Source organism: Anomaloglossus baeobatrachus, chromosome 4 (genome assembly GCF_048569485.1).
Source record: "Anomaloglossus baeobatrachus isolate aAnoBae1 chromosome 4, aAnoBae1.hap1, whole genome shotgun sequence".
Lineage (NCBI taxonomy): Eukaryota > Metazoa > Chordata > Amphibia > Anura > Aromobatidae > Anomaloglossus > Anomaloglossus baeobatrachus.
Window position 1 is genome coordinate 631676643 of NC_134356.1, and position 72089 is coordinate 631748731.

Here is a 72089-nt window from a genome sequence, read left to right on the forward strand (position 1 = left end):
ACAGATAAAGCCTATGGCTACAGCGCCCACCATGCACTTATCTTGGCTGTGTATCAAAATAAGAGGAACCACATGCTCAATTTATAAATAACTAATTAAAAAAAACAGCATGTGGTCCCCCCAATTTTAATACCCAGCCATGATAAACCCCGACAGCTGGGGCTGGTATTTTCATCAAATGGATGCAACAATCTCAGGCAGCTACAGACTGCTATTTTTAGGCTGGGGGGCCTAATAACCATAGGCCCCCCAATCTGAGAATACCATCCCCCAGTTGTCGGGCTTTATTATGGCTGGGTATCTAAATATGGGGGGGACCGCACGCCGGTTTTTAAAATTATTTATTTAAATAGTTTTAAAGTGGCCACAAGTGGATCCTCTTATTTTGATACACGGCCAAGATAAGTGCAATGCTGTGGGCTGTACCCTGTAGTCATAGGCTTTATCTGTGCTGGGTATCATAATATGAGGGGACCCTGTGCCAATTGTTTTATTTATTTATTTTTATACCATGATACGGACTCGCAGACAGCGCCTGCTGTAATTTGTAGGAGTCAGATGCTATCACACAGGCTGGGGGTGCGACTGACTGCAACCAATCACAGACACCAGGATGGCCGGTTGGCGGAGAAAGCAGTGCATATGCATGAAAACTGATGAGCGGCCCAGGAAGTGAAGGAGAGGCCGGGATAGCAGTGTAAAGCCGGGCCGGAGCCTTAGTAAGTATGAAGCGCTGGCTTCATTCATATTTTATTTATTTGTCCTTTATTTTTTTAATTTCTTGTGTGCCGGACCCAGATCAAACACCTGGAATCCCGGGCCCGGGTTTGGCACTCGGGTATCTTTGATACCACGCGGATCCAGACTTTTACAGTCCGTGTCCACTCATCCCTAATCTCTAACCATGAGTTAGGGGTACTTTCCACGCTGCGACATCGCTAGCCGATGCTAGCGATGCCGAGCGCGATAGCCTCACCCCCGTTGCACATGTGATATGTAGTGCGAGCTGCCGTAGCGAACATTATCGCTACCGGCAGCTTCACACGCACATACCTGGTCGGTGACGTCGCTGTGACTGCCGAAGAATCCCTCCTTCAAGGGGGAGGTGCATTCGGCGTCACAGAGACGTCACCGCGACGTCACTAAGCGGCCGGCCAATAGCAGCGGAGGGGCGGAGATGAGCGGGATATAAACATCCCGCCCACCTTCTCCCTTCCGCATTGCCGGTGGATGCCGGGCGCAGGTAAGGAGATGTTTGTCGCTCCTGCGGCTTCACAAACAGCGATGTGTGGAGCTGCAAGAACGACAAACAACATCGTACCTGCGGACGCACCCACATTATGAAAATGAACGACGTGACACAGATCACCGATTTTTGACTGTTTCACGCTCGTTCATCTTCTCTCCTAGGCTTTACACGTTGCGACATCGTTACCGGCGCCGGATGTGCGTCACTTTCGATTTGACCCCGACGATATCGCAGTAGCGATGTCGCAACGTGCAAAGTACCCCTTAGTGCTCAGAAAAGGGGAAAACACCAATGATAACATTTGGGGATAATTCCATCTCCTCTAAGCCATGCCTATTTTTTTTTGTACTTTATTAGTTTGTATTTATTGAAACTCACTCTGTTGGCTGGGAAAAATTCTTTGAATTAATGTCAGAGACAATTTCACAATAGCCATGATTATAATTCATACTTGGTAAATTCTATGCTCTAAGGGAGGATAACGACCAAGACGACCAAAGCCGAAGCTTTCATATATAGGTTCCTGAAATTACGCACAAGAGAGCTTACAGATGTACTGCTTTGGTGATGCTTGGAGATTTGCTGGGGAAGAGTTCTCCTTTTTTCAAGAAAGTCTTGGAAAGTTGACAAGTGTGAAATCAATTACATGGAAAATTGTGAAGATTAATCAAATACGGAGCCTTTCATAATTTCTTTGGAAAGTGATTCACATTATCTACATAGCAAAGTAAGCACAAGGTTAATGTATAACTACTCTTTATAGTATAAAAAGGCTCCACTTTCCACATTATCATCAGATTCCTGCAGAGAACATGAAGCCATTGCTGAGCATTTCACTGATCTTAGCGGTGGCCATTGGCACCTATGCCGAGGTGTTAGATAGCTTTAACGCATGCCTTAATTATTTTTATAAGGGGCACATCCCCAGTGGGTTTCAAGGCATCACTAAGTCTAGTCTCTTTGATCCAAATAATCTTCCAGATGGGATAAAAAAACTTGGTGTGGATTCCGTGGTTTCTCCGGCATATATATGCCAAAGATATCTAAATGCCTATCGGTATGCCACCTTGTATGACAGAGGGAGACGTATGCCTCTGTACTCGGCCTACATCATGAATTTACATGCTGATTTGTCAAAAACCTGTCCACGATGCAAAGCTTTCAAAGTAGAGGCTCAGGTGAGAATTTTATTAATATACTTTTGCAGATTGCAAAATCATTCATTATTTCCATGGCTACAGTGCCTTGAAAAAGTATTTATACTCTGTGAACCTTTCCGCATTTTTTTCAGATTTCACCATAAACTTATTTTAAAAATATAAATTTGAAAATTGTAACCTGCATTTGTATTCAGACCCCTGAGTCATTACTTTGTAGGACCACCTTTAACTGCAATTATTGCATAAGTCTTTTGGGATATGTGTCTACCAGATTTGCACATCTAGAGGCTGTAATTTTTGCCCATTCTTCTTTGCTGTAGCTCAGTGAGATTGGATGGAGACGTCTGTGAACAGCAATTTTCAAGTCCTGACACAGATTCTCAATGGGATTCCGATCTGGACTGTAACTAGACATTCACACATATGATTATAATTTGATCTAAAACATCTATTGTAGCTCTGGCAGTATGTCTAGGGTCTTTGTCCTGCTGGAAGGTAAGCCTATATCCCAGTCTCAAGTGTTTTGCAGCCTCTAATAAGTTTTCTTCCAGGATTACCCTGTGTTTAGTTCTATCCATCTTCCCATCAGCTCTGACCAAATTCCCTGCCCCTGCTGAAAAAAAGCATCCTCTCAGCATGATTCTGCTACCACCATGTTTGACGGTGGGGATGGTATTTTCAGGGTGATGTGCAGTGTTAGTATTCTGCCACACATATTGTTTTGCATTTAACCCCAAAAGTTCTACTTTGGTCTCATCTGACCAGAGCATCTTCTTCCACATGCTAGCTGTCCTGTACATGGCTTTTTGTAAACTAGAAACAAGTCTTCTTATGGCTTTCAAAAATATCTTTCTTCTTGCTGGTCTTCCATAAAGGCCAGATTTTGGGAGTATACGACTATGGATCTCTCTAGCTCCTCCACAGTGACAATGAGCCTAATGGCTGCTTCTGTAATTAGTGCTCTCCTTGCTTGGGATGTCTGTTTAGGTGGATGGCCATGTCTTGGTAGATTTGCAGTTGTGTCGTGCTTCTTCCATTTTGGATGATGGATTGAACTGTGCTCCATGAGATGTTTTTTTTTTATAACCTAAACTTGCTTTACTCTTCTTCACAACTTTATCTCTGACCTGTCTGGTGTGTTCCTTGGTTTTCATGATGCTATTTGATCCCTAATGTTCTCAAACTAATCTCTGAAGTCTTCAAAGAACAGCTGTAGTTATACTGAGAATGAAATACTCACAGGTGGACTCATTTTATGAATTATGGGACTTCTGGATGCAATTGATTACTCAGGATTTTATTTAGGGCTATCAGACTACAGGGGGCTGAATACAAATGCACATCACAATCTTCAGATTTATATTTTTTAAAATAATTAAAAAACCATGTATTATTTCCTTTACACTTCACATATACTTGTTACTCTGTGCTGCTACCGCGTTTTTCCAAAAATAAGGTCCCCCTCCAAAAAAAAATAAAATAAGCCCGCCAGCATTTTCAGAGTAAAGCGGGCTTTACACGCAACGACATCGCTAACGAGATGTTGTTGGGGGTCACGGAATTCGTGACGCATATCCGGCCTTGTTAGCGACGTTGTTGCGTGTGAAACGCAGGAACAACCGTTAACGATCAAAACTACTTACTTAATCGTTGATATGTCGTTCCTTTCCCGATTATCATTGCTGTTGCAGGACGCAGGTTGTTCGTCGTTCCTGTGGCAGCACACATTGCTATGTGTGACACTGCAGGAACGAGGAACATCACCTTACCTGCGGCTGCCCGCAATGAGGAATGAAGGAGGTGGGCGGGATGTTCGGCCCGCTCATCTCCGCCTCTCCGCTTCTATTGGACGGCCACTTAGTGACGCCGCTGTGACGCTGAACGAAACGCCCCCTTAGAAAGGAGGCAGTTCGCCGGCCACAGCGACGTCGCTAGGCAGGTAAGTATGTGTGACGGGTGTTAGCGATGTTGTGCGCCACGGGCAGCGATTTGCCCGTGATGCACAACCGACGGGGCGGGTGCTTTCACCAGCGACATCGCTAGAGATGTCGCTGTGTGTAAAGCCCGCTTAAGGTTTAAATATAAGCCCCACCTTGAAAATAAACCCTAGTCGTGGTTCAATAAAGAAAAGTCCATGCAGCTAAAAAAGTTAAAGAATACTGCAGGAGACTTCATTATAGACAGTACACATCCTGCAATCATACTCACCCGACGCTGAGCGGCAGGACCTGCAGTGATCGCACCCCCACACACATCCGATCTCACACACACAAACATCACATAACACACACACTCACCACATCCAGCGATAACGATTTCTTCTGGCCTACAGAATCCTGAGACACAGTGCAGTGGAACGCATAGGACCTGCGGATAGAATGCCTACAGGACCTGTGAAGCATTCCACCGCTGAGTCTTCAATGTGTTCCACTGCACTGCGTTCCATCTCTACCTGCGCCTGGAGGCAGTCTGTACTGCTGGGGTGAGTGACTAGTGAGTGTGTGTGCGCGATCTGACTGGTGATTGTGTGTAATATCTGATGTGTGTGTGCATGTGTATGAGTGAGTGCGACACTCATACTACGCCTACAGGCTAGAAGCAGGGGAGGACAGCATGCAGCATAACTGCTGGGAGCGCCCTGTGAAGATCACAGGAGGACCTTGGAGCCCCGCAGATGTCCGGGATCTGGTAAGTATGAGTCTCCTGGGATGGGGGGTAGAGGGGGGTCTGCTTTTTTGGGGTGATAAAACCCCCAACTATGTTTCTCCAAGAATAAGGCCTACTCCAAAAAAGGTCCTAGTGCTTTTTTGGGGGAAAAAAAAAAGTATAAGACAGTGTCTTATTTTTGGAAAAACATGGTATATCCCATAAAATCTCAAATACATTTAAATTTGTGGGTCTAAAGTGAAAAAATGTGGAAAAGTTCACAAGGTTTGAATACTTTTTCAAGGTACTTTAAATCTTGATTAATAGACAGCCAGGGCTCGTGCGACATCATCTGTGCGTCCTACTCATCTCTAGTTGGGATCTATGGATTTATTTTTTGTTCATTCATTCATAGTTGTAGCAGCCAGAACTTTAGCATCTGGTTGTAGCTTCACTATATGACATCTGGCTTTTTTGTGTCTGTAAGGGTAGGGCCCCACGTTGCGTTTCCACCTGCGTTTCTGGTGCTTTTTTGGTCCGTTTTGAGAAGCACCTTTTTCCTGCCAAAATGCTTGCATTTCCATTACCCATCAAAATCAATCGCAAATGTGATTTTTCCGATCCCACTTTGCATTTGTAAACGCATCTGCGAATTTGCATATTTTGTGGCAAAAAACATACGTTCAAAGAAGCAGCATGTCAATTGTTTTTGCCATTTTGGGTGCGTTTTGCTAACATTGAAGTCTATGAGAAATGGCAAAAACCAACAATCCTCAAAATTCCAGCGTTTTACCTGCTTTTTTGGTGCAGAAAACATGCGTTTTGGACTTCAAAATAATTATTTCATATGTCCCTTTACACACACACATAGTCCGACCAATAAATTAAAAATAATTATTAATTTACTGCTATTTTTTTGTTAAATATCGAATTAGCACAATAATTTAATGAAATAAATTTATTTCCATTATTTTACTTTGAAATATCGATTTTTTCATTCTGTTTGACTGCTTAAACTTTATTTAGCTGTTTCTTGATGTTCAAAACGCATTTGTCAAAACGCAAGTGGAAAAGCATGTAAAAAGCGCTGAAAACGCATCTAAAACGCGGTAAATACGCATGCGTTTTCAGCGCTAAATTTCAAAAAAAGGCAACTTTGGTCAAATCAATTAAGCCCAAAACGTGCGTTCAGAACTGCAAGTAGGAGAACGCAAAGTGGGGCCCTAGCCTAAGTCTCTGTTCACATGTTGCATAATACAGTTCTTTTTATTTTCTGTACATTTTACATACAGTAGGGGGTCTACACCAAACTATGCAATAATAATATCTCGTTATTGCATTTTTGCTGCATTTTTCGTGCATTTCCTTTTTGATGCGTTTTTGGGGCAGAATTGAATCAGTGTTTTTAATCTGTTTTTTTATAGTACATAAAAGCTTTCATTCTGCTCTTAAAAAAGTAACTGTGTTTTCTACATGCAGTTTTTCAGGCTTCACATAGAAGCCTCTAGATGAAAAATCATTAAAGTCGCACCGTTCAGCGGCGTCTTTAAATGCAGAATGGGCGATGTTTTCATGAAATCACATCCACTTTGCTTGACAGTTAAACACAGCATTGACGCAACATGTGAACACGCCCTGAACCTCCAAGCAACATGGATGTGATTTCTTGAAAACCTCTAAAAAATCTGTTATACTGTGCAGCTTTGGTGCATTTTTTTTTCTCTATAGGCATCTATGGAGCAACGTCAAAGCGTTTGTGTATCATTAAAAAAACATTAAAACATGGCTTCACATCTGCACCAAAAAAGCATCAAATAAGGGAAAAACATATAAAAGAAACACAGCAGAAACGCAATAATTGGAGTAGATTGTTACTGCATTGTGTGGTGCAGACGCCTGCACAAAATGTCAGAAAAGAGCAATAGAAAAAACACAGCATTTACTATGTGTGAACACGACCTCAGTGTTGCATTTTTATCATTTTCGTGGGTTTATTGGGAAAAAAAATCAATTATGCTATTTATGGCATTTACCGATCACTGTAAATCTGATTGCTGTATTGTGCATGTTGTTATGACTAGCGGGACACGTCCCATGTTATTTTATGATTTGTGATGTTTATTATTTTTTTAAAAAACAAGAATTAAAATTAAATTCATGTAATTGTCGCGGGCGGGGGCACAGACCACGTCAGAGGGGCTACTCGGGACGCTCAGATCCGGGATCGTGGCTGTGGCTCGAGTGGCAGCCGGATTCGGGGCTCGTGCAGCAGCCCGTCACCCACAACTGAATAAAGGGGTTATTTACAGGGGAGAGTTTGTCAGTGATGCCACCCGTGGGTTGCAGTGATGGTTGGTGATACCACCGCTGTCTTGATATAGGGTGCCCGGGACTGATGGAGTGGGGCAGTAGGATGGTATCCCCTCCACAGGTAGGGGAGGTGTATTCCCGGGGCCAAGGTGCAGGTGGGAGTGAAATGCTGCGGTGCAGTTCGCAGGTTGGACCGGATCATACCGGTGTACTCACTGTTTTTGAATAACTCACACAGAGTCCAGATAGTAAATCAAGTGCTGGATACTGGTAGCCTCCGGAGGGGTGTGCCGGTGACCAGAACAGGTGCCCTTCCTCCTGCACTCTAGTTTGGTGTCTCCTGTGTTGACTAGTCTGCATGGAACGGGAAAAGTCCACTCCTGGTGTCTTTGCTGTGGGAGCTGTTGCCCGCGAGATCTTGCCCTTGGGATTTTTGCAGGCACTTGCAGACGCCCTATCCCCCGCGTTGGGCTTCCGTCTCACTCTATCTGGGCTACTAGTGGGACAAGACTTGGAATCTTGGAAAGGTGCTTGCAGCTGTCATCGCCCTGGGGTCCAGGTACCCCAACTGTGCATGGCCTCCGGACAGGATTCCCGCTGTCGGCACCGGCGGGATACAACCCTGCCCCAGTCCACTTAAGGTCTCCCGCAACTGGATCTCCGTCGCCTGTGGCCCTGCATTGCAGTTTGCCACCTAGTCAGCTGAGGTAGTCCGGTAGTTCGGGAGCAACAATCCCCGACTACCTCTCACTCCTCTCACTTCCTCTGCTCAAACTTCACTCTAACTCTGTCTGACTCAGACTCACTTGTTCCCTCCCCGAACACCCCAGAACCCCTAGGTGGGCGTCACCATCTGCCTGGCCCCGCCCACTGGTGTGTCCCTATTGTCCTAGGGGGGTGACTAGGCTTTTGTGGCTGGTGTTTGTACCTGTGTGTGGGGTTGTGTTGGAAGGCCAAGGAAGAGGGAATCCTGCATCTGGAAGATGGATGTAGTTTTCTGTAACAACCTGATTTTGTCAGGGCGTCACATAATTGTTTTACATTTTTGTTTATAGGGAGAATACAGAGACATAGACATACACTGCTATGTACAGATGTATCACTATGTACCAGTATAATCTAGGTTCAGAGACTGCAATGCAACTTCAAGTTTAGAAAATCCCCCCATTCTCGTCAGTGCAGGCTGTGGCTCGTAGCTTTAGCTGCTGCCAACAATGATGCACGTTGTGAGTTTGATTCCCAATGATAACAGATCACAAGAAAAGAGAATTGTTTATTTATCTAATGTAAGTGTGTTCAGAGCAGAGAAGCCAGCTCCACCTTCCCCGAGGAGGAAGATCTATGTAGCAATGAAGACAATGCATGGAGAGAGTGAGCAAGAGTCGGGACAAAGCCCTGACCTGCCAAGACAGTGGGACTGCGCCTTCAAATAGGGACAGCCAGTGAATCTGGGATGGTTGGAAGCTATACATTTTAGGGCGGCTTTGCACGTTGCGACATCGCAAGGCGATGCTGCGATGTCGCACGCGATTGTCCCCGCCCCCGTCGCAAGTGCGATATCGTGTGATAGCTGGCGTAGCGAACATTATCGCTACACCAGCTTCACACGCACTCACCTGCCCTGCGACCGTCGCTGTGGCCGGCGACCCGCCTCCTTCCTAAGGGGGTGGGTCGTGCGGCGTCATAGCGACGTCACACAGCAGGCGGCCAATAGCGGCGGAGGGGCGGAGATGAGCAGGATGTAAACATCCCGCCCACCTCCTTCCTTCCGCATATCCTACAGAAGCCGCGGTGACGCCGGTAGGAGATGTTCCTCGCTCCTGCGACTTCACACACAGCGATGTGTGCTGCCGCAGGAGCGAGGAACAACATCGGACCGTCGCGTCGGCGTAATTCTGGATTACGCCGACGCTGCACCCATGATACGATTACGACGATTTTGCGCTCGTTAATAGTATCATTGAGCCTTTACACACTACGATGTCGCATGCGATGCCGGATGTGCGTCACTTTCAATTTGACCCCCTCGACATCGCACCTGCGATGTCGTAGTGTGCAAAGCCCGCCTTAGACCACACTCAGAACAAATTGAATGATGCAATTGGTCACATATGTGTCTATGGCAGTGATAAAGGTAGTCAAGTGCAGTGCTGGCTACGTTTGTATCTTCAATGCCATTGATTTAAAATGGAGTGGTTGGTGATTACATAACCAGATGCTACATTCAACTCCTCTTGGCTATGGTATTGTGCTTAGGAGAGATAAGTCTAAAGGGTGCTTTACACGCTGCGACATCGCTAATGATATATCATCGGGGTCACGGTGTTTGTGACGCACATCTGGCGTCGTTAGCGACATCGCAGTGTGTGACAGCTAGGAGTGACGATCAACGATTGCAAAAACGGCAAAAATCGTTGATTGTTGACACGTCGCTCCTAATCATGATGTCTTTGGTGTTTCATTCCGCAGGTTGTTCGTCGTTCCTGCGGCACCACACATCACTGTGTGTAACACCGCAGGAACGACGAACATCATCCTACCTGCGTCCACCGGAAAGGAGGAAGGAAGGAGGTGGGCGGCATGTTCCGGCTGCTCATCTCCTCCCCTCCTCTTCTATTGGGCGGCCATTTAGTGACGCCGCTGTGACACCGAACGTACCTCCCCCTTGAAGGAGGGATTGTTCGGCGGCCACAGCGACGTCGCTGAACAGGTATGTACATGTGCCGCTGCCGTAGCGATATTGTTCACTATGGTAGCGATCACCACATGTCGCACGAACGACGGGGGCAGGTGCTATCGCTTGCGATGTTGCAGCGTGTAAAGCACCCTTAAAGTTTTGGCTAGAGTTGAGCGCGTTACCTACAGTAACTATTTGTACTCCCTATACTCATAACGAGGACTGTCTAATACTCGCGTATTTGTTCCGAATAGCATGTACAATGCAATTCAAAAGGGGAAAACTCACAAAGTAACGAGTAACCCAAATTCCGCACTATTCGCTCCTCGCACGAATAGTACAGCATTCGGGTTACTCGTTACATTGCGAGTTTTCCCCATTGACTTGCATTGCACACGCTATTCGGAATGAATATGCGAATATTAAACAGTACTCGTTATGAGTATAGAGAGTACGAATAGTTAGGTACTCGCTCAACTCTAGTTCTGGCAATTGGGAGGGGCCTCAATGATGAGACACACATCAATTTAACAATCCTCACCTCTCAACTGACCAGGTGATAAGTTATGTAGACCATAAAATGTCATTAAGTTTGAAATGTAATATATGTCTATTTATTACAACTGTTCAATAAAAGAATTAAAACATATGATTTACTTTTATAGTTGCCTTATCGAAACGTTGAATCAAAAGAGATGACATTATACCAAGACGCAAAAGAAGCATTGGGCAAGTATAACAAGAAAAACAATATTGAACAAAGAGAATCTAAAAACAGACCACCGGAACTCTTACAAACGAGTCAGGCCGTGGATGAAGACTATACAAATACAGAATACCAAAGGGGGCATTTAAATCCCTGTGGACACCAAACCGCCTGTGAAAATAGTTATAACGCAACTTTCACCCTGACCAATGTAGTACCAATGGTACCAGAGGTAAATAACAATATCTGGAGTCCATACGAAAAAGAGATGATGAAAATATTAGCAGACCGTGAAGATGTGATATACATAATAACGGGCATTGTGCCTGGGAATGTGCCAATAAAAAAAGATGGACTAAGCGCTCCGACTCATGTGTGGAACGCCTATTGCCATGTAAGTAAGGAAGGTATCCCCAGAAAATCCGGAGCTGCACTTGTTGAAAATACCAAAGTGAGCAAAATTGAAACATTTGATGATGTTGTTGCTTTTCAAACCAAAATGAAAAATATTCTGGGTACTATTCAGCTATTTCAAAAAGATTGTAAGCCTTAGAAAGTATGAGTAAGAGCGAGGACGCCGTGATCTCTGCTTCCTATTATTTTACTGACAAATGTGCTATGTAATCATTAGCTTTTCTAATATGTCCTGCAATGTAATTCTATCACTATTGTAATTTAATTCTGTGAATCCTTTATCCTTTTGCAGCTGGTTATTAAATAAAATAATTTTTCATCACATGATATAACTGTATTGTTTGATACGAGTTAAACATAAAAAAAAAATCGCATATTTTGGGTGGACAATCCCACGAATCAGTCCACAAAAGGAGAACCCTACCCAAATAGTAATATTTCACAGGCATTACTTGAATAGTTTGACCGGCAGTGATAGGAGATCATAGGGTGGTTCCCAACTAGGAGGTTCACTTGAGTTTCGGCTGCCACTTTACTGGTACACATTAGTGATGAGCGAGTATGCTTGTCACTACTCGGTACTCACACAAGTATCACTGTACTCGGGCTACTCGGCGGGTACCGAGTAATTTCGCAATACTCGTGCTGTACTCGTGGTCTTCATCCCTGCATGTTGGCGCTCTTTTGAGAGCCAGCCCTCATGCAGGGATTGGCTGGCAGACCACTGCAATGCCACAGCCCTGTTAAGCTAGTTTCACACTTGCGTTCAGCGCAGTCCGTCACTATGGAGAATAGCGCAATCCGTTAACGCACTGCGCTATTCACCATAGACTTATATGGATGACGCACTGTAACGCAAGTGTCTGCGTTGCATCCGCTGAACGACGCAGCGTCGTTATTTTGACGCTGTGCCGGGCGGATGGAACGCTGCATGTAGCGTTTTTCTGCGCTTGGCGAAGTGTCAAAAAAACGCAATCTGCAGGAATCCGTTTGACGTCCATTGTTTTTATAATAGACGCCTATGGTGGCGGATTCCGTTAGAATGCGTCATTTGACGGATTCCGTTAACGCATCCGTCTTTACACAACTGCGCATGCCCAGATGTGTAAAGTCAAGGAAAAAAACCTATAACGGATTGCGTTATTTTGTACAATCTGTAGCATCCGTTGTGCCACTATATGCAACGCATCCGTCACACAACGCAATGCTACAGATCCCGTCAAACGCAAGTGTGAAACTAGCCTTAGTTGTGGAATTGCAGTGATTGGCCGGCCCGCACAGCGTGACCGAGCCTTTATACCGGTGGGCACGCTGTGCTCTGCACACAGCCATCTCGTATTCCCTGCTTTCCCCGTCCGCAGGCGCCTATGATTGGTTGCAGTGAGACACGCCCCCACGCTGAGTGACAGGTGTCTCACTGCACCCAATCACAGCAGCCGGTGGGCGTGTGTATACTTACTGTACAGTGAAATAAATAATTACGGGTACTTTCACACTTGAGTTGTTTTCCTTCCGTCACAATCCGCCCTTTTGGAAAACAGCGGAATCCGTTAGACTTGTATGGATGACGGATTGTGCCAAAAGGACCTGCGTTGCTTCCGCTGGGCGACACTCCGTTGCTTCCGCCCAGTGGCAGGAACGCAGCATGTAACGTTTTTTTGAGCAGCGGAATCCTTAGGATTTCACTGCGCATGCTCTCTCTGGCTCCCTTGACCCGTAACCAAGATAAATATCGGGTAACCAAGGAAAGTGATTTACCCGATATTTACCCTGGCCACGTGTGCAGGGAGCTCGACACTTCCCCGCTCGGCTCCGCCCCCTCCCGCACTCCACTCCGCATGTATATATATATATATATATATATACAGTATATACACACGCACACACACACTCACCTGTCCTCAGCGCCATGGCCCCGCTCGGCTCCACCCACTCCGCACTCCTCCCCCCGCACAGATTCTCGGCGGCCGAGCGATCAGCTGATCACCCGGCGCTGGAAGCGATCAGCTGATCACCCGGCGCTGGGAGCGATCAGCTGATCACCCGGCGCTGGGAGTGATCAGTTTACCCCCCGTGCTGGGAGCGATCAGCTGATCACCCGGCGCTGGGAGTGATCAGTTTACCCCCCGTGCTGGGAGCGATCAGCTGATCACCCGGCGCTGCGAGCAATCAGCTGATCACCCGGCGCTGGGAGCGATCAGCTGATCACCCGGCGCTGGGAGTGATCAGTTTACCCCCCGTGCTGGGAGCGATCAGCTGATCACCCGGCGCTGCGAGCGATCAGCTGATCACCCGGCGCTGGGAGTGATCAGTTTACCCCCCGTGCTGGGAGCGATCAGCTGATCACCCGGCGCTGGGAGTGATCAGTTTACCCCCCGTGCTGGGAGCGATCAGCTGATCACCCGGCGCTGCGAGCAATCAGCTGATCACCCGGCGCTGGGAGCGATCAGTTTAACCCCCGTGCTGGGAGCGATCAGCTGATCACCCGGCGCTGGGAGTGATCAGTTTACCCCCCGTGCTGGGAGCGATCAGCTGATCACCCGGCGCTGCGAGCGATCAGCTGATCACCCGGCGCTGGGAGTGATCAGTTTACCCCCGTGCTGGGAGCGATCAGCTGATCACCCGGCACTGAGAGTGATCAGTTTACCCCCCGTGCTGGGAGCGATCAGCTGATCACCCGGCGCTGGGAGTGATCAGTTTACCCCCGTGCTGGGAGCGATCAGCTGATCACCCGGCGCTGCGAGCGATCAGCTGATCACCCGGCGCTGCGAGCGATCAGCTGATCACCCGGCTGCAGGGAGCGATCAGCTGATCGGCCGGCTGCAGGGAGTGATCAGCTGATCACCCAGCGGCCAGCTGCAGGGAGCGATCAGCTGATCACCCGGCGGCCTGCTACAGGGAGCGATCAGCTGATCGTTCACAATAGTCTGCCGCCGGTAAAACTGTAAAAAAAAAAACAAAAAAAAAAAACGGATTCCGTTGTTTTGCAGCATCCGTTGTGCCACTATATGTAACACATCCGTTGCATCCGTCACACAACGCAACGCAACGGATACCATTCAACGCAAGTGTGAAACTAGCCTAAATAATTAAAAAAACGTCGTGCGGTCCCCCAAATTTTAATACCAGCCAGATAAAGCCATACGGCTGAAGGCTGGTATTCTCAGGATGGGGAGCTCCACGTTATGGGGAGCCCCCCAGCCTAAGAATATCAGTCAGCAGCCGCCCAGAATTGCCGCATACATTAGATGCGACAGTTCTGGGACTGTACCCGGCTCTTCCCGATTTGCCCTGGTGCGTTGGCAAATCGGGGTAATAAGGAGTTAATGGCAGCCCATAGTTGCCACTAAATCCTAGATTAATCATGTCAGGCGTCTCCCAGAGAAACCTTCCATGATTAATCTGTAAATTACAGTAAATAAACACACACACACCCCTGAAAAAATCATTTATTAGAAATAAAAAACACAAACCAATTCCCTCGTAATTAATTTAATAAGCCCCAAAAAGCCCTCCATGTCCGGCGTAATCCACGGACCTCCAGCGTCGCATCCAGCTCTGCTGCATGCAGGTGACAGGAGCAGCAGAAGACACCGCCGCTCCTGTCAGCTTCACACAGCAACTGAGGTGAGTAGCGCGATCAGCTGCTGTCAGTCAGGTAACTCACGGCCACCCCTGGATCCAGTGGTGGCCGCGGATAACCTTAGTGACAGCTCAGCTGATCGCGCTACTCACCTCGATTGCTGTGTGAATCTGACAGGAGCGGCGGTGTCTGCTGCAGCTCCTGTCACCTCCATGCAGCAGAGCTGGAAGCGACGCTGGAGGTCCGTGGATTACGCCCGACATGGAGGGTTTTTTGGGGCTTATTAAATTGGTTACGAGGGAATTGGTTTGTGTTTTTTATTTCTAATAAATGATTTTTTCAGGTGTGTGTGTGTGTTTATTTACTGTAATTTACAGATAAATCATGGAAGGTATCTCGGGGAGACGCCTGACATGATTAATCTAGGACTTATTGGCAGCTATGGGCTGCCATTAACTCCTTATTACCCCGATTTGCCAACGCACCAAGGCAAATCGGGAAGAGCCGGGTACAGTCCCAGAACTGTCGCATCTAATGTATGTGGCAATTCTCTGCAGCTGCTGGCTGATATTGTTAGGCTGGGGGGCTCCCCATAACGTGGAGCTCCCCATCCTGAGAATACCAGCCTTCAGCCGTATGGCTTTATCTGGCTGGTATTAAAATTGGGGGGACCGCACGCCGTTTTTTTTAATTATTTATTTCACTGCACAGTATAGACACGCCCACCGGCTGCTGTGATTGGGTGCAGTGAGACACCTGTCACTCAGCGTGGGGGCGTGTCTCACTGCAACCAATCATAGGCGCCGAAAAGCAGGGAATATGAGATTGTTTAATGAGCGGCCGGCTTTTTCAAAAGAGGAAAAGCCGCCGGAGTTTAGTGAACAGCTGTGCAGCACCGCGGCAGTGATCGGGGAACGGTAAGTATGAGAGAGGGAGATAGAATGAAAAAAAAAATGACCGACATCGCTAGTAAAAAGCACAAAACGTGCGTTTTGGACATCGGAGTGCCACATAATGTTTTTACGTAAAATCTTTCATGTAATAATCTCAAAAAGTAACATACACCAGCTCTATCTCACTATTGGGTATGTGCCCTTAACATTTCCGCCATGAAAATTCATTTTGGAGTCATTTTGGAAGGTTTTCTGGTGAGTCCGTAAAAATGGCGTAAAACTCGGACAAAATTGTTCACAGCTGTGACTTTTGAGTGATAAATGCTTCAAGGGGTCTTACCCATGCTGTTGCCATGTCATTTGAGCACTCTTCTGAGACTTTTGTGACATTTTTAGGGTTTCTACATGCTGCCGGGGGGTCATTTCATAAAAATACTTGGGTCTCCCATAGGATAACATTGGGCTCGGTGCTCGGGCCGAGTAAACGAGTATCTTGGGATGCTCGGCCCGAGCCCGAGCCCCCGAGCTTTTTGGTACTCGCTCATCACTAGTAAACATTATTTAAATTAACAGTTGCACTCAAGTGAAGGGGAGAGAAAAATAACTGAAGGATGTAAATAGTGAATATTGAAATGAGAATATGCATTATTGCCCAGAAAACATAATTTGTTTTTGTTGTTTTTTTAGAAAAAATGAGTTATTTTGCAAATAAAATTGGCCAAATTTACTTGTGCCCAGTTACCACGCCAAGGTGTAACTCTCAACTTGGTCCTAATCTAATTTTCTCCCTCTTTTCAATCCTGACATGTTATATGGGCTAGAAAAGAACCTACAAAACAAAAATGAAAACACCTAAGGTCACTGGGAGGAGTGCGCAGACAAAGTACATGACTCCATAATACAAAATAGAAGAATTGCCGGCACTTCCTAAACTGAAGGTCTGAACTGGTGGAAACTGAGCATAGCATACATTATCCAAAATAACAGTTGCACTCAAGTAAAAGGGAGAGAAAAAATAACTGAAGGATGTAAATAGTGAATATTGAAATGAGAATATGCATTACTGCCCAGAAAACATGAACATTTTTTTAAAAAAAAAATGATCTATTTTGAAAAGAAAATTGGACAAATTTACTTGAGCCTAGTTACCATGCCAAGGTGTCACTCTCAACTGGGTCCTAATCTAAACTTCTGCCTCTTTTCGTATCAATCCTGACATTTTATATGAGCTAGAAAAGAATCTGCAAAAGAAAAATTAGAACACCTAAGGTCACTGGGAGGAGTGTGCAGACAAAAGACATGACTCCATAATACAAAATAGAAGAATTTCCGACACTTCCTAAACTGAAGGTCTGAACTGGTGCAAACTGAACATAGCAATCATTATCCAAGATTTCTGGGCAGTAATGCATATTCTAATTTCAATATTCACTATTTACATCCTTCAGTTATTTTTCCCTCCCCTTTACTTGAGTGCAACTGTTACATTATCTAAAATATGTGTGACGCCCCTGGCCTATCAGGTTGTCACAGGGTACTGCACAAACTGCCCATCCGTGCGGAATTCCAAACCCTGGAACCATGGTTCTGGGTCCCTATCTTGTAGTGTTGCCTCCAACAGCAAATCAAATCCTAGATACACACTGCACCACACCCACCAGGCACACCAGAGGACGGCTTGAGTGGAATAGAGTCGCCCCCCTGGGGGTCAGGGAGGGGAGGTGAGTAGTGTAGTCAGTGAGCGAAGAAGTGAGAGGAGCTTGGGAGTGGTGGCTCCAAAGGGAAGCTGTCTAGGTTGCAGACTGTGGTCTGGACCTAGAGGAGTCGGACCCCCGGTCGCAGGAGATTGCGGCTAGGTGCCTGGACCTGTCAAGGAGGGCGGTCAGCAGCCTGGCACTGTCACCGGTCCGGGACCGAAGGCACGACGGGGTACAGGGACTCTAGGTCGGGGAGAAGCTTCAGGCAACCCGAAAAATGTACCTGAGAACGGAGCCTTTATGATCTGTTCCCAACGACTCCAGAATCATGGCACTAGCGCAACGAGGGGGATAGGAATTTCCAACAAAACGGTCCAGAAAATCCCAAGCGTGAGCCCTGAGAGCAGGCTCCCACACTTAGCCATAGTGGGGAGCGGGGCCCAGCAAGTTCCAGACTACTGGGCCACCATGTTGAAGTTAAACTTAGTGCCAGAAGGCAGGTCACGGATCACCAGGCAACACTACAGGAGATGAAACCCGGACGTGCTCCCCTCAAGCGGCAGCGATACCCCGACATTTGGTTTACCCGGTTGTCAGCATCTGTTTATTGACTGAGTGAGTACCTGAGTGACCCCTGCATCCCACAGCATCCCACCGAGTCGCGGGGCCTTCCCGTACCCGTGGAGGGCGACGACACCTTAGCTGCCCCGCTCCAACACCCTGGGTACTCCCAACGGCAGAAGCGGTACTCCCAATTGTCGCACACCACGGGTGGCGTCCCAAACTATATCTCCCCTGTAAATATCCCCCTACTTCATTTGAGTGTGTCCCCTAACCCCCGGGTCCGGAGACCCTCGAGCCACAAAGTCCAAATCCGGGTGTTCCAGGACCCACAGGCGCAGTTGCTTATGGGCCTCTACTGATTGTAACCCCTGCAGGAATTGTTCAACCATCATCTTATTGTGCCGCCCCCGTGTCAGCAGCCAGGCTGCTCGGATCCAGATCTGCGGTGGCTCGAGGGGTCTCCGGACCCGGGGGCCGGGGTCGCACGGCCACTCGGAATAAAGGGGGGGAGTATTTACAGGGGATGGTGTGGAAAGTTCGTGACGTCACCCGTGCTGCGTGGTAAGATGGAGTACCACCGCTGCGATTGGGAGTACCCGGTGGCGATGGTGTGGGCAGCTAGGTGTTTAACCCCTCCACAGGTAGGGGAATGCCCCGGACTCGGTGATGGTGACGGGGAGGTGCCATTGGGACGGTAAGGGTCACTTGTGTACTCACTTAGTCCAATAAGGCTGACACCGACAACTGTGGTAAACCAAAGTTCTGGACACCGCTGCTGCTTAGAGGGAGCACGCCTGGGTCCCGTGCCCGTTGGTGTTGCCTGTTAGTCTGTGACCTTTGCCTTGGCACTTAGTCTTCTATTTGGTCCCTTTAGCCTGAAACTAATCGGGTTCCACTCACCAGTGTGGCTAACTGAGTGAGCTTGCTCTCAGGGTTCACGCTTGGGATTTTCTGGATTGGGTGATGGGAAAGTCCTATCCCCCTCGTTGCGCTAGTGTGACGCCCTGGACTAGCCAGGGGGTCACAGGTAGGCCCTTACACTACACCTGTCCCCCAAAAAGGTACCAGCAGTCACCCAAAAACCCTGAGTCACCCCCATCTGTACCAGACGTCTACACCCGGGGGCAGAGTCAGGCGGTTGGCCACGCCCACCGAAGAGGATTGATGGTCAGGGGTGGGGAAAACCAGACAGTTCAGTACAGTTGAGTACAGTTAATAAGTACAGTAGAGTACAGGAGAGGAGAGTGGAGTGTGAGTTAGGGAGAGGAAAGGAGAAGAAGTCTGTCAGGGCCTAGGTTGGAGCCTAGGGACCCTGTGGCCAGGAGACAGGCGGTGGTGGCCGTCTGCAGGAGGCCGGGAGTAGAACCAGCGGAACCGTCAAGGCACCGGGGCAGGGTAGCAGCCCGCCGGTACCGAATCGGGGAGTCAAACCGAAACCGGAGCACCAGGAAAGGGTACTCAGACCCTGTACAAGGCCCAGAAGCAACTGGACCAAGTCAAATTAACTGATTGCGGTCTGGACTATAGGTCCATTCCCACCCCAACTCCCGAGAGAAGGCAACAGCCCACCGAGGGGGATAGGAAGCCACCGCCCAGGCACCAGTCCCACGGGCCAGCGCTTGCGGGCAAAAGGGCTCCTCCGGCATCCACAAGTCGGGGAGCGGACTACAGTTGTTCAGGCATCGTAGTTACACAGCTTACAGAGGTGCAGGAAAAAGACGGACACCATCAACCCGAGTAGGGGGGAACAATGCAGCCGGCTGCGGGCACTGACCACCATCCCGTTTTGGATTACCAGTGACTCCAGTGTGTTTAATCAGAGTGAGTACACCAGTGCCCTCTGGCACCGCACCGCCCTACGCCGCCCTGTCCTGCACCCCTCGGGCATCATCATCACCCCAGCGGGCCCCGGGACCCACATCCCCTACCCACGGAGGGAGTTCAACACCTAGCTGTGCCACAACACCGCACCCAGGAGCCCCCACCATCACCAGCAGCGGTGGTGCCAATAATCACCACAACCCGTGGGTGGCGTCATGAACAATCTCTATAGCGGCCCCGGCCGCGCACCCACCCGCTCACCAAAACAACCCCTTCACAGAGCAACGTGACCCCCGGTCCGGAGACGCTCGAGCCACCGACACACACCCGAGCCCGGATCCGAGCCGTTCGGCTGCAGGGGCGGTACACATTGTCTCTTCTGGCGTCACGAACAGGATAGAACCAGTCCACTTACCCGTGGAAGTGCGCCTTGAACTTACCGTCAGCAGCATCCCACTGAAAAAATCGGAGAAGTCGCCATCTTTGGGCGCAAAGTTTCCCGCCTCAGCCTCCTTTGTCCCCGAAAAGAGCGTGAAGCGACGCCCCGCCCCCTGGGAACAGAGCGGTGCTGCAAAAAGAAAAGAGAGTGCCTGGAAGAAACTAAGGGGGGGCGGACGAAGATTTTGCCTCATGTGACTGAGGAGATAAAAGGGCAGGGATTCCAGGACTCTGCCACCCGTTGTGTTCCTGGACCCCGAAGGTGCAGCAGCATGTCCGCCCTGTTCGAGCAGCTCGAGATCCCGAACCCCGCGCACGGAACAGCAGCGTAGGTGGAAGCCCAGACCGCAGAGATGTGCTGCCGCCTCCAAATGCAGGTGCGCTTCCTCATGAAGCACTGGGTGGCGGAGATGGAGACCATTTTAGTGGAGCTGGTAAGTGACCCATGCCCCTATGTCCCCAAGGGATCGGCCGCTGTGGCTGAGGGACCCGGTCTACCCCTGGCCCCTATGTGGTCTCTTCCATCGCCCATGTTGACCGCCGCTGCTAGTCTGCCTGGCCCGCTGCCCCCTAAAATGGCAGCGGAACCCAAGGCGCCGATTCGAGAAGATCCGGAGGTCGGGGTGGCTGAAGGAGCGGCAAACCCGGAGGCTGTGGCAGCTGGCGGCAACCCGCCTGTCGCATAGGGAAAGATGGCCCCGGCAGTCCGCCCGGCCAAGATGGGAGTGAGGCCTGACCGCGCAGAGACGGATAGCAGTGACTCTGGGCCCGACACAGAACCGGCCTCAGAAGGTGAGGAGGCCCCCGGCCTTATCGACGTGGAGACTACATATGTCCCGCGGTGCGGGGGAAATGGGTACCGGATGGCCTTCTCCTGCCAGGCCTGTTGCATGCTGGAAATGTTTGAGGCGGAGGTCGAGTCCGCGTCGGAGGATGATGACCCCCGCCCGGAGGAAGAGCTGCACGAAGAAGATTAAGGTAGCGGTGTTTAAAGCTACAAAACTGCCCGTCCCCTTTGGGACTTTGTTTTTGCCCGTTATGTCCCATTAAAAATAGACAAGGCTGAGAACTCACAAGCCAACCCAAAAACTTTTGGGCTTGTAATTAATACCCTCCTTATTGCCTTCCCGCTGTTGCCAGTCTCCGGAGAGGCTGGTTGGAGGATGGGCCTGTGGGAAGATGATGGCCAAGGCCCGCCACCACTGAAACCGGTGGCGATCCTCCGGGTCAGGGGTCCCCTGGACGTGGGGCCTCTGAGTGACTGCCGGGTGCGAAGTCCCGTACCCGTTCCGCTTGGGTGACCTGGGCCAGTTCCCGTTTCCAGACTGGGGAAAAGGGGTGCTGCCTGTTTCTTAGGCGCAGCATCAAGGCTTAGGTTGCTTGAGTAGGAAAGCGGAAGGACATGGACCCGTTCCCGTTGTTATTAAAGATGTTACGTAACGTTAAAGTGAATACCTCCCATAATGGGAAGACCTGAATACAAAGCTTGCTTGATGTAAATATTGTTAGTATAATTGTAAATGTTTACCGTTTTTCTACCTTTACAGTTAAAAAGCAAAGAAAAATAAACCCGGTGTTGGTGGCCCGGCAGCCCGTGGACGGTCTGCATTAAACCAAGGGGGAATGTGACGCCCTGGACTAGCCAGGGGGTCACAGGTAGGCCCTTACACTACACCTGTTCCCCAAAAAGGTACCAGCAGTCACCCAAAAACCCTGAGTCACTCCCATCTGTACCAGACGTCTACACCCGGGGGCGGAGTAAGGCGGTTGGCCACGCCCACCGACTACGATTGATGGTCAGGGGTGGCGAATACCAGACAGTTCAGTACAGTTGAGTACAGTTCAGTACAGTAAAGTACAGGAGAGGAGAGTGGAGTGTGAGTTAGGGAGAGGAAAGGAGAAGAAGTCTGACAGGGTCTAGGTTGGAGCCTAAGGACCCTGTGGCCAGGAGACAGGCGGTGGTGGCCGTCTGCAGGAGGAAGGGAGTAGAACCGGCGGAACCGTCAAGGCACCGGGGCAGGGTAGCAGCCCGCCGGTACCGAATCGGGGAGTCAAACCAAAACCGGAGCACCAGGAAAGGAAAGGGTACTCAGACCCTGTACAAGGCCCAGAAGCAACTGGACCAAGTCAAATTAACTGATTGCGATCTGGACTATAGGTCCATTCCCACCCCAAGTCCCGAGAGAATGCAACAGCCCACCGTGGGGGATAGGAAGCCACCGCCCAGGCACCAGAGTCCCACGGGCCAGCGCCTGCAGGCAAAAGGGCTCCTTCGGTATCCACAAGTCGGGGAGCGGACTACAGTTGTTCAGGCATTGTAGTCACACAGCTTACAGAGGTGCAGGAGAAAGACGGACACCATCAACCCGAGTAGGGGGGAACAATGCAGCCGGCTGCGGGCACCGACCACAATCCCGTTTTGGATTACCAGTGACTCCAGTGTGTTTAATCAGAGTGAGTACACCAGTGCCCTCTGGCACCGCACCGCGCTACGCCGCCCTGTCCTGCACCCCTCGGGCATCATCTTCACCCCAGCGGGCCCCGGGACCCACATCCCCTACCCACGGAGGGGGTTCAACACCTAGCTGTGCCACAACACCGCACCCAGGAGCCCCCACCATCACCAGCAGCGGTGGTGCCAATAATCACCACAACCCGTGGGTGGCGTCACGAACAATCTCTATAGCGGCCCCGTCCGTACACCCACCCACTCACCAGAATAACCCCTTCACAGAGCGACGTGACCCCCGGTCCGGAGACGCTCGAGCCACCGACACACACCCGAGCCCGGATCCGAGCCGCTCGGCTGCAGCCAAGTGCGGGGCGGTACACTAGTACCCCGCTTTTGGAGCAGGTAGAGAACGGATCTTGAAGACTCCGTCCTCGTAGGGTAAATTGTCAGGACGCCTGAAGCTCCTTCCTGATCTAGGGTCCACGTACCCCGACGTCCCCTAGCTCCTGCCCGGTGATGGCACAAGGCTGTCGGCTGTCCTCCTCGACAGTCCGTACCCCTTGTCACGATCCCCTGCGACCGGGGTCCAGCTCCAACCAGGTCCAGACCAACGTCTGCCACCTAGTAGTCTTGTCAAGGTTCAAAATGACGATGATGATGGTGAGACTCAAAAGGTCTCTCAGGATCTGGCTGCTGTTTCAAATTAAAATGTCATGAGTGCACTTCGAGACTAAATAACCTAAATAACTGGACAGCAAGTCAGTTACATATATCTCCATGACTGGCTCTGACCAAGTGGTCTTTATTATTTGAAAAAAAACTCTAGACCGAGCAGTAAGGGGGTGTAAACAAAAGTTTTAGTCCAATCAAGTATCGCAGGGCAGGGCTTCATGATGTATAGGATCTGCATATCCTCTCTTTGAGTGGACAGTCCAGACTCCAGGAATTTCTATTGTCCATCGTCCCATGTGCAAAACAGGAAGCGGCAGCCATCTTCAAGCTATATATATATACTGTGTCTAAGGAAAAATCACTGAATATGAAATATACATATATACATGTTAGTAAGAAACAAAAGCATTCACAAATATGTGTTAGTTCACATCTGCTAGACTATATACCTGAGTCTATGAAATGGCTGAATTAAGTATTTTTGTATACTCAATTCCTGTCCTCAACAGTCCCCCCTAAAGACTTACTTCTGCCATTTCTGAATTCTAAGGGTACTGTGTTCCCTTAAGAAGAGAGGTAGAAAGATCTGTTGAAAAACCTGCCTAACTGAACGTTGAGGCATGGGCGGAAAGGGGAAAGGGGTTTTCTTCACCGGTTTGAGACCAAGGACTCCTAGGAGAGTCCTCACCCTTTGTAGTTGGACTTTCCCATGTCTCAAGGTTCTCTAAGTCCTCTCTTCTAACTGTTCTGGCAATAATGGTCTGAGACTGTACAGGGTTTTCTGAAAAGGATAAGTATGAGCAGAACACTCAGTGCAGCTCTGGTTGATCAACCCTTTTGCAATGCGAGGCGTGGATCCATACATTTTTCTGCGGTTGGATCGGCTCATCTAGTGTTGACTCATGGCTCTTTCTCACTTGTCATTTAGGATCAATCAGTCTGCTGACTGGAGACCATATGCCAATAGCTCTGATTTAAGATCTGGAATTGGAAAATACACCTGATTATCACACTATTCAGTCAATTATATAAAAATTGTACATGCCTGTGTTAAACCAAAAACATCTTACATAAAGACCTGTTTATTACGAAAAGAAAACAAAACATATACATTTTATACACGATTTACTAATTTCCACTTTTCTATAAAATATACACTTTTTGTAAACACATTTTTTTTTTACATTCCAACTTCATGTGCTTCTCAGCAATAATATCGTTTTCTGCACTGGAAAGCCTCTGACCAAACTTGGAGGGAAACTTACACAACACGCACAGACTTGCATACAACGTGCTCATGATATACATCTATAATCAGTTTGCAGTCTCTAAAAATGGGTAGAGCAGGTGCAGGGTGTTTCTACGGACTCTTTACAATTCTCCTCCTCACTTCGTTTTAGGCACATGTCTTACAAGACTGGGTGAATCTGCCCACCTGAGTACTGAACCCTGGTGTCACCAAAGCACACACTGACAATTGTCTTTCACAGATGTTACCTGGGCCATCATTAAGAAGAGCTCTCATGGCAGAGAAAGCTCACCACCCTTTATCCACAGACCTTCCTCAGTCAGCTGGCTCCCTGCATGTCACACTCCATTCCTTGTTGTGTTGCTTGTTCCTGTAGGGATTTAAGAACACAAGGAGTGACAGAAGTCACTAACGATGTGACAGGTGTCACCGAGGCATGGTCGGTATTGGTGAAAGACTCTCAACTCTAGGCCTGTTCACTGCTTCTTGGTCAGCTGCACCTGTGCGGTGATCTCCATCCGATTCCATCAGCACAGATCTAGACTTTCTCTTCAGCATACCTAGCTCATTTGACAACAGGAAAAAAATCTACAACCTACATACACATCTAAAAACTCTTACCCACTCCCGCTCCACCCATCAAGAGAGGGCATTTAATACATCACTGCCTCCTGTATCGATAGAAGGGGAGTTAGTGGCTCAAATTTAGACTACCTCATGTTGTGTAAACAGCAGCATATCTAGTGCAGAATCGACCAACATCTTGTTCCATCTATATAAACAAAAACTAAAAAATATACATTAGATCATTCTTATAACTTTAACTCTGACCATGATACAGTTAGTGGTCATCTATACTTCACATGACTGAAAATACTAAATAAATAAACAAATAAACATATAAGACAAGATTTTTCCCATTTCAGTTAACAGATATACCTCATAGTAATCTAATAAACATAGCCTATGGGAAAAAGGTCAGCTTCAAAACCTATCTAATATGCCTGCTGCGCCCTCGAAGAAACTGGAGAATATAATTAATACCTTATTCCCCCCTTGTTTAATTGTTTATTTACCAATATGGCAAAATTCAGAGTTTTTATACTGGTATTCCCTAAAAGAAAAATAAAACAGCAGGTAATAAATTAGCTACATACTAAAACTAAAAATGAACAAACACTGAAAATAATGTATATCTTACAACAATACACATTGCTGGGGAATTTTAAAACCTTACAATAAACACTGTATCCATAAAGAAAAGAAAAACCTTTCATAATAGAAATAACTGAGACGTGATTAAATGACAGCTGTGACTGGGCGGCTAACCTGCAAATATATATAAATTGTTTAGAAATAATCGTAAAAACAGAAAAGGGGATAGAGTCACAAAATAAAAATATATTGTTCGAATAAATCGCCATTAAAAAACAAAACAACACAGAAATTAAATCGCACATCCCATGAAATCTAATATTCCCCATTCAGGTATAAGCAGTAAACTAAAAATGTGAAATCCTGAACTCTAAGGGTTAAACCAAACTTACGTCACTATTGGGGAAAGACACATTCCATCCTTATCTCTTAAAAGCAAGAGAGGAAGAAGAAAAAAAACTCATCCTTTGTTATAACAAAGACGTAGCAGTGAACACATCCATTTCCCATATCTACATTGGATGCATTATACATTTTTCCTTATTTCTTTTTACAAATGGATTTGATACATTTTGACATCAGTGGGGGTAAGCTGTTTACAATTTTTGTTTTAAATTAACTAGCACAGTACAAAGATATATATTTACCTTCCTCTATTTTATTTTATGATATAATGCTGCAGGACTTCTAAAATACCAATTGATTTTATATGAACAGATATCTTTCTATTCATCAATTCTGTAAAAGTTTCACTTACTTATCTTTGACTTGCATTTATTGGATAGCTGAGTAAACAAATATACTGTTTTATACTTATTCAAATGTGTTAGTCATATATACCAGAGAACACCTCCCACCGGGGATGGGTGGAGAGCTTTGAACAAAGAGCCATTACGAGGGGTGTGGCTTATGAGGTGTACTGCCATCAGTGGGTGTAGCAAGACGGCTGCCACAGGAAGTTCCAGGTACCTGACTTCCGGGTGTAGCATCCATGTTGTGACTCCCTGGGTGTACTGGGAGTGGCTGAAACTACGGGCGGTGCCAGGGGTGTTACTTTTAAGGGCTCTAAACTAGTTTGCATTACAGAATGCAAAGGAGGGGTTTGGTTAATACTGGATACAGTAACTCCTAGAGAAGGAGAACAATGGGGCACAGTTGGAGAAAGACATTTAGTGATTCTACAAACAGCAACACACAGTGAATAGGGTCTTTGTCCTCCAGTATACCCTCACTGGAGATTTAATCTGAACTTCAGTACATGGGTTGCAGCCTGCCATCTAGTGGTAGTCCAACGATTTTACACAATGTTTTACAATCTTTCATATATTTTTCCGCACTCTCTCTCCTTTTTTTTTTTGTAACTAGGGCGACAGCGTTCTCAGCTCCTACTAAAAACAACATATTTATTTTTTGAACAGCGTATACAGTGCTCTAATTGGACCGGCCGGTTCCAACTGAACCCTTTTTCCCTCCTCCCTGTTATGCAATAAGGACACACTTAGACGTCCAACGTACGAACACAAAACGTTCCTCGTACGTTCCTATTTCCGGCTTTTTACATAACAGTGCATGAATTAATACTCAGGGAAATACGCTGATTCAAAACACTTATTTACCACCACCGGAATCCCTCCCCCTCTTTCCCGTGTATAGAGGACGCACATTTCGGCGTCCAACACGTGGATACTAATACCGTTCTCCACGTGTTCCTATTACCGGCTATAAACACAGAAATCGATGTGTTAAAAAAACACTGGGGACACGCCGATTCCCTTATCTCTCTGTTCCAAAAACAAACCAACAATTACAAAATTCTGAAAAACGCATAAGCCAGCTAGTTGATACATGTATATATATATATATATATATATATATATATACACATACATATACACATGCAGCAGTAGGCAATCGACCCCTCCTTTCTTTCCCCTTCCTTCCTGCTTTCTCAATGTAAAGGCAGTGGGTAGCTGACCCCCCTTCTTTTTCACAGAACAAAGACAGCAGCTGCGTCCCTAGGCTCAGTTTCCTCTCCCTCTGCCTCTCTGCTGGGCACATGACCCCCCTTCTTCCTTGCTTCCTGCTCTTTTCTGTTCTCAGCGAAGGGATGTAGCTGCGTGAATAAGTGACCCCCACCTTTCTCTTCTCTCTTAGTGAGAGACTGTAAGCACTAGTTGCGTAATTCGACCCTGCTCTGTTTCTATCTTACAGCAGAGCCCTCCGTGAACAATAACAATTAACTCTCCGAGAACCAAACAGAAAAATCACAAGCCTGATTAACCATACACTACATACAAATCAACAGCTACTCAAAAAGCCCCCCCCTGATTTCTCCCTCTATACAACTCAGAAATACAGACAGTCAGATCCTTTAACACCTACGCCTAGCCCCTATGGGGGCTGGGTCCTTCTCTAGGTCACCGGCGAGTGACAGTCACACCGTTAGGTCTCCGGTGCACTACCATTCTCTGGACTAGTGACCACCCCCTTTCGCCAGGTGTCTCTCGAACCACAGGTAAAACAGCACACACAATGTATATGATGCTTACCGCGGAATGGAGGGGGATCAATCCTATCGAGCGACACATGGATACTTGTGGAGTAGCCCCCAGACGTCCGGAAAATGGAAGCTCTGACTCACCCTTCTCGGTGGCCCCACGTTGGGCGCCAACTGTCCAGGTTCAAAATGATGATGATGATGGTGAGACTCAAAAGGTCTCTCAGGATCTGGCTGCTGTTTCAAATTAAAATGTCATGAGTGCACTTCGAGACTAAATTACTGGACAGCAAGTCAGTTACATCTATCTCCATGACTGGCTCTGACCAAGTGGTCTTTATTATTTGAAAAAAAACTCTAGACCGAGCAGTAAGGGGGTGTAAACAAAAGTTTTAGTCCAATCAAGTATCGCAGGGCTTCATGATGTATAGGATCTGCATATCCTCTCTTTGAGTGGACAGTCCAGACTCCAGGAATTTCTTTTGTCCATCGTCCCATGTGCAAAATAGGAAGCAGCAGCCATCTTCAAGCTATATATATATACTGTGTCTAAGGAAAAATCACTGAATATGCAATATACATATATACATGTTAGTAAGAAACAAAAGCATTCACAAATACAGTATGTGTGTTAGTTCACATCTGCTAGACTATATACCTGAGTCTATGAAATGGCTGAATTAAGTATTTTTGTATACTCAATTCCTGTCCTCAACAGTCTCAAGGAGCCCAGCTCCTGACCTCTCCTCTCTCGAGTCACCACTTTACTACTGACTGTCTCCTGACACTTCTGACCGCCCCTTACCAACCCCACAAGTGGGAGACCCTATTCCCTTTAGGTTAGCCACAGGCGTGTCTGGTGGGTGTGGTGCAGAGCGTTTCTAGGATTTTGATTAGCTTGTTCTTGGCAACACCAAAGGTCAGTGAGCCGTAACCAAGGAGGAGGTGGATACTGTACAGAAGGGCAGATTTCACAATACCCTGTGACGACCTGATAGGCCAGGGCGTCACATTATTCCCTGCTGGATCACCGACATGCTTCAATGCCCGCAGTGCTGCTTGCAATCTTAACGCATAGTCTCTGATGCTATCCTGGGGTCTTTGCCTGCAGTTGTAAAATCTCATTCTCAGCTCTGCCTGGGTTTCAAAAGCAAGTTTTAACACTTTTCAAAGATGGTAGTCACTGATTCCCGATCCACATCTGACCAGGTCTCTACTTCCAGCTCTTCTGCACCCGTCAACTGTCCCAGCACAACAGACGCTCGTTGCTTGCCAGTCATTGCATACATGTCCAACACGGGGCATATTTTCTTTCTGAACCTAGGTAAGGCATCTGGTTTGCCATCATACTGGGGCAGCCACGCCGCTCCGGGGACATACGGCAGGGTGATTGGCATAATCGATGTCCCCCGCTCCGGCACCGGGCGCTGTCGCCTGTGCTACCGGAGCAGGCCCTGCTGCATTCCCGCTGTCAGGCGCCGGCATCTTCCTGTTCTCCCTTGGCGTTTCTCACCACTCTCTCGTGGGACTGGAGCACCTCGGGAACTTCCGAGTCAGGTTACTGCCCCCTTCCGCTCGCGTTTACAGGAGTCGTGGGCGGGGTTTCTTTTTGCGCCTTTCTCACTGCTGTGGCACAGTTACTTTTTACACCAAAAAATGCCGGCGGTTTCACCAGTAATAAAATACAGTCCATAAAACACAGTCTTTAAGGCACACGTCACCCGGTGTAACCGGGTCCAGTTCAATCCTGTTCGTGACGCCAGGAAAAAACTGTGTCGCCCAGGGTTATGGGGTACTCGGTCCCGGGCGGTGTATAACTGGGGAAATGTCACTTGGTGGCCATTGCCCGGTTCCGTGCACTGGGTGCATTTTAAAAGGGGAATTTTTACAGGGGATTTTGAATAAAGTTTAGACGTGATGCCACTTGCGGTTTGCAGCTATGTGTATGGAGCCGCCACTGCACAGTTCTTGCTACTGGGGCTGGTGTTGGTGGCAGCCTGGATGTTGGGTCCTCCGCAAGCAGGGCCAGGTCCTAGAGGATAGGTGATGTAGATATGTGTTGAGAGAATGTAGGCCACACAAGGGGTTGCAGTGTTACTGGTTCCTTTACTGACAGTAACCTGGAAACTGGTCACCCGAGGCCGGCTGGTGTCAACCGCTGGTCCCGTTAGTCCCAGTGCCGGTTTAGTGACCTGGTGGCTTCTTTCCCCTGCACCTGTCTTTGTTTGGTGGGTCCCTGTGGCTTGGAGCGGTTGGGGGTCGCCTCCTGGTAGTCTTTTAACGGTAGTCCTTATGACGGTAGCGTGAACCCTGTAGGCCCTCAGGTCACTGTCGCATTCCTGTTAGTGCTTTACTCGCTTCCTCCTTCACCGACTCAACTCACTAACTGACTGACTGTCCACTGTCTGCCCCTCCCACCTGGTCATCTAGTGGACTTCTAAGTGGCCATCCATCGGTCCAACCTTAGCTTGGTACCAGTCTATGGGGAATTTGGGGAAAAATAGGGTTTTACTGGAATGTCTGGTTGTTACCAGCACTGGTCTTCTGGGTCCCTGGGGGTAGGCCCTTCATCCTGGTGGGGATGCAGTACCTTTTATCTCCCTGATTGTCTCAGGGGCGCTACATTATACTTATCATGAAAAAGATGCTCTTTAAATAAGACCTTTCACCAGGTCAAATGTGGCCATTTTTTGCTCCTATGTAATTCCCCTTAATTTTAAATTTTTAGATCCTTTATACAATTGCAGAGATATGTGCCTTTTTATTTAGTGCTAATTTCCATGGTGTTTAGAAAGGGGGTGTGGTTCAAGGAATCCTCAGGGGTGTGTCATTAGGCTGCACTGCATAATTACTCTGTAGGCCACACCCCTTTTGGTAAGCAACTCTTCCATAAAAATTAGCACTAAATTACACATTTCATATCTCTGGAACTGGATGGTCGACTTGAAAAGCAAAAACAAAATACCAAGCAAACAAAAAAAGAAACATACTAAATGCTCAAGCAAAAAGTGGGAATAAATAAGAGCAAATACTGACCATTTTTATCTAGTGACAGGTCCTCTTTCAAGGGAGTCTGTCAGCACAGAATAATGATTCAAACAAAATGCAGGTGCTAGGTGGACCTGGGTGTGACCAATAATTTAAGTACCGCTTGCCTTGGTTCCCTCTAACTCCACCCCCTCTCCTATGATTGACAGCTCTATAGCTTTATAGCGCTAGAGACGGGAGGAGTTAGATGGGAAACTAGTATCTGGGAATGTGCACTTAAAGGGAATCTGTCAGCAGGTTTTTACTATATAATCTGAAGACAGCATGCTCTAGGGATTAAACCATAGAATTCAACAATGTCTGTCTTGTCAAGGCCTAGAACTCTTTACTTGCAATATTTGTTTTCACACCAGTAGCTTATCTTTTCTGGGACACAGCAGAGCGTGAGCCCAGATGTGGGACACCCAGTGGCGTATCTACTGCTTTTGCCGCCCGGGGCGGTCATCAAATTTGCCGCCCCCCTCCGTTGGCCGTCAATAATCCAGAAACCTTAAAAAATCCAGAAAGCCATTAAAATATTTATTTTTCATGGAACTACAATCAAAGATCTAATTGTAGACTGCTGCTATTAGTCCTAGACTTTCACCTTTTTACACACATGTAGGCCTACTATACACACACACAGCTCTGCTGCATACAGACAGACACACACAACTCTGCTGCATACATACAGACACACACAACTCTGCTGCATACAGACACAGACACACAGAACTCTGCTGCATACAGACACAGACACACACAACTCTGCTGCATACAGACACAGACACACACAACTCTGCTGCATACAGATAGACACACACAACTCTGCTGCATACAGACAGACACATACAACTCTGCTGCATACAGACAGACACACACAAATCTGCTGCATACAGACAGACACACACAACTCTGCTGCATACAGACACACACAACTCTGCTGCATACAGACACACACAACTCTGCTGCATACAGACAGACACACAACTCTGCTGCATACAGACACACACACACACAACTCTGCTGCATACAGACAGACACACACAACTCTGCTACATACAGACACACACACACACACACAACTCTGCTACATACATACAGACACACAATTCTGCTGCAAACACACACACACACACACAATTCTGTTGCATACATACACACATAATTCTGCTGCATACATACATATGGACAAACAGAACTCTGCTGCATACATACAGACACACACACAATTCTGCTGCATACATACAGACACAATTCTGCTGCATACATACAGACACAATTCTGCTGCCTACATACAGACACAATTCTGCCGCATACATACAGACAGACACACACACGTCTGCTGAATACATACAGACAGACGCACAGCTCTGTAGCTGCTGCATACATACAGACACACACAACTCTGCTGCATACATACAGACACACACAACTCTGCTGCATACATACAGACACAATTCTGCATACATACATACAGACCGACACACACAACTCTGCTGCATACATACAGACAGACACACGCAACTCTGCTGTATACAGACACACACAACTGTGCTGCACATATAGACACACACTCGGCTCTTGGGGGCCCACACACGCGGCTCTTGGGGGCCCACACACACGGCTCTTGGGGGCCCGCACATGACACATACGGCCGGGGGGGCAGGGCATACACCTGGGGGGGAGAAGCCCATACAGCTCAGTGGGGCACATAAACCGGGTGGTTGGGAGGGAACATACAGGTCGAGTGGGGGGGTTTAGCACTTACTGCTCGGTCATGGAGGAGAGGGGGCCCACACAGCACCGGAGGTCGCTGGCTGGCACTGCGCCTCCTTCATCTGTGGGACTGAGCAGGCCAAGCGGTAGCTCCGCCCACAGATGAAGCTCAAACCAGGAGGATGCTGTGGTCTGCGCGCCTTAAAGTGACGGCTGCCACAGTTTCCTGCCGAGGACTGCGGTCCCTGGAACTCGGCCCGGGAGCAGCAGAACTGAAGGCGAGTGGCCAAAATGCCGCCCTCCTGACACTTGCCACCCTCTCCGCCCCCCCTTTGCTACGCCACTGGGGACACCCCCCCCATCTGTGATTAGCAGCCGCTCACTCTCTATAGACATTGTATAAAGAGTCTGGTGGGGGTGGGGTTAGCTTTTTCAGCTCTGCTGCATTGCTAAATGTATCATTTATGATTGTGTCAGAACGGCTGCACCCAGTAATCTAAGTGATACATTGTTGGATTCAGGGTCTGCTTGCCTACATCATGCTGCTGTCATATCAGGTAGCAAACCCTGCTGACAGATTCCCTTTAAAGCACACCAGTCACCAGGATTTTCCTATATAACCTAAAGCCAGTCCTATACTGGCACTATCATGCTGATTCTTTACATACCTTTAGTTGTCAGCTAAGATGTATAGTTTTTGAAACACAAGCAAGTAAAGCTTGTAAAATGAAGTTTTTTGATTAGCTGCTGCTGAGCAGCTAATAGCTGGGGTGTGGTTTGAAAATTATTCTGCCCTCCTGCCTGTCCTTCCTCCCCTTATTATTTATGCTAATCCCATTATAGAAGGTTGTGGCTATAAATCATGGTGGCTAGAAGGACCTTGCTGACATCATACCCTTGTGACCAATAGGAGTGGAGCCTCAGCCAACTTTGGATGAGGCTCCGCCCCTATTGGTCACATGGGTATGACGTTAGTACAGGTCCTTTTAGCCACCATTATTTATAGCCACAACCATTAGTAAAACACTTCTATAATGGAATTAGCATAAATAATAGGGGGAGGATGGACAGGCAGGAGGGTGGGAATCACTATGAAACCCCACCCCAGCTATCAGCTGCTGCAGTTGCTGCCAATCAAAAAACTGTTCATTTTACATGCTTTACTTGCTTGTGTTTCAAAACTTATACATCCGAGCTGACAACTAAAGGTATGTATAGATTCAGCCTGATAGTGCCAGTATAGCACTGACTTTTGGTTATTTAGGAAAATCTTGGTAATTGGTGAGCTTTAAATGGAATCTGTCAGCAGATTTTTGCTACCTGATATGACAGCAGCATGATGTGGGCAAAGAGACCCTGAATCCAACAGCGTATCACTTAGGTGACTAGGTGCAGCCGTTCTGACACAATCATAAATGATAGATTTAACAATGCAGCAGAGCTGTAAAAGCTAACCCCACCCACACCAGGATCTTTATACAGTATATGTACTTGGCTTGTACAGAGTCCCTTGAAGAGCCCCATGTATTTATGTGTAGTAACAGTGAAATTCTTGTATTCAGTCTAAAGGCCCCGTTACACGCAGCGATATCGCTAGCAAGCATACCCGCCCCCGTCGGTTGTGCGTCACGGACAAATCGCTGCCCGTGGCGCACAACATCGCTCGTACCTGTCACAGGGACTTACCTGCCAAGCGACGTCGCTGTTGCCGGCGAACCACCTCCTTTCTAAGGGGGCAGTTCGTGCGGCGTCACAGCGGCGTCACTAAGCGGCCGCCCAATTGAAGCAGAGGAGCTGAAATGAGCGAACCGTAACATCCCGCCCACCTCCTTCCTTCCGCATTGACGGTGGCCACAGGTAAGCTGTAGTTCGTCGTTCCCGAGGTGTCACACGTAGCGATGTGTGCTGAATGACGAACAACCTGCGTCCTCAACAATCAACGATATTTTGAAAAGGAATGACGTGTCAACGATGGACGATTAGGTGAGTATTTTCCATCGTTAACGGCCGTTCGTTGGTGTCACACGCAACGACGTCGCTAACGATGCCAGATGTGCGTCACGGAATCCGTGACCCCGGCAATATATCATTAGATACGTCGTTGCGTGTAACGGGGCCTTTACACTTGCACATTCAATTAATACTATAGGTCGTGCTGGCAAATCTTCAATTTTCTACATTACGATTTTATTGCTGAAATCAAATAAAACAATACAACTGTATAATGCGATAAAAAGTGATTTATTATTATTTGTTATATATTGCTGTAATGGAGAATAAAGGATTACATAATGAATTCATAGCATCGAAAAAACAAATCAGTCCCATGTTACAATTCAGGAGCTAACGATTATATAGTCGGTAATATAGCAGAGAGGAGCTCATTATTTCTCAGGCTTACAGCCATTGCTAAATAGCTCAATATTAATAACACCCAGAAAGTCTTGCAGTTTCTTTTGAAAATCACCAATATTGTTAAATTTCCCAATTTTGCTACCCATTGTATTTTGAACAAGTGCAGCTCCGACCCCTTTAGGTTTACCATTCTTATCTACGTGGCAATAGGCGTTCCACACATGAGTCGGAGCAGATAATCCACCCTCCTTTATCGGTACATTCCCCGGTACAATCCCCGTTATTACGTATATTTTTTCGTTTTGATCTGTTAACATGTTAATCATCTCATTTTCATATACACTCCAAACTTGATTTATCTCTCGTACCATTGGTACTGCATTGGTCAGGGTGAATGTCGCTTTATATTCATCGCGACTGACAGTATGGTGCCCACAGGGGTTTAGATGCCCCCTATCGTATGTTGTGTTTCCATAGTCATAATCAAGTGCCTGACTTGTTCTTAACAGGTACATAGGTCTGTTCTCTTCTTTTCTTTCTCCAATCTTCTTATCCCAGTTATACTTCTGTAATCCACTCCTTGCATCCATTACAAATTCCATGTTTTCCGTCACTCCTCGATAAGCCAACTGTAAAAGAAAGTCATGTCCTTACTCTTTTATTCCATAGATCTAATCAATAGACGTACTTTGGCCATAATTACAGAAAATGTCTATGTTTGCACAAGCTAAAATTTAGGGCCCAATTCAGAATTGCATTTACGTCTTTTTTTGTCTAGTTTTTGGTGTTTTTATTCTTTTTTTGATCTGCACCAAGTTTTCTTAATTTTTGTCTTTTTTTTTAAATCTATATTAGGGCATGTGCACACGGTGTCTTTAAGATGTCAGTGCACCAGCCGAGGTTTTCCTAGGCAGGGTTTTTTCAGAAAAAAGCTAGCGGCTTCACTGGTGGTAAAGTTGTTTTAGCTTCACGATGTCATTGCAATGACGGTTTGGTAAGAAGGATAGTGTGTTTCTGAGCTGTCCCTCAAGCTAGGGGTCCCTAGGCTAATCCCTATCCCTGTTCAGCGATTTGTAACCTGCCAGCAGCTCCAGCTCCAGTGTTTCATTGATCCAGAGGTCACAACTCAATACAAGTCTATGAAAGCCTCATTCTGGCCTCATTCTGGCTCTCATAAAGATGCATTGGGAACTTGTGATGTAACTTCTTACTTCCAGATACAGTAGTTGGACGTTACATGCACAAGATGGAGCCATGGTACCAGAGTAGCGCCGAAAAAGGGTGAAAACGCTGGAGGGGAACAGGAGACTGGTTACTTGGCTTCACCCCTAGCGATTTTTTGTTTTAATTTTTTCCTGCTGAGCTGTATGCTGCCCCACACCAGTGTTGTATAGCCCCCAGAGCTGTATACCCCCCCATCTCAGTACTGTACACACCTGCTGCCTCACCACCATGTGGATCTGCCGCCTCACCACCGTGCAGAGCTGCCGCCTCACCACCGCGCAGAGCTGCCGCCTCACCACCGCGCAGAGCTGCCGCCTCACCACCGTGCAGAGCTGCCGCCTCACCACCGCGCAGAGCTGCCGCCTCACCACCGTGCGGACCTACACCCCACCTACTGTCTCCTCCCCAAAATCCTATATAATGTAGGCCCGCAAGGGCAGGGTCCTCTTCTCTCTATACTAGTCTATTGTAACTTGTATATGTATTCTATATGTAACCCCCTTCTCATGTACAGCACCATGAAATCAATGGTGCTCTATAAATAGATAATAATAATATACCCCCCAGAGCTGTATGTCCTCCAACCCCAGTATTGTATACCCCCCAGAGCTGTATGTTCCCGACGCCAGAACTGCATACCACCCCAAAGCTGTACGTCCCTCCACTCCAGTGCTGTATACCCCCCAGAGCTGTATATCCCCTCACCCCTGTGCTGTATGCCTCACACCACAGTAATGTGTTTGCCTTCAGCCTCTCATGTGATATTTATGCTGTAACCCCCAGCCTCCCCTGTGATGTATGAACAGAGATCTGTGTGCACTGAGTGCTGCTATGTCTGACGGCCATCAAGCAGCGTACCCTGCACAGCCACATGCCCGTTCAGAGCTGGATGGAGATCAGCGGGGGAGGGGAGTGAGGCTGCTGCCGGCTTCCCCATATTAAAAATATATCTAATGTGTCTGTGTGTGCATGTATAATGTGTGTCTATGTATGTCAGTGTATATAACTGTATATGTACCGTATATCTTTTTATACTGTATATATTTTTGTGAATTCTTCAAATATGTACAGTATATGTACGTATGCCTGTATGTGTACGTATCTGTGTGTCTGTCTGCATGTGCAAGGGACCCACTGAGACACAAAAACCTGGAGCTGGCCCTTATCAATCTACTTAACTTTTCCTACTCTGTTTCATGCTACCTACAGATTTCACAGTATTGTTGAATGTGATAAATTCCCTGCCTTTAGGTTTTTGCTATGTTATCTGAGATTAGCATGATGAGGGGCAGAGACCCTCATTCCAGTTATATATAACTTATTGGGCTGCCTGTTGTAGATTTGATAAAACCACAGTTTTTCTGCTGCAGATTTAGCAGTTCTCTAATGTATAACCCCGCCCACACCACTGATTGCCAGCTTTTTGTGTACACAGTGCATAGGCCAAAAGCTGCCAATCAGTGACAGGTGTAGGGTTACACAGAACAGGAGGACTAAATGGTATAAGACAATCAGTCTGCAACATTTCATTTCATTAAAACTAAAAAAACAGTCAGCAAACACATTGCCGGAATCAGGGTCTCAGCCCCTAAATTATGCTGCTCTCAGATTATCAAAATACTGCTGACAAATTCCCTTTAAAACTTAAATTAAAGTTCTAAATAAAATAGCACATAGACAATGTCACAGGTGTCATGGGCTCCTGAGTTTGTTCATTTTATGCTATGTAACCGAAGGTAATTTAACATTTGGGATTAACCGATCGGGATTTATCATGGAGATAAAATGAAGCATTGTGCATCCTATGAAAGTAGATATAAAAGTACTCACCTGAGGTTCCACTCTGAAAGTATTGATTCGCTTACAAGTTTTTTCAGATTCGCTGGCTTTTACGTCCATGATGTAGGCGGAGTAGAGGGGCATACGTCTCCCCCTGTCATACAAGGTGGCAAACCGATTGGAACCATTAAATGTTTGGCAAATATAAGCTGGAGAAGACAGGTCATTTACATTTATTCCATCTGGAAGCTTCTTGCGATCAAACAGATCAGACTTAGCGATGCCTTGAAAGCCACTGGGGACATGGGCCTTGTAAAAATATCCAAGGCAGTTGTTAAAGTCATTGTTAACCCGGGCTTGGGTGCCAATGGCCACCGCTAGGATCAGTGAAATGATCAGCAATAGCTTCATGTTCTCTGCTGGAAGCCGGAGATAAATAATGTAGAATGTGGAGCCTTTTTATACTATAACAAGTATTTACACAATAACCACATGAGGAAGTGTTACCCTTTCCAAAGAAATGATTAAGGCTCAAAATCTAATTAGTCAGAGTCATCTTTGTAAATTGTCATAGTTAAAGGGAATTTGTCAACATCAGTCTTTATACACTATAATCCGAAATAGGTATTCAAATTAAATAAGCTAAGGAAATCATGGTAATTAAAATATAGATTTTTATTCAAAAATGTATTAATTTACATCCCACACCGTGTGCAGAATTATTAGGCAAATTGTATTTTAGAGGATTTTTTTTTTTATTGATCAACAATCAACTCAAAAGACTCAAATATCAAAGCTTAATATTTTTGGAAGTTGGAGTGGGGTTTTTTTAGATTTGGCTATCTAAGGCCCGTTTCACACGTCAGTGAAAAACAGTGACGTTTTTCACTGGCGTGTAAAACACGCACATGTCCCTGCGTGTGCCGTGATTCATGGCACACGTGGGTTGTCTAAGTGCAATCCGGGCTCCGTTCTCCGTGGCCCGTGATTGCACTTAGAAAACTACTCACCTGTGCGCGCTCCCGCTGTCCATGGTGCTGATCGCTCCCGCGGTGCAGCATCCGGCCGGCGGTGACCCCCGCAGCAGCTGCTTCCGGGTCGGCTGTGTCGTGCATCATGAATATGCGCGACAATAATGAGCCGGCTCAGAAGCAGCAGGGAGAACGGGCTGCAGAGGACATCGCTGGACGCCGGGTAAAAATGATTTTTGTTTTAAAAGCACGTTTTTTTCTGGCACGTGTTTCACGGACCACACCACTGCGTGGTCCGTGGGACATCAGTGATGCCAGAAAAAATGGACATGTCTCCGTGTGGCAATCACGCACACGCGGGTACGCCGCACGGAGACACGTGCAGTGAAACATCACTGACGTGTGAGCAGACCCATTCATTATAATGGGTCTGCGTATGTCAGTGATTCTGGTACGTTTAAAAAAAAGCACAAATGTACTAGAATCACTGACGTGTGAAAGGGGACTTAGGAGGAGATCTGTTTGTGCAGGTAACTATTACTGTGCAGAATTATTAGGTAACTTAATAAAAACCAAATCTATTCCCATCTCACTTGTTTATTTTCACCAGGTAAAACAATAACTAGTTGACAGCACCAGTGAGGAATAATTCTAAAACGTAACTTTTAATCTTAGTTATTAAAATGATGAAATATAGTAAAATGCATACAAGTTTGGATCACCCTGTGGGTAGCCAAGGCCCGTATTTTCACATTAAATCGGGATACCATTGGACAACTACCATACAGGGACAATAAAAGTGTGTTAAGATAATAAGGCTTCGCACTGCACAGCAATGAAGGGAAATACGGACAGTGGTCCTACTATTACCGTGTATTGTGTATACATACAGTTTTAAATCCCCTAGTTACTGGCAACAGCCAAAAATAGCCTTATAACCTTGTTCAGTAGTTAAACACACAGATAAATAAGCAAACAATGGAAGGATCTCACCCATTTAGATGATCTTCCTAAATTTTGCACAGCATATCGATACTGGAGGGGTCACAGCGGGGCTTGGAATCCGGGCTTGGTGTAACTTGCCCTATGCCCCCTTGACTCCCGTCCTTACAAGGACGGTCCACATCTGAACCTAAGTCCTTGTGTACACCCGCCCCACATGCCCCCCGACGCGTTTCGTCACAAGATGGTGACTCCTCAGGGGACCAGGGCATGAAAGAGAAATATGGAGGGCCAAAAAGTGGTGTGGCACCTGCAAGGTCCATACACCAAATGCTGCAAACCGTATGCCCCATAGGTAATGACTTATAAACACATAGTTAGGGCCCACATTGCCAATCCAAACGGCCTCCGGTCAGGTGCATTCAATAAACACATGTGGTCATATAATTAGAGAGACACTTACCACCCTTTTGTGGGGGTCCCACGTGTCCTAGCGTTCCTCCATTATACATACTCCATATCTCCGGTGCGTGCATCGCATTTCCGGGTAGTATGTATGAAAGTGAGGCTTGTACCTCATCATGTGGTGCAAAGAGGACCACGTGATCGGACGCGTGATCGACCGCGTCACCGCTGAATTCCAGGAAGCGATACAGTGTAATGACGTTATGCGAGAACGAGGCTTGGACCGTGTCACGTGATGCAGCCAGCATCACGTGATCGAACATGTGATCCGTCGCGTCATCGCTAACCACGGAATGCATTCTAAGTTAGAGATACGCCCCCAGGACATTCATTCAGACTGTAATGGAGGAATTGAAACGCCCATTTCGTGACCTAATCGGCCCTGTACTCCAAAAGGGCTCATATAGATATGCATGAGTCACATTCATTTAACCCTCTAGATAAACTAAGGCACGATCAGGTCACATCATATAACCATAAACTGTGATGAGGCACAGGATGACACACGTCACTCATTCTTTCCAAAGGAGATAGTACGCCCCTCCATCCCAAATAGGAGCGATTATAGCTAACCTGACAAAATGTTATACAAGGGAAAGACATTTTTAATGAAATATGTATGAATAGATCCGTACCTCCCGTTGATATATAGGTGGGTCGCGTCACACATACATCAAATTACATCATCATTATGCCAATATATGCAGGTTTTTGAAAAAAGGGGGGAATAAACTTTGTGAAGTATCATACATAATTTTAGTATTCTCCGTATTGCAATGTACTAGGAAAAGACCCATGTCATGGGGAGAAAGAAAATTATCTATTACACCAGTCAGGTAGTAGGTCATTGTTATGGTTCCCCACACTACGACCTCCTAGTGAGTGTGTCAGAGGTTGATGCATTTTCAATATACATTTGAGGTTTAAGATACGGTGGAAAAGCCTTTCCACCGTAATGGTATCAGGGGCCAGTTCATGACCCAAACTGTCCATTAATAATATTTTTAACAAGCCGAAATCCTATAGAAGAAGGATGCTGGTTAGGGATTCAGGAGTGGTTGACAAAGATCATACATTATCACGCAGGTTACATTAGATGTAGCAGCCATACTGTAGCTGCTCGTTCAGGCCCTTAGGTGTCACAGTGTCAAGCCTAAAAATCCACCTGACTTCGCGTTGCAGGATTAGACGATCCCAATTTCCCCCCCTAATAGGTGGGTCCACCCTGTCAATACCAATGAATGAAATCACACTCTTTTTTCCGCCATGTACGTTGTTAACGTGGCGGGCCAGGGGGGTCTCCCTCTTATGTTCCATGTCACCCAGATGATCCCCGACCCGTCGTCTAAATTCCCTGATGGTTTTCCCGACGTATTCTACCCCGCACTCACAGGTAGCTTTGTAGATGATTCCTCGGGAACGGCAATTTATATAGTGACGTATCTCGAATTGTTCATGGGTGACATTGGACTCAAAGTTTTTTGAGGATTTTATGAATGGACAAGCCACACATTTCCCGCACCTATAGCAGCCTTTTATGTTGGATTTCAGCCATGTTTGTTGTTGAGGTGCTTGGAAATGACTGTGGACGAGTCTATCCTGTAGGGATCGTCCTCTTTTGTAAGTGACATGTGGATATACACCGACCTTCTCTTCAAGGTCCTTGTCCATTTGTAAAATGGACCAGTGTCTTTCCAGAATATTTTTGACCTGGTGTGAGCCATTGGAAAAAGTTGTGATGAACCTGATTATATCGTCACCACTCTTTTCAGAGGCCGGGATCAGAAGATCCGATCTGTTCATTTTTTTGGTATCATTGAAGGCTTTTTTTAGGACCCTTTCGGGATAGCCCCTTGTCAGAAACCTTTTTCTGAGATCATTGGCCTGGTGCCTGAAAGAGCCCTCGTCCGAGCAGTTTCTACGCATCCTAAGATATTGCCCCTTAGGTATTCCTTTTTTTAGGGGAATAGGGTGATTACTTTCCCATCTCAGAATGGAATTGGTGGAGGTGGGTTTTCTATACGTGCTCGTTTTGAGGGCACCTCCTTCCGTTTTCGTGACCAGAATGTCCAAAAAGGGTAGAGTAGTCTGGTTTGCCTCATAGGTAAAATGTAATCCAATAGGGTTGTCATTCAAAACATTAACAAAGCTCTTCAGAGCACTCTCTGAGCCACGCCAGATTATAAATACGTCATCAATATAACGTGCCCAGAGTTCCACCCTGTGAATATCATCTACCTCGTCCTCGCCGGCAAAGACCATCGTCTCCTCCCACCAGCCCAGGAGCAAGTTGGCATACGAGGGGGCACAAGGGCTCCCCATCGCGGTGCCCCTGCGCTGGTGGAAGAACTTACCATCGAAGACGAAGTAGTTTCTGGTTAGGCAGAAATTGAGTGCTCTCAATATGAAGGCATTGTGCTGAGTGAACTGACGACCCCTAGTGGATTACCGAAGGTGCATAAAGGGATAGATCCATTAAAGGGTAGACCAATAGTTTAAGGAATCAACAGTATATGCCAAAATTTAGGCCAATATTTGGACATCGTTCTGCGACCTTTTGTTACATCTCTGCAGTCGTATACCAGAGATTCCACCGACTTTCTGAGGAGGATCGAGGGGATAACTGTGGATGATGATTGTATACTGGCAAGCATTGATGTGGAGGCTTTGTACTCCTCCATTCCACACAACAAGGGTTTGCAGGCGGTGGAATATTTTCTTTCCATTTGTATTCAGACCCCTGAGTCATTACTTTGTAGGACCACCTTTAACTGCAATTATTGCATAAGTCTTTTGGGATATGTGTCTACCAGATTTGTACATCTAGAGGCTGTAATTTTTGCCCATTCTTCTTTGCTGTAGCTCAGTGAGATTGGATGGAGACGTCTGTGAACAGCAATTTTCAAGTCCTGACACAGATTCTCAATGGGATTCCGATCTGGACTGTAACTAGACATTCACACATATGATTATAATTTGATCTAAAACATCTATTGTAGCTCTGGCAGTATGTCTAGGGTCTTTGTCCTGCTGGAACGTAAGCCTATATCCCAGTCTCAAGTGTTTTGCAGCCTCTAATAAGTTTTCTTCCAGGATTACCCTGTGTTTAGTTCTATCCATCTTCCCATCAGCTCTGACCAAATTCCCCGCCCCTGCTGAAAAAAAGCATCCTCTCAGCATGATTCTGCTACCACCATGTTTGACGGTGGGGATGGTATTTTCAGGGTGATGTGCAGTGTTAGTTTTCTGCCACACATATTGTTTTGCATTTAACCCCAAAAATTCTACTTTGGTCTCATCTGACCAGAGCATCTTCTTCCACATGCTAGCTGTCCTGTACATGGCTTTTTATAGACTAGAAACAAGTCTTATGGCTTTCAAAAATATCTTTCTTCTTGCTGGTCTTCCATAAAGGCCAGATTTGGGGAGTATACGACTATGGATCTCTCTAGCTCCTCCACAGTGACAATGAGCCTAATGGCTGCTTCTGTAATTAGTGCTCTCCTTGCTTGGGATGTCTGTTTAGGTGGATGGCCATGTCTTGGTAGATTTGCAGTTGTGTCGTGCTTCTTCCATTTTGGATGATGGATTGAACTGTGCTCCGTGAGATGTTTTTTTTTTATAACCTAAACTTGCTTTACTCTTCTTCACAACTTTATCTCTGACCTGTCTGGTGTGTTCCTTGGTTTTCATGATGCTATTTGATCCCTAATGTTCTCAAACTAATCTCTGAAGTCTTCACAGAACAGCTGTAGTTATACTGAGAATGAAATACTCACAGGTGGACTCATTTTATGAATTATGGGACTTCTGGATGCAATTGATTACTCAGGATTTTATTTAGGGCTATCAGACTACAGGGGGCTGAATACAAATGCACATAATCTTCAGATTTATATTTTTTAAAATAATTAAAAAAACATGTATTATTTCCTTTACACTTCACATATACTTGTTACTCTGTGCTGCTACCGCGTTTTTCCAAAAATAAGGTCCCCTTCCAAAAAAAAATAAAATAAGCCCTAGCAAGGATTTTCAGCATTTTCAGAGTAAAGCGGGCTTTACACGCAACGACATCGCTAACGAGATGTCGTTGGGGTCACGGAATTCGTGCCGCACATCCGGCCTTGTTAGCGACGTTGTTGCGTGTGAAACGCAGGAACAACCGTTAACGATCAAAACTACTTACCTAATCGTTGATACGTCGTTCCTTTCCCGATTATCATTGCTGTTGCAGGACGCAGGTTGTTCGTCGTTCCTGTGGCAGCACACATTGCTATGTGTGACACTGCAGGAACGAGGAACATCACCTTACCTGCGGCTGCCCGCAATGAGGAAGGAAGGAGGTGGGCGGGATGTTCGGCCCGCTCATCTCCGCCTCTCCGCTTCTATTGGACGGCCACTTAGTGACGCCGCTGTGACGCTGAACGAAACGCTCCCTTAGAAAGGAGGCAGTTCGCCGGCCACAGCGACGTCGCTAGGCAGGTAAGTATGTGTGACGGGTGATAGCGATGTTGTGCGCCACGGGCAGCGATTTGCCCGTGACGCACAACCGACTGGGCGGGTGCTTTCATCAGCGACATCGCTAGAGATGTCGCTGTGTGTAAAGGCCGCTTAAGGTTTAAATATAAGCCCCACCTTGAAAATAAACCCTAGTCGTGGTTCAATAAAGAAAAGTCCATGCAGCTAAAAAAGTTAAAGAATACTGCAGGAGACTTCATTATAGACAGTACACATCCTGCAATCATACTCACCCAACGCTGAGCGGCAGGACCTGCAGTGATCGCACCCCCACACACATCCGATCTCACACACACAAACATCAGATAACACACACACTCACCACATCCAGCGATAACGATTTCTTCTGGCCTACAGAATCCTGAGACACAGTGCAGTGGAACGCATAGGACCTGCGGATAGAATGCCTACAGGACCTGTGAAGCGTTCCACCGCTGAGTCTTCAATGTGTTCCACTGCACTGCGTTCCATCTCTACCTGCGCCTGGAGGCAGTCTGTACTGCTGGGGTGAGTGACTAGTGAGTGTGTGTGCACGATCTGACTGGTGATTGTGTGTAATATCTGATGTGAGTGTGCATGTGTATGAGTGAGTGCGATCTGATATATATGAGTGTGTAGGCTAGAAGCAGGGGAGGACAGCATGCAGCATAACTGCTGGGAGCGCCCTGTGAAGATCACAGGAGGACCTTGGAGCCCCGCAGATGTCCGGGGTCTGGTAAGTATGAGTCTCCTGGGATGGGGGGTAGAGGGGGGTCTGCTTTTTTGGGGTGATAAAACCCCCAACTATGTTTCTCCAAGAATAAGGCCTACTCCAAAAAAAGGTCCTAGTGCTTTTTTGGGGGAAAAAAAAAGTATAAGACAGTGTCTTATTTTTGGAAAAACATGGTATATCCCATAAAATCTCAAATACATTTAAATTTGTGGGTCTAAAGTGAAAAAATGTGGAAAAGTTCACAAGGTTTGAATACTTTTTCAAGGTACTTTAAATCTTGATTAATAGACAGCCAGGGCTCGTGCGACATCATCTGTGCGTCCTACTCATCTCTAGTTGGGATCTATGGATTTATTTTTTGTTCATTCATTCATAGTTGTAGCAGCCAGCACTTTAGCATCTGGTTGTAGCTTCACTATATGACATCTGGCTTTTTTGTGTCTGTAAGGGTAGGGCCCCACGTTGCGTTTCCACCTGCGTTTCTGGTGCTTTTTTGGTCCGTATTGAGAAGCACCTTTTTCCTGCCAAAATGCTTGCATTTCCATTTCCCATCAAAATCAATCGCAAATGTGATTTTTCCGATCCCACTTTGCATTTGTAAACGCATCTGCGAATTTGCATATTTTGTGGCAAAAAACATACGTTCAAAGAAGCAGCATGTCAATTGTTTTTGCCATTTTGGGTGCGTTTTGCTAACATTGAAGTCTATGAGAAATGGCAAAAACCAACAATCCTCAAAATTCCAGCGTTTTACCTGCTTTTTTGGTGCAGAAAACATGCGTTTTGGACTTCAAAATAATTATTTCATATGTCCCTTTACACACACACATAGTCCGACCAATAAATTAAAAATAATTATTAATTTATTGCTATTTTTTTGTTAAATATCGAATTAGCGCAATAATTTAATGAAATAAATTTATTTCCATTATTTTACTTTGAAATATCGATTTTTTCATTCTGTTTGACTGCTTAAACTTTATTTAGCTGTTTCTTGATGTTCAAAACGCATTTGTCAAAACGCAAGTGGAAAAGCATGTAAAAAGCGCTGAAAACGCATCTAAAACGCGGTAAATACGCATGCGTTTTCAGCGCTAAATTTCAAAAAAAGGCAACTTTGGTCAAATCAATTAAGCCCAAAACGTGCGTTCAGAACTGCAAGTAGTAGAACGCAAAGTGGGGCCCTAGCCTAAGTCTCTGTTCACATGTTGCATAATACAGTTCTTTTTATTTTCTGTACATTTTACATACAGTAGGGGGTCTACACCAAACTATGCAATAATAATATCTCGTTATTGCATTTTTGATGCATTTTTCGTGCCTTTTTTCCTTTTTGATGCGTTTTTGGGGCAGAATTGAATCAGTGTTTTTAATCTGTTTTTTTATAGTACATAAAAGCTTTCATTCTACTGTTAAAAAAGTAACTGTGTTTTCTACATGCAGTTTTTCAGGCTTCACATAGAAGCCTCTAGATGAAAAATCATTAAAGTCGCACCGTTCAGCGGCGTCTTTAAATGCAGAATGGGCGATGTTTTCATGAAATCACATCCACTTTGCTTGACAGTTAAACACAGCATTGACGCAACATGTGAACATGCCTTGAACCTCCAAGCAACATGGATGTGATTTCTTGAAAACCTCTAAAAAATCTGTTATACTGTGAGCTTTGGTGCATTTTTTTTTCCTCTATAGGCATCTATGGAGCAATGTCAAAGCGTTTGTGTATCATTAAAAAAACATTAAAACATGGCTTCACATCTGCACCAAAAAAGCATCAAATAAGGGAAAAACATATAAAAGAAACACAGCAGAAACGCAATAATTGGAGTAGATTGTTACTGCATTGTGTGGTGCGGACGCCTGCACAAAATGTCAGAAAAGAGCAATAGAAAAAACACAGCATTTACTATGTGTGAACACGACCTCAGTGTTGCATTTTTATCATTTTCGTGGGTTTATTGGGAAAAAAAATCAATTATGCTATTTATGGCATTTACCGATCACTGTAAATCTGATTGCTGTATTGTGCATGTTGTTATGACTAGCGGGACACGTCCCATGTTATTTTATGATTTGTGATGTTTATTATTTTTTTAAAAAACAAGAATTAAAATTAAATTCATGTAATTGTCGCGGGCGGGGGCACAGACCACGTCAGAGGGGCTACTCGGGACGCTCGGATCCGGGATCGTGGCTGTGGCTCGAGTGGCAGCCGGATTCGGGGCTCGTGCAGCAGCCCGTCACCCACAACTGAATAAAGGGGTTATTTACAGGGGAGAGTTTGTCAGTGATGCCACCCGTGGGTTGCAGTGATGGTTGGTGATACCACCGCTGTCTTGATATAGGGTGCCCGGGACTGATGGAGTGGGGCAGTAGGATGGTATCCCCTCCACAGGTAGGGGAGGTGTATTCCCGGGGCCAAGGTGCAGGTGGGAGTGAAATGCTGCGGTGCAGTTCGCAGGTTGGACCGGATCATACCGGTGTACTCACTGTTTTTGAATAACTCACACAGAGTCCAGATAGTAAATCAAGTGCTGGATACTGGTAGCCTCCGGAGGGGTGTGCCGGTGACCAGAACAGGTGCCCTTCCTCCTGCACTCTAGTTTGGTGTCTCCTGTGTTGACTAGTCTGCATGGAACGGGAAAAGTCCACTCCTGGTGTCTTTGCGGTGGGAGCTGTTGCCCGTGAGATCTTGCCCTTGGGATTTTTGCAGGCACTTGCAGACGCCCTATCCCCCGCGTTGGGCTTCCGTCTCACTCTATCTGGGCTACTAGTGGGACAAGACTTGGAATCTTGGAAAGGTGCTTGCAGCTGTCATCGCCCTGGGGTCCAGGTACCCCAACTGTGCATGGCCTCCGGACAGGATTCCCGCTGTCGGCACCGGCGGGATACAACCCTGCCCCAGTCCACTTAAGGTCTCCTGCAACTGGATCTCCGTCGCCTGTGGCCCTGCATTGCAGTTTGCCACCTAGTCAGCTGAGGTAGTCCGGTAGTTCGGGAGCTACAATCCCCGACTACCTCTCACTCCTCTCACTTCCTCTGCTCAAACTTCACTCTAACTCTGTCTGACTCAGACTCACTTGTTCCCTCCCCGAACACCCCAGAACCCCTAGGTGGGCGTCACCATCTGCCTGGCCCCGCCCACTGGTGTGTCCCTATTGTCCTAGGGGGGTGACTAGGCTTTTGTGGCTGGTGTTTGTACCTGTGTGTGGGGTTGTGTTGGAAGGCCAAGGAAGAGGGAATCCTGCATCTGGAAGATGGATGCAGTTTTCTGTAACAACCTGATTTTGTCAGGGCGTCACATAATTGTTTTACATTTTTGTTTATAGGGAGAATACAGAGACATAGACATACACTGCTATGTACAGATGAATCACTATGTACAGATGTATCACTATGTACCAGTATAATCTGGGTTCAGAGACTGCAATGCAACTTCAAGTTTAGAAAATCCCCCCATTGTCGTCAGTGCAGGCTGTGGCTCGTAGGTTTAGCTGCTGCCTACAATGATGCACGTTGTGAGTTTGATTCCCAATGATAACAGATCACAAGAAAAGAGAATTGTTTATTTATCTAATGTGTGTTCAGAGCAGAGAAGCCAGCTCCACCTTCCCCGAGGAGGAAGATCTATGTAGCAATGAAGACAATGCATGGAGAGAGTGAGCAAGAGTCGGGACAAAGCCCTGACCTGCCAAGACAGTGGGACTGCGCCTTCAAATAGGGACAGCCAGTGAATCTGGGATGGTTGGAAGCTATACATTTTAGGGTGGCTTTGCACGTTGCGACATCGCAAGGCGATGCTGCGATGTCGCACGCGATTGTCCCCGCCCCGTCGCAAGTGCGATATCGTGTGATAGCTGGCGTAGCGAACATTATCGCTACACCAGCTTCACACGCACTCACCTGCCCTGCGACCGTCGCTGTGGCCGGCGACCCGCCTCCTTCCTAAGGGGGTGGGTCGTGCAGCGTCATAGCGACGTCACACAACAGGCGGCCAATAGCGGCGGAGGGGCGGAGATGAGCAGGATGTAAACATCCCGCCCACCTCCTTCCTTCCGCATATCCTACGGAAGCCGCGGTGACGCCGGTAGGAGATGTTCCTCGCTCCTGCGACTTCACACACAGCGATGTGTGCTGCCGCAGGAGCGAGGAACAACATCGGACCGTCGCGTCGGCGTAATTCTGGATTACGCCGACGCTGCACCCATGATACGATTACGACGATTTTGCGCTCGTTAATAGTATCATTGAGCCTTTACACACTACGATGTCGCATGCGATGCCGGATGTGCGTCACTTTCAATTTGACCCCCTCGACATCGCACCTGCGATGTCGTAGTGTGCAAAGCCCGCCTTAGACCACACTCAGAACAAATTGAATGATGCAATTGGTCACATATGTGTCTATGGCAGTGATAAAGGTAGTCAAGTGCAGTGCTGGCTACGTTTGTATCTTCAATGCCATTGATTTAAAATGGAGTGGTTGGTGATTACATAACCAGATGCTACATTCAACTCCTCTTGGCTATGGTATTGTGCTCAGGAGAGATAAGTCTAAAGGGTGCTTTACACGCTGCGACATCGCTAATGATATATCATCGGGGTCACGGTGTTTGTGACGCACATCTGGCGTCGTTAGCGACATCGCAGTGTGTGACAGCTAGGAGTGACGATCAACGATTGCAAAAACGGCAAAAATCGTTGATTGTTGACACGTCGCTCCTAATCATGATGTCTTTGGTGTTTCATTCCGCAGGTTGTTCGTCGTTCCTGCGGCACCACACATCACTGTGTGTAACACCGCAGGAACGACGAACATCATCCTACCTGCGTCCACCGGAAAGGAGGAAGGAAGGAGGTGGGCGGCATGTTCCGGCTGCTCATCTCCTCCCCTCCTCTTCTATTGGGCGGCCATTTAGTGACGCCGCTGTGACACCGAACGCACCTCCCCCTTGAAGGAGGGATTGTTCGGCGGCCACAGCGACGTCGCTGAACAGGTATGTACATGTGCCGCTGCCGTAGCGATATTGTTCACTATGGTAGCGATCACCACATGTCGCACGAACGACGGGGGCAGGTGCTATCGCTTGCGATGTTGCAGCGTGTAAAGCACCCTTAAAGTTTTGGCTAGAGTTGAGCGCGTTACCTACAGTAACTATTTGTACTCCCTATACTCATAACGAGGACTGTCTAATACTCGCGTATTTGTTCCGAATAGCATGTACAATGCAATTCAAAAGGGGAAAACTCACAAAGTAACGAGTAACCCAAATTCCGCACTATTCGCTCCTCGCACGAATAGTACAGCATTCGGGTTACTCGTTACATTGCGAGTTTTCCCCATTGACTTGCATTGCACACGCTATTCGGAATGAATATGCGAATATTAAACAGTACTCGTTATGAGTATAGAGAGTACGAATAGTTAGGTACTCGCTCAACTCTAGTTCTGGCAATTGGGAGGGGCCTCAATGATGAGACACACATCAATTTAACAATCCTCACCTCTCAACTGACCAGGTGATAAGTTATGTAGACCATAAAATGTCATTAAGTTTGAAATGTAATATATGTCTATTTATTACAACTGTTCAATAAAAGAATTAAAACATATGATTTACTTTTATAGTTGCCTTATCGAAACGTTGAATCAAAAGAGATGACATTATACCAAGACGCAAAAGAAGCATTGGGCAAGTATAACAAGAAAAACAATATTGAACAAAGAGAATCTAAAAACAGACCACCGGAACTCTTACAAACGAGTCAGGCCGTGGATGAAGACTATACAAATACAGAATACCAAAGGGGGCATTTAAATCCCTGTGGACACCAAACCGCCTGTGAAAATAGTTATAACGCAACTTTCACCCTGACCAATGTAGTACCAATGGTACCAGAGGTAAATAACAATATCTGGAGTCCATACGAAAAAGAGATGATGAAAATATTAGCAGACCGTGAAGATGTGATATACATAATAACGGGCATTGTGCCTGGGAATGTGCCAATAAAAAAAGATGGACTAAGCGCTCCGACTCATGTGTGGAACGCCTATTGCCATGTAAGTAAGGAAGGTATCCCCAGAAAATCCGGAGCTGCACTTGTTGAAAATACCAAAGTGAGCAAAATTGAAACATTTGATGATGTTGTTGCTTTTCAAACCAAAATGAAAAATATTCTGGGTACTATTCAGCTATTTCAAAAAGATTGTAAGCCTTAGAAAGTATGAGTAAGAGTGAGGACGCCGTGATCTCTGCTCCCTATTATTTTACTGACAAATGTGCTATGTAATCATTAGCTTTTCTAATATGTCCTGCAATGTAATTCTTATCACCATTGTTATTTAATTCTGTGAATCCTTTATCCTTTTGCAGCTGGTTATTAAATAAAATAATTTTTCATCACATGATATAACTGTATTGTTTGATACGAGTTAAACATAAAAAAAAAATCGCATATTTTGGGTGGACAATCCCACGAATCAGTCCACAAAAGGAGAACCCTACCCAAATAGTAATATTTCACAGGCATTACTTGAATAGTTTGACCGGCAGTGATAGGAGATCATAGGGTGGTTCCCAACTAGGAGGTTCACTTGAGTTTCGGCTGCCACTTTACTGGTACACATTAGTGATGAGCGAGTATGCTTGTCACTACTCGGTACTCACACAAGTATCACTGTACTCGGGCTACTCGGCGGGTACCGAGTAATTTCGCAATACTCGTGCTGTACTCGTGGTCTTCATCCCTGCATGTTGGCGCTCTTTTGAGAGCCAGCCCTCATGCAGGGATTGGCTGGCAGACCACTGCAATGCCACAGCCCTGTTAAGCTAGTTTCACACTTGCGTTCAGCGCAGTCCGTCACTATGGAGAATAGCGCAATCCGTTAACGCACTGCGCTATTCACCATAGACTTATATGGATGACGCACTGTAACGCAAGTGTCTGCGTTGCATCCGCTGAACGACGCAGCGTCGTTATTTTGACGCTGTGCCGGGCGGATGGAACGCTGCATGTAGCGTTTTTCTGCGCTTGGCGAAGTGTCAAAAAAACGCAATCTGCAGGAATCCGTTTGACGTCCATTGTTTTTATAATAGACGCCTATGGTGGCGGATTCCGTTAGAATGCATCATTTGACGGATTCCGTTAACGCATCCGTCTTTACACAACTGCGCATGCCCAGATGTGTAAAGTCAAGGAAAAAAACCTATAACGGATTGCGTTATTTTGTACAATCTGTAGCATCCGTTGTGCCACTATATGCAACGCATCCGTCACACAACGCAATGCTACAGATCCCGTCAAACGCAAGTGTGAAACTAGCCTTAGTTGTGGAATTGCAGTGATTGGCCGGCCCGCACAGCGTGACCGAGCCTTTATACCGGTGGGCACGCTGTGCTCTGCACACAGCCATCTCGTATTCCCTGCTTTCCCCGTCCGCAGGCGCCTATGATTGGTTGCAGTGAGACACGCCCCCACGCTGAGTGACAGGTGTCTCACTGCACCCAATCACAGCAGCCGGTGGGCGTGTGTATACTTACTGTACAGTGAAATAAATAATTACGGGTACTTTCACACTTGAGTTGTTTTCCTTCCGTCACAATCCGCCCTTTTGGAAAACAGCGGAATCCGTTAGACTTGTATGGATGACGGATTGTGCCAAAAGGACCTGCGTTGCTTCCGCTGGGCGACACTCCGTTGCTTCCGCCCAGTGGCAGGAACGCAGCATGTAACGTTTTTTTTGAGCAGCGGAATCCTTAGGATTTCACTGCGCATGCTCTCTCTGGCTCCCTTGACCCGTAACCAAGATAAATATCGGGTAACCAAGGAAAGTGATTTACCCGATATTTACCCTGGCCACGTGTGCAGGGAGCTCGACACTTCCCCGCTCGGCTCCGCCCCCTCCCGCACTCCACTCCGCATGTATATATATATATATATATATATACAGTATATACACACGCACACACACACTCACCTGTCCTCAGCGCCATGGCCCCGCTCGGCTCCACCCACTCCGCACTCCTCCCCCCGCACAGATTCTCGGCGGCCGAGCGATCAGCTGATCACCCGGCGCTGGAAGCGATCAGCTGATCACCCGGCGCTGGGAGCGATCAGCTGATCACCCGGCGCTGGGAGTGATCAGTTTACCCCCCGTGCTGGGAGCGATCAGCTGATCACCCGGCGCTGGGAGTGATCAGTTTACCCCCCGTGCTGGGAGCGATCAGCTGATCACCCGGCGCTGCGAGCAATCAGCTGATCACCCGGCGCTGGGAGCGATCAGCTGATCACCCGGCGCTGGGAGTGATCAGTTTACCCCCCGTGCTGGGAGCGATCAGCTGATCACCCGGCGCTGCGAGCGATCAGCTGATCACCCGGCGCTGGGAGTGATCAGTTTACCCCCCGTGCTGGGAGCGATCAGCTGATCACCCGGCGCTGGGAGTGATCAGTTTACCCCCCGTGCTGGGAGCGATCAGCTGATCACCCGGCGCTGCGAGCAATCAGCTGATCACCCGGCGCTGGGAGCGATCAGTTTAACCCCCGTGCTGGGAGCGATCAGCTGATCACCCGGCGCTGGGAGTGATCAGTTTACCCCCCGTGCTGGGAGCGATCAGCTGATCACCCGGCGCTGCGAGCGATCAGCTGATCACCCGGCGCTGGGAGTGATCAGTTTACCCCCGTGCTGGGAGCGATCAGCTGATCACCCGGCACTGAGAGTGATCAGTTTACCCCCCGTGCTGGGAGCGATCAGCTGATCACCCGGCGCTGGGAGTGATCAGTTTACCCCCGTGCTGGGAGCGATCAGCTGATCACCCGGCGCTGCGAGCGATCAGCTGATCACCCGGCGCTGCGAGCGATCAGCTGATCACCCGGCTGCAGGGAGCGATCAGCTGATCGGCCGGCTGCAGGGAGTGATCAGCTGATCACCCAGCGGCCAGCTGCAGGGAGCGATCAGCTGATCACCCGGCGGCCTGCTACAGGGAGCGATCAGCTGATCGTTCACAATAGTCTGCCGCCGGTAAAACTGTAAAAAAAAAAACAAAAAAAAAAAACGGATTCCGTTGTTTTGCAGCATCCGTTGTGCCACTATATGTAACACATCCGTTGCATCCGTCACACAACGCAACGCAACGGATACCATTCAACGCAAGTGTGAAACTAGCCTAAATAATTAAAAAAACGTCGTGCGGTCCCCCAAATTTTAATACCAGCCAGATAAAGCCATACGGCTGAAGGCTGGTATTCTCAGGATGGGGAGCTCCACGTTATGGGGAGCCCCCCAGCCTAAGAATATCAGTCAGCAGCCGCCCAGAATTGCCGCATACATTAGATGCGACAGTTCTGGGACTGTACCCGGCTCTTCCCGATTTGCCCTGGTGCGTTGGCAAATCGGGGTAATAAGGAGTTAATGGCAGCCCATAGTTGCCACTAAATCCTAGATTAATCATGTCAGGCGTCTCCCAGAGAAACCTTCCATGATTAATCTGTAAATTACAGTAAATAAACACACACACACCCCTGAAAAAATCATTTATTAGAAATAAAAAACACAAACCAATTCCCTCGTAATTAATTTAATAAGCCCCAAAAAGCCCTCCATGTCCGGCGTAATCCACGGACCTCCAGCGTCGCATCCAGCTCTGCTGCATGCAGGTGACAGGAGCAGCAGAAGACACCGCCGCTCCTGTCAGCTTCACACAGCAACTGAGGTGAGTAGCGCGATCAGCTGCTGTCAGTCAGGTAACTCACGGCCACCCCTGGATCCAGTGGTGGCCGCGGATAACCTTAGTGACAGCTCAGCTGATCGCGCTACTCACCTCGATTGCTGTGTGAATCTGACAGGAGCGGCGGTGTCTGCTGCAGCTCCTGTCACCTCCATGCAGCAGAGCTGGAAGCGACGCTGGAGGTCCGTGGATTACGCCCGACATGGAGGGTTTTTTGGGGCTTATTAAATTGGTTACGAGGGAATTGGTTTGTGTTTTTTATTTCTAATAAATGATTTTTTCAGGTGTGTGTGTGTGTTTATTTACTGTAATTTACAGATAAATCATGGAAGGTATCTCGGGGAGACGCCTGACATGATTAATCTAGGACTTATTGGCAGCTATGGGCTGCCATTAACTCCTTATTACCCCGATTTGCCAACGCACCAAGGCAAATCGGGAAGAGCCGGGTACAGTCCCAGAACTGTCGCATCTAATGTATGTGGCAATTCTCTGCAGCTGCTGGCTGATATTGTTAGGCTGGGGGGCTCCCCATAACGTGGAGCTCCCCATCCTGAGAATACCAGCCTTCAGCCGTATGGCTTTGTCTGGCTGGTATTAAAATTGGGGGGACCGCACGCCGTTTTTTTTAATTATTTATTTCACTGCACAGTATAGACACGCCCACCGGCTGCTGTGATTGGGTGCAGTGAGACACCTGTCACTCAGCGTGGGGGCGTGTCTCACTGCAACCAATCATAGGCGCCGAAAAGCAGGGAATATGAGATTGTTTAATGAGCGGCCGGCTTTTTCAAAAGAGGAAAAGCCGCCGGAGTTTAGTGAACAGCTGTGCAGCACCGCGGCAGTGATCGGGGAACGGTAAGTATGAGAGAGGGAGATAGAATGAAAAAAAAAATGACCGACATCGCTAGTAAAAAGCACAAAACGTGCGTTTTGGACATCGGAGTGCCACATAATGTTTTTACGTAAAATCTTTCATGTAATAATCTCAAAAAGTAACATACACCAGCTCTATCTCACTATTGGGTATGTGCCCTTAACATTTCCGCCATGAAAATTCATTTTGGAGTCATTTTGGAAGGTTTTCTGGTGAGTCCGTAAAAATGGCGTAAAACTCGGACAAAATTGTTCACAGCTGTGACTTTTGAGTGATAAATGCTTCAAGGGGTCTTACCCATGCTGTTGCCATGTCATTTGAGCACTCTTCTGAGACTTTTGTGACATTTTTAGGGTTTCTACATGCTGCCGGGGGGTCATTTCATAAAAATACTTGGGTCTCCCATAGGATAACATTGGGCTCGGTGCTCGGGCCGAGTAAACGAGTATCTTGGGATGCTCGGCCCGAGCCCGAGCCCCCGAGCTTTTTGGTACTCGCTCATCACTAGTAAACATTATTTAAATTAACAGTTGCACTCAAGTGAAGGGGAGAGAAAAATAACTGAAGGATGTAAATAGTGAATATTGAAATGAGAATATGCATTATTGCCCAGAAAACATAATTTGTTTTTGTTGTTTTTTTAGAAAAAATGAGTTATTTTGCAAATAAAATTGGCCAAATTTACTTGTGCCCAGTTACCACGCCAAGGTGTAACTCTCAACTTGGTCCTAATCTAATTTTCTCCCTCTTTTCAATCCTGACATGTTATATGGGCTAGAAAAGAACCTACAAAACAAAAATGAAAACACCTAAGGTCACTGGGAGGAGTGCGCAGACAAAGTACATGACTCCATAATACAAAATAGAAGAATTGCCGGCACTTCCTAAACTGAAGGTCTGAACTGGTGGAAACTGAGCATAGCATACATTATCCAAAATAACAGTTGCACTCAAGTAAAAGGGAGAGAAAAAATAACTGAAGGATGTAAATAGTGAATATTGAAATGAGAATATGCATTACTGCCCAGAAAACATGAACATTTTTTTAAAAAAAAAATGATCTATTTTGAAAAGAAAATTGGACAAATTTACTTGAGCCTAGTTACCATGCCAAGGTGTCACTCTCAACTGGGTCCTAATCTAAACTTCTGCCTCTTTTCGTATCAATCCTGACATTTTATATGAGCTAGAAAAGAATCTGCAAAAGAAAAATTAGAACACCTAAGGTCACTGGGAGGAGTGTGCAGACAAAAGACATGACTCCATAATACAAAATAGAAGAATTTCCGACACTTCCTAAACTGAAGGTCTGAACTGGTGCAAACTGAACATAGCAATCATTATCCAAGATTTCTGGGCAGTAATGCATATTCTAATTTCAATATTCACTATTTACATCCTTCAGTTATTTTTCCCTCCCCTTTACTTGAGTGCAACTGTTACATTATCTAAAATATGTGTGACGCCCCTGGCCTATCAGGTTGTCACAGGGTACTGCACAAACTGCCCATCCGTGCGGAATTCCAAACCCTGGAACCATGGTTCTGGGTCCCTATCTTGTAGTGTTGCCTCCAACAGCAAATCAAATCCTAGATACACACTGCACCACACCCACCAGGCACACCAGAGGACGGCTTGAGTGGAATAGAGTCGCCCCCCTGGGGGTCAGGGAGGGGAGGTGAGTAGTGTAGTCAGTGAGCGAAGAAGTGAGAGGAGCTTGGGAGTGGTGGCTCCAAAGGGAAGCTGTCTAGGTTGCAGACTGTGGTCTGGACCTAGAGGAGTCGGACCCCCGGTCGCAGGAGATTGCGGCTAGGTGCCTGGACCTGTCAAGGAGGGCGGTCAGCAGCCTGGCACTGTCACCGGTCCGGGACCGAAGGCACGACGGGGTACAGGGACTCTAGGTCGGGGAGAAGCTTCAGGCAACCCGAAAAATGTACCTGAGAACGGAGCCTTTATGATCTGTTCCCAACGACTCCAGAATCATGGCACTAGCGCAACGAGGGGGATAGGAATTTCCAACAAAACGGTCCAGAAAATCCCAAGCGTGAGCCCTGAGAGCAGGCTCCCACACTTAGCCATAGTGGGGAGCGGGGCCCAGCAAGTTCCAGACTACTGGGCCACCATGTTGAAGTTAAACTTAGTGCCAGAAGGCAGGTCACGGATCACCAGGCAACACTACAGGAGATGAAACCCGGACGTGCTCCCCTCAAGCGGCAGCGATACCCCGACATTTGGTTTACCCGGTTGTCAGCATCTGTTTATTGACTGAGTGAGTACCTGAGTGACCCCTGCATCCCACAGCATCCCACCGAGTCGCGGGGCCTTCCCGTACCCGTGGAGGGCGACGACACCTTAGCTGCCCCGCTCCAACACCCTGGGTACTCCCAACGGCAGAAGCGGTACTCCCAATTGTCGCACACCACGGGTGGCGTCCCAAACTATATCTCCCCTGTAAATATCCCCCTACTTCATTTGAGTGTGTCCCCTAACCCCCGGGTCCGGAGACCCTCGAGCCACAAAGTCCAAATCCGGGTGTTCCAGGACCCACAGGCGCAGTTGCTTATGGGCCTCTACTGATTGTAACCCCTGCAGGAATTGTTCAACCATCATCTTATTGTGCCGCCCCCGTGTCAGCAGCCAGGCTGCTCGGATCCAGATCTGCGGTGGCTCGAGGGGTCTCCGGACCCGGGGGCCGGGGTCGCACGGCCACTCGGAATAAAGGGGGGGAGTATTTACAGGGGATGGTGTGGAAAGTTCGTGACGTCACCCGTGCTGCGTGGTAAGATGGAGTACCACCGCTGCGATTGGGAGTACCCGGTGGCGATGGTGTGGGCAGCTAGGTGTTTAACCCCTCCACAGGTAGGGGAATGCCCCGGACTCGGTGATGGTGACGGGGAGGTGCCATTGGGACGGTAAGGGTCACTTGTGTACTCACTTAGTCCAATAAGGCTGACACCGACAACTGTGGTAAACCAAAGTTCTGGACACCGCTGCTGCTTAGAGGGAGCACGCCTGGGTCCCGTGCCCGTTGGTGTTGCCTGTTAGTCTGTGACCTTTGCCTTGGCACTTAGTCTTCTATTTGGTCCCTTTAGCCTGAAACTAATCGGGTTCCACTCACCAGTGTGGCTAACTGAGTGAGCTTGCTCTCAGGGTTCACGCTTGGGATTTTCTGGATTGGGTGATGGGAAAGTCCTATCCCCCTCGTTGCGCTAGTGTGACGCCCTGGACTAGCCAGGGGGTCACAGGTAGGCCCTTACACTACACCTGTCCCCCAAAAAGGTACCAGCAGTCACCCAAAAACCCTGAGTCACCCCCATCTGTACCAGACGTCTACACCCGGGGGCAGAGTCAGGCGGTTGGCCACGCCCACCGAAGAGGATTGATGGTCAGGGGTGGGGAAAACCAGACAGTTCAGTACAGTTGAGTACAGTTAATAAGTACAGTAGAGTACAGGAGAGGAGAGTGGAGTGTGAGTTAGGGAGAGGAAAGGAGAAGAAGTCTGTCAGGGCCTAGGTTGGAGCCTAGGGACCCTGTGGCCAGGAGACAGGCGGTGGTGGCCGTCTGCAGGAGGCCGGGAGTAGAACCAGCGGAACCGTCAAGGCACCGGGGCAGGGTAGCAGCCCGCCGGTACCGAATCGGGGAGTCAAACCGAAACCGGAGCACCAGGAAAGGGTACTCAGACCCTGTACAAGGCCCAGAAGCAACTGGACCAAGTCAAATTAACTGATTGCGGTCTGGACTATAGGTCCATTCCCACCCCAACTCCCGAGAGAAGGCAACAGCCCACCGAGGGGGATAGGAAGCCACCGCCCAGGCACCAGTCCCACGGGCCAGCGCTTGCGGGCAAAAGGGCTCCTCCGGCATCCACAAGTCGGGGAGCGGACTACAGTTGTTCAGGCATCGTAGTTACACAGCTTACAGAGGTGCAGGAAAAAGACGGACACCATCAACCCGAGTAGGGGGGAACAATGCAGCCGGCTGCGGGCACTGACCACCATCCCGTTTTGGATTACCAGTGACTCCAGTGTGTTTAATCAGAGTGAGTACACCAGTGCCCTCTGGCACCGCACCGCCCTACGCCGCCCTGTCCTGCACCCCTCGGGCATCATCATCACCCCAGCGGGCCCCGGGACCCACATCCCCTACCCACGGAGGGAGTTCAACACCTAGCTGTGCCACAACACCGCACCCAGGAGCCCCCACCATCACCAGCAGCGGTGGTGCCAATAATCACCACAACCCGTGGGTGGCGTCATGAACAATCTCTATAGCGGCCCCGGCCGCGCACCCACCCGCTCACCAAAACAACCCCTTCACAGAGCAACGTGACCCCCGGTCCGGAGACGCTCGAGCCACCGACACACACCCGAGCCCGGATCCGAGCCGTTCGGCTGCAGGGGCGGTACACATTGTCTCTTCTGGCGTCACGAACAGGATAGAACCAGTCCACTTACCCGTGGAAGTGCGCCTTGAACTTACCGTCAGCAGCATCCCACTGAAAAAATCGGAGAAGTCGCCATCTTTGGGCGCAAAGTTTCCCGCCTCAGCCTCCTTTGTCCCCGAAAAGAGCGTGAAGCGACGCCCCGCCCCCTGGGAACAGAGCGGTGCTGCAAAAAGAAAAGAGAGTGCCTGGAAGAAACTAAGGGGGGGCGGACGAAGATTTTGCCTCATGTGACTGAGGAGATAAAAGGGCAGGGATTCCAGGACTCTGCCACCCGTTGTGTTCCTGGACCCCGAAGGTGCAGCAGCATGTCCGCCCTGTTCGAGCAGCTCGAGATCCCGAACCCCGCGCACGGAACAGCAGCGTAGGTGGAAGCCCAGACCGCAGAGATGTGCTGCCGCCTCCAAATGCAGGTGCGCTTCCTCATGAAGCACTGGGTGGCGGAGATGGAGACCATTTTAGTGGAGCTGGTAAGTGACCCATGCCCCTATGTCCCCAAGGGATCGGCCGCTGTGGCTGAGGGACCCGGTCTACCCCTGGCCCCTATGTGGTCTCTTCCATCGCCCATGTTGACCGCCGCTGCTAGTCTGCCTGGCCCGCTGCCCCCTAAAATGGCAGCGGAACCCAAGGCGCCGATTCGAGAAGATCCGGAGGTCGGGGTGGCTGAAGGAGCGGCAAACCCGGAGGCTGTGGCAGCTGGCGGCAACCCGCCTGTCGCATAGGGAAAGATGGCCCCGGCAGTCCGCCCGGCCAAGATGGGAGTGAGGCCTGACCGCGCAGAGACGGATAGCAGTGACTCTGGGCCCGACACAGAACCGGCCTCAGAAGGTGAGGAGGCCCCCGGCCTTATCGACGTGGAGACTACATATGTCCCGCGGTGCGGGGGAAATGGGTACCGGATGGCCTTCTCCTGCCAGGCCTGTTGCATGCTGGAAATGTTTGAGGCGGAGGTCGAGTCCGCGTCGGAGGATGATGACCCCCGCCCGGAGGAAGAGCTGCACGAAGAAGATTAAGGTAGCGGTGTTTAAAGCTACAAAACTGCCCGTCCCCTTTGGGACTTTGTTTTTGCCCGTTATGTCCCATTAAAAATAGACAAGGCTGAGAACTCACAAGCCAACCCAAAAACTTTTGGGCTTGTAATTAATACCCTCCTTATTGCCTTCCCGCTGTTGCCAGTCTCCGGAGAGGCTGGTTGGAGGATGGGCCTGTGGGAAGATGATGGCCAAGGCCCGCCACCACTGAAACCGGTGGCGATCCTCCGGGTCAGGGGTCCCCTGGACGTGAGGCCTCTGAGTGACTGCCGGGTGCGAAGTCCCGTACCCGTTCCGCTTGGGTGACCTGGGCCAGTTCCCGTTTCCAGACTGGGGAAAAGGGGTGCTGCCTGTTTCTTAGGCGCAGCATCAAGGCTTAGGTTGCTTGAGTAGGAAAGCGGAAGGACATGGACCCGTTCCCGTTGTTATTAAAGATGTTACGTAACGTTAAAGTGAATACCTCCCATAATGGGAAGACCTGAATACAAAGCTTGCTTGATGTAAATATTGTTAGTATAATTGTAAATGTTTACCGTTTTTCTACCTTTACAGTTAAAAAGCAAAGAAAAATAAACCCGGTGTTGGTGGCCCGGCAGCCCGTGGACGGTCTGCATTAAACCAAGGGGGAATGTGACGCCCTGGACTAGCCAGGGGGTCACAGGTAGGCCCTTACACTACACCTGTTCCCCAAAAAGGTACCAGCAGTCACCCAAAAACCCTGAGTCACTCCCATCTGTACCAGACGTCTACACCCGGGGGCGGAGTAAGGCGGTTGGCCACGCCCACCGACTACGATTGATGGTCAGGGGTGGCGAATACCAGACAGTTCAGTACAGTTGAGTACAGTTCAGTACAGTAAAGTACAGGAGAGGAGAGTGGAGTGTGAGTTAGGGAGAGGAAAGGAGAAGAAGTCTGACAGGGTCTAGGTTGGAGCCTAAGGACCCTGTGGCCAGGAGACAGGCGGTGGTGGCCGTCTGCAGGAGGAAGGGAGTAGAACCGGCGGAACCGTCAAGGCACCGGGGCAGGGTAGCAGCCCGCCGGTACCGAATCGGGGAGTCAAACCAAAACCGGAGCACCAGGAAAGGAAAGGGTACTCAGACCCTGTACAAGGCCCAGAAGCAACTGGACCAAGTCAAATTAACTGATTGCGATCTGGACTATAGGTCCATTCCCACCCCAAGTCCCGAGAGAATGCAACAGCCCACCGTGGGGGATAGGAAGCCACCGCCCAGGCACCAGAGTCCCACGGGCCAGCGCCTGCAGGCAAAAGGGCTCCTTCGGTATCCACAAGTCGGGGAGCGGACTACAGTTGTTCAGGCATTGTAGTCACACAGCTTACAGAGGTGCAGGAGAAAGACGGACACCATCAACCCGAGTAGGGGGGAACAATGCAGCCGGCTGCGGGCACCGACCACAATCCCGTTTTGGATTACCAGTGACTCCAGTGTGTTTAATCAGAGTGAGTACACCAGTGCCCTCTGGCACCGCACCGCGCTACGCCGCCCTGTCCTGCACCCCTCGGGCATCATCTTCACCCCAGCGGGCCCCGGGACCCACATCCCCTACCCACGGAGGGGGTTCAACACCTAGCTGTGCCACAACACCGCACCCAGGAGCCCCCACCATCACCAGCAGCGGTGGTGCCAATAATCACCACAACCCGTGGGTGGCGTCACGAACAATCTCTATAGCGGCCCCGTCCGTACACCCACCCACTCACCAGAATAACCCCTTCACAGAGCGACGTGACCCCCGGTCCGGAGACGCTCGAGCCACCGACACACACCCGAGCCCGGATCCGAGCCGCTCGGCTGCAGCCAAGTGCGGGGCGGTACACTAGTACCCCGCTTTTGGAGCAGGTAGAGAACGGATCTTGAAGACTCCGTCCTCGTAGGGTAAATTGTCAGGACGCCTGAAGCTCCTTCCTGATCTAGGGTCCACGTACCCCGACGTCCCCTAGCTCCTGCCCGGTGATGGCACAAGGCTGTCGGCTGTCCTCCTCGACAGTCCGTACCCCTTGTCACGATCCCCTGCGACCGGGGTCCAGCTCCAACCAGGTCCAGACCAACGTCTGCCACCTAGTAGTCTTGTCAAGGTTCAAAATGACGATGATGATGGTGAGACTCAAAAGGTCTCTCAGGATCTGGCTGCTGTTTCAAATTAAAATGTCATGAGTGCACTTCGAGACTAAATAACCTAAATAACTGGACAGCAAGTCAGTTACATATATCTCCATGACTGGCTCTGACCAAGTGGTCTTTATTATTTGAAAAAAAACTCTAGACCGAGCAGTAAGGGGGTGTAAACAAAAGTTTTAGTCCAATCAAGTATCGCAGGGCAGGGCTTCATGATGTATAGGATCTGCATATCCTCTCTTTGAGTGGACAGTCCAGACTCCAGGAATTTCTATTGTCCATCGTCCCATGTGCAAAACAGGAAGCGGCAGCCATCTTCAAGCTATATATATATACTGTGTCTAAGGAAAAATCACTGAATATGAAATATACATATATACATGTTAGTAAGAAACAAAAGCATTCACAAATATGTGTTAGTTCACATCTGCTAGACTATATACCTGAGTCTATGAAATGGCTGAATTAAGTATTTTTGTATACTCAATTCCTGTCCTCAACAGTCCCCCCTAAAGACTTACTTCTGCCATTTCTGAATTCTAAGGGTACTGTGTTCCCTTAAGAAGAGAGGTAGAAAGATCTGTTGAAAAACCTGCCTAACTGAACGTTGAGGCATGGGCGGAAAGGGGAAAGGGGTTTTCTTCACCGGTTTGAGACCAAGGACTCCTAGGAGAGTCCTCACCCTTTGTAGTTGGACTTTCCCATGTCTCAAGGTTCTCTAAGTCCTCTCTTCTAACTGTTCTGGCAATAATGGTCTGAGACTGTACAGGGTTTTCTGAAAAGGATAAGTATGAGCAGAACACTCAGTGCAGCTCTGGTTGATCAACCCTTTTGCAATGCGAGGCGTGGATCCATACATTTTTCTGCGGTTGGATCGGCTCATCTAGTGTTGACTCATGGCTCTTTCTCACTTGTCATTTAGGATCAATCAGTCTGCTGACTGGAGACCATATGCCAATAGCTCTGATTTAAGATCTGGAATTGGAAAATACACCTGATTATCACACTATTCAGTCAATTATATAAAAATTGTACATGCCTGTGTTAAACCAAAAACATCTTACATAAAGACCTGTTTATTACGAAAAGAAAACAAAACATATACATTTTATACACGATTTACTAATTTCCACTTTTCTATAAAATATACACTTTTTGTAAACACATTTTTTTTTTACATTCCAACTTCATGTGCTTCTCAGCAATAATATCGTTTTCTGCACTGGAAAGCCTCTGACCAAACTTGGAGGGAAACTTACACAACACGCACAGACTTGCATACAACGTGCTCATGATATACATCTATAATCAGTTTGCAGTCTCTAAAAATGGGTAGAGCAGGTGCAGGGTGTTTCTACGGACTCTTTACAATTCTCCTCCTCACTTCGTTTTAGGCACATGTCTTACAAGACTGGGTGAATCTGCCCACCTGAGTACTGAACCCTGGTGTCACCAAAGCACACACTGACAATTGTCTTTCACAGATGTTACCTGGGCCATCATTAAGAAGAGCTCTCATGGCAGAGAAAGCTCACCACCCTTTATCCACAGACCTTCCTCAGTCAGCTGGCTCCCTGCATGTCACACTCCATTCCTTGTTGTGTTGCTTGTTCCTGTAGGGATTTAAGAACACAAGGAGTGACAGAAGTCACTAACGATGTGACAGGTGTCACCGAGGCATGGTCGGTATTGGTGAAAGACTCTCAACTCTAGGCCTGTTCACTGCTTCTTGGTCAGCTGCACCTGTGCGGTGATCTCCATCCGATTCCATCAGCACAGATCTAGACTTTCTCTTCAGCATACCTAGCTCATTTGACAACAGGAAAAAAATCTACAACCTACATACACATCTAAAAACTCTTACCCACTCCCGCTCCACCCATCAAGAGAGGGCATTTAATACATCACTGCCTCCTGTATCGATAGAAGGGGAGTTAGTGGCTCAAATTTAGACTACCTCATGTTGTGTAAACAGCAGCATATCTAGTGCAGAATCGACCAACATCTTGTTCCATCTATATAAACAAAAACTAAAAAATATACATTAGATCATTCTTATAACTTTAACTCTGACCATGATACAGTTAGTGGTCATCTATACTTCACATGACTGAAAATACTAAATAAATAAACAAATAAACATATAAGACAAGATTTTTCCCATTTCAGTTAACAGATATACCTCATAGTAATCTAATAAACATAGCCTATGGGAAAAAGGTCAGCTTCAAAACCTATCTAATATGCCTGCTGCGCCCTCGAAGAAACTGGAGAATATAATTAATACCTTATTCCCCCCTTGTTTAATTGTTTATTTACCAATATGGCAAAATTCAGAGTTTTTATACTGGTATTCCCTAAAAGAAAAATAAAACAGCAGGTAATAAATTAGCTACATACTAAAACTAAAAATGAACAAACACTGAAAATAATGTATATCTTACAACAATATACATTGCTGGGGAATTTTAAAACCTTACAATAAACACTGTATCCATAAAGAAAAGAAAAACCTTTCATAATAGAAATAACTGAGACGTGATTAAATGACAGCTGTGACTGGGCGGCTAACCTGCAAATATATATAAATTGTTTAGAAATAATCGTAAAAACAGAAAAGGGGATAGAGTCACAAAATAAAAATATATTGTTCGAATAAATCGCCATTAAAAAACAAAACAACACAGAAATTAAATCGCACATCCCATGAAATCTAATATTCCCCATTCAGGTATAAGCAGTAAACTAAAAATGTGAAATCCTGAACTCTAAGGGTTAAACCAAACTTACGTCACTATTGGGGAAAGACACATTCCATCCTTATCTCTTAAAAGCAAGAGAGGAAGAAGAAAAAAAACTCATCCTTTGTTATAACAAAGACGTAGCAGTGAACACATCCATTTCCCATATCTACATTGGATGCATTATACATTTTTCCTTATTTCTTTTTACAAATGGATTTGATACATTTTGACATCAGTGGGGGTAAGCTGTTTACAATTTTTGTTTTAAATTAACTAGCACAGTACAAAGATATATATTTACCTTCCTCTATTTTATTTTATGATATAATGCTGCAGGACTTCTAAAATACCAATTGATTTTATATGAACAGATATCTTTCTATTCATCAATTCTGTAAAAGTTTCACTTACTTATCTTTGACTTGCATTTATTGGATAGCTGAGTAAACAAATATACTGTTTTATACTTATTCAAATGTGTTAGTCATATATACCAGAGAACACCTCCCACCGGGGATGGGTGGAGAGCTTTGAACAAAGAGCCATTACGAGGGGTGTGGCTTATGAGGTGTACTGCCATCAGTGGGTGTAGCAAGACGGCTGCCACAGGAAGTTCCAGGTACCTGACTTCCGGGTGTAGCATCCATGTTGTGACTCCCTGGGTGTACTGGGAGTGGCTGAAACTACGGGCGGTGCCAGGGGTGTTACTTTTAAGGGCTCTAAACTAGTTTGCATTACAGAATGCAAAGGAGGGGTTTGGTTAATACTGGATACAGTAACTCCTAGAGAAGGAGAACAATGGGGCACAGTTGGAGAAAGACATTTAGTGATTCTACAAACAGCAACACACAGTGAATAGGGTCTTTGTCCTCCAGTATACCCTCACTGGAGATTTAATCTGAACTTCAGTACATGGGTTGCAGCCTGCCATCTAGTGGTAGTCCAACGATTTTACACAATGTTTTACAATCTTTCATATATTTTTCCGCACTCTCTCTCCTTTTTTTTTTTTGTAACTAGGGCGACAGCGTTCTCAGCTCCTACTAAAAACAACATATTTATTTTTTGAACAGCGTATACAGTGCTCTAATTGGACCGGCCGGTTCCAACTGAACCCTTTTTCCCTCCTCCCTGTTATGCAATAAGGACACACTTAGACGTCCAACGTACGAACACAAAACGTTCCTCGTACGTTCCTATTTCCGGCTTTTTACATAACAGTGCATGAATTAATACTCAGGGAAATACGCTGATTCAAAACACTTATTTACCACCACCGGAATCCCTCCCCCTCTTTCCCGTGTATAGAGGACGCACATTTCGGCGTCCAACACGTGGATACTAATACCGTTCTCCACGTGTTCCTATTACCGGCTATAAACACAGAAATCGATGTGTTAAAAAAACACTGGGGACACGCCGATTCCCTTATCTCTCTGTTCCAAAAACAAACCAACAATTACAAAATTCTGAAAAACGCATAAGCCAGCTAGTTGATACATGTATATATATATATATATATATATATATACACATACATATACACATGCAGCAGTAGGCAATCGACCCCTCCTTTCTTTCCCCTTCCTTCCTGCTTTCTCAATGTAAAGGCAGTGGGTAGCTGACCCCCCTTCTTTTTCACAGAACAAAGACAGCAGCTGCGTCCCTAGGCTCAGTTTCCTCTCCCTCTGCCTCTCTGCTGGGCACATGACCCCCCTTCTTCCTTGCTTCCTGCTCTTTTCTGTTCTCAGCGAAGGGATGTAGCTGCGTGAATAAGTGACCCCCACCTTTCTCTTCTCTCTTAGTGAGAGACTGTAAGCACTAGTTGCGTAATTCGACCCTGCTCTGTTTCTATCTTACAGCAGAGCCCTCCGTGAACAATAACAATTAACTCTCCGAGAACCAAACAGAAAAATCACAAGCCTGATTAACCATACACTACATACAAATCAACAGCTACTCAAAAAGCCCCCCCCTGATTTCTCCCTCTATACAACTCAGAAATACAGACAGTCAGATCCTTTAACACCTACGCCTAGCCCCTATGGGGGCTGGGTCCTTCTCTAGGTCACCGGCGAGTGACAGTCACACCGTTAGGTCTCCGGTGCACTACCATTCTCTGGACTAGTGACCACCCCCTTTCGCCAGGTGTCTCTCGAACCACAGGTAAAACAGCACACACAATGTATATGATGCTTACCGCGGAATGGAGGGGGATCAATCCTATCGAGCGACACATGGATACTTGTGGAGTAGCCCCCAGACGTCCGGAAAATGGAAGCTCTGACTCACCCTTCTCGGTGGCCCCACGTTGGGCGCCAACTGTCCAGGTTCAAAATGATGATGATGATGGTGAGACTCAAAAGGTCTCTCAGGATCTGGCTGCTGTTTCAAATTAAAATGTCATGAGTGCACTTCGAGACTAAATTACTGGACAGCAAGTCAGTTACATCTATCTCCATGACTGGCTCTGACCAAGTGGTCTTTATTATTTGAAAAAAAACTCTAGACCGAGCAGTAAGGGGGTGTAAACAAAAGTTTTAGTCCAATCAAGTATCGCAGGGCTTCATGATGTATAGGATCTGCATATCCTCTCTTTGAGTGGACAGTCCAGACTCCAGGAATTTCTTTTGTCCATCGTCCCATGTGCAAAATAGGAAGCAGCAGCCATCTTCAAGCTATATATATATACTGTGTCTAAGGAAAAATCACTGAATATGCAATATACATATATACATGTTAGTAAGAAACAAAAGCATTCACAAATACAGTATGTGTGTTAGTTCACATCTGCTAGACTATATACCTGAGTCTATGAAATGGCTGAATTAAGTATTTTTGTATACTCAATTCCTGTCCTCAACAGTCTCAAGGAGCCCAGCTCCTGACCTCTCCTCTCTCGAGTCACCACTTTACTACTGACTGTCTCCTGACACTTCTGACCGCCCCTTACCAACCCCACAAGTGGGAGACCCTATTCCCTTTAGGTTAGCCACAGGCGTGTCTGGTGGGTGTGGTGCAGAGCGTTTCTAGGATTTTGATTAGCTTGTTCTTGGCAACACCAAAGGTCAGTGAGCCGTAACCAAGGAGGAGGTGGATACTGTACAGAAGGGCAGATTTCACAATACCCTGTGACGACCTGATAGGCCAGGGCGTCACATTATTCCCTGCTGGATCACCGACATGCTTCAATGCCCGCAGTGCTGCTTGCAATCTTAACGCATAGTCTCTGATGCTATCCTGGGGTCTTTGCCTGCAGTTGTAAAATCTCATTCTCAGCTCTGCCTGGGTTTCAAAAGCAAGTTTTAACACTTTTCAAAGATGGTAGTCACTGATTCCCGATCCACATCTGACCAGGTCTCTACTTCCAGCTCTTCTGCACCCGTCAACTGTCCCAGCACAACAGACGCTCGTTGCTTGCCAGTCATTGCATACATGTCCAACACGGGGCATATTTTCTTTCTGAACCTAGGTAAGGCATCTGGTTTGCCATCATACTGGGGCAGCCACGCCGCTCCGGGGACATACGGCAGGGTGATTGGCATAATCGATGTCCCCCGCTCCGGCACCGGGCGCTGTCGCCTGTGCTACCGGAGCAGGCCCTGCTGCATTCCCGCTGTCAGGCGCCGGCATCTTCCTGTTCTCCCTTGGCGTTTCTCACCACTCTCTCGTGGGACTGGAGCACCTCGGGAACTTCCGAGTCAGGTTACTGCCCCCTTCCGCTCGCGTTTACAGGAGTCGTGGGCGGGGTTTCTTTTTGCGCCTTTCTCACTGCTGTGGCACAGTTACTTTTTACACCAAAAAATGCCGGCGGTTTCACCAGTAATAAAATACAGTCCATAAAACACAGTCTTTAAGGCACACGTCACCCGGTGTAACCGGGTCCAGTTCAATCCTGTTCGTGACGCCAGGAAAAAACTGTGTCGCCCAGGGTTATGGGGTACTCGGTCCCGGGCGGTGTATAACTGGGGAAATGTCACTTGGTGGCCATTGCCCGGTTCCGTGCACTGGGTGCATTTTAAAAGGGGAATTTTTACAGGGGATTTTGAATAAAGTTTAGACGTGATGCCACTTGCGGTTTGCAGCTATGTGTATGGAGCCGCCACTGCACAGTTCTTGCTACTGGGGCTGGTGTTGGTGGCAGCCTGGATGTTGGGTCCTCCGCAAGCAGGGCCAGGTCCTAGAGGATAGGTGATGTAGATATGTGTTGAGAGAATGTAGGCCACACAAGGGGTTGCAGTGTTACTGGTTCCTTTACTGACAGTAACCTGGAAACTGGTCACCCGAGGCCGGCTGGTGTCAACCGCTGGTCCCGTTAGTCCCAGTGCCGGTTTAGTGACCTGGTGGCTTCTTTCCCCTGCACCTGTCTTTGTTTGGTGGGTCCCTGTGGCTTGGAGCGGTTGGGGGTCGCCTCCTGGTAGTCTTTTAACGGTAGTCCTTATGACGGTAGCGTGAACCCTGTAGGCCCTCAGGTCACTGTCGCATTCCTGTTAGTGCTTTACTCGCTTCCTCCTTCACCGACTCAACTCACTAACTGACTGACTGTCCACTGTCTGCCCCTCCCACCTGGTCATCTAGTGGACTTCTAAGTGGCCATCCATCGGTCCAACCTTAGCTTGGTACCAGTCTATGGGGAATTTGGGGAAAAATAGGGTTTTACTGGAATGTCTGGTTGTTACCAGCACTGGTCTTCTGGGTCCCTGGGGGTAGGCCCTTCATCCTGGTGGGGATGCAGTACCTTTTATCTCCCTGATTGTCTCAGGGGCGCTACATTATACTTATCATGAAAAAGATGCTCTTTAAATAAGACCTTTCACCAGGTCAAATGTGGCCATTTTTTGCTCCTATGTAATTCCCCTTAATTTTAAATTTTTAGATCCTTTATACAATTGCAGAGATATGTGCCTTTTTATTTAGTGCTAATTTCCATGGTGTTTAGAAAGGGGGTGTGGTTCAAGGAATCCTCAGGGGTGTGTCATTAGGCTGCACTGCATAATTACTCTGTAGGCCACACCCCTTTTGGTAAGCAACTCTTCCATAAAAATTAGCACTAAATTACACATTTCATATCTCTGGAACTGGATGGTCGACTTGAAAAGCAAAAACAAAATACCAAGCAAACAAAAAAAGAAACATACTAAATGCTCAAGCAAAAAGTGGGAATAAATAAGAGCAAATACTGACCATTTTTATCTAGTGACAGGTCCTCTTTCAAGGGAGTCTGTCAGCACAGAA

General features: G+C 47.4%; 2 protein-coding genes across 2 annotated transcripts; one reads left to right on the top strand and one right to left on the bottom strand.

The window, feature by feature from the left end:
• Positions 1–2057: 2057 nt before the first annotated feature.
• LOC142301960 (endonuclease domain-containing 1 protein-like) lies at positions 2058–11484 on the top strand. The gene is made up of 2 exons (XM_075343024.1): positions 2058–2427; positions 10708–11484. Exons 1-2 carry the CDS (start codon positions 2062–2064, stop codon positions 11299–11301), a joined length of 960 nt encoding a protein of 319 aa, XP_075199139.1. The 5' UTR covers positions 2058–2061; the 3' UTR covers positions 11302–11484.
• Positions 11485–35164: 23680 nt separating this feature from the next.
• Positions 35165–38702, bottom strand: LOC142301961 (endonuclease domain-containing 1 protein-like). The gene is made up of 2 exons (XM_075343025.1): positions 38339–38702; positions 35165–35913 (listed from the first exon to the last, which is right to left on the bottom strand). The coding sequence occupies exons 1-2, from the start codon at positions 38696–38698 to the stop codon at positions 35314–35316; spliced, it is 960 nt and encodes a 319-aa protein (XP_075199140.1). The 5' UTR covers positions 38699–38702; the 3' UTR covers positions 35165–35313.
• Positions 38703–72089: the final 33387 nt, after the last annotated feature.

What these genes read in the sequence shown, in the direction of transcription:
- LOC142301961 (XM_075343025.1), bottom strand. Translation starts at nt 38,698, where the DNA reads ATGAAGCTATTGCTGATCATTTCACTGATCCTAGCGGTGGCCATTGGC. An exon ending in CTTTCAGAGTGGAACCTCAG is followed by an intron (nt 35,914 to 38,338) that starts GTGAGTACTTTT and finishes TTTCTTTTACAG; the next exon opens with TTGGCTTATCGAGGAGTGAC.
- LOC142301960 (XM_075343024.1), top strand. Translation starts at nt 2,062, where the DNA reads ATGAAGCCATTGCTGAGCATTTCACTGATCTTAGCGGTGGCCATTGGC. An exon ending in CTTTCAAAGTAGAGGCTCAG is followed by an intron (nt 2,428 to 10,707) that starts GTGAGAATTTTA and finishes TTACTTTTATAG; the next exon opens with TTGCCTTATCGAAACGTTGA.